Raw genomic sequence first — 72,089 nt, 5'->3', positions numbered from 1 at the left:
CACAGTAGAGCTTCTCAGGAGTACCATTTGGACTGCCTGTGAGGACACCGCCCAGTCCAGCCCAGCCCAGTCCAGTCCAGCCCAGCCCAGCCCAGCCCAGCCCAGCCCAGCCCAGCCCAGCCCAGCCCATGCATCTCTATTACACTCACTTTGTATCACAGTAGAGTGTACGACTTTACTCTTTGTCCTGACAAGTTAGCTTAAGGGAGAGAGAACTTATTTCAGTCTGAGGGGGTACAATCCGTCATGGGGGCAGGGGCAAGAATGGGAGGTAACTGATTACATTGTGTCCACAGCCAGGAAGCAGGAAGATATGAATACCAAGGCACACACAGCTTGCTCTGTTCCGTTTATGAAGTCCAGCAGGGAATGATACCACCAATATTTTGTATAAACGGTCCCACTTCAATTCCCGGAACCTTTCCCAGAACCCTTTCCCAGATACACACAGAGATTTGTCTCCTAGGTATCGATCTGGTCAGGTTGACCATTGTCAATATTAACCTCTTCACATAGTAAGCACACGGAAGACCTTGTATGTCTGTTGTTCTGCATGCAAATACCACGATGAAATAAACTCTCCCTGTCTTTCCTAGAAGACACGCTCCTATCACAGATGTTCACTCAGAGGGCCTCCTCCAGAACGTCTCTCTTCTGCCACCAACATTTTTCTCGGGCCCTTTGTTAGCTGATGTTGATTGAGACCCTCCCTATTGAACTTCTTGAGTTCTGGGTCTGGGCTATATTCATCCTTGTGTCCCTAGCACTGGTTACAGAGCCAGAGGCACAGTAGGCACTCATGACATGTTTGTTGAATGAATAACAGTCATTCAATAAACACTTGTTTAAAATAAAAAAAGGAACCCTTCAAAGGCCTGCTCGATCATATGACTGAGGCGATGCGCCAAAACCACAGATTTTATTTTGCTTTCGCTAATGTGGATACATGTGGGGGAGTTGGGTTTTGAAAGGATCGCAGAGGACATTCTTTGCTGCTCAGACGGAGGAACAAAAGACTAATTAATTAAAAACAAAGAAACAAAGGCCCCAGCAGACAGCAGGCTTCTTTCTGTTCACTTTAGTACTGAGGAGTTGACGTTTGGTCATGGGACTGGGTCTCCAAGCAGGACCCTGATCCTCTCTGTTTCAGCAGCCCCGGCCTGAGCTGGCTCTGTGGAGCTGCAGAGCTGAAAGCTGTATTGTGTACTGCTTTTGTTCCTGAGGTCCTGATGCTGGCCCAGGGTCACCAGGCTTGACCATTTGCTTGTGTGTTGTTTTCAAACTGGGACCCTTGGCATTAGCAAAATATTAGAATTTTCACTCCTTGTCACCAACTGTGGCTCTCCCACCAGCCTTCCCTGCATCCTCGAGCCTTTCAGTCTCAGAATCTCTCAATGAGAATGTGAATGGGTCTGTACTGCGAGCTGTAAGCTCAGTGGCCTGAGCCTCCACGCTAAGGAAGCCTAGCTCGTGTGTCATCACAGGAACAAGAGCTGAACTGGAGTACAAAACACTTCCACACACCCTATGTCTCACAGTGTGACCAACCAGACCATACAGCTGGTACTTTTATCAATCCCATTTTCCAGTCACAAAAAACAAGGCTGGAGGACGGCATTGTTTACCCTTACAAGGAGAGAGTGGAAATGTGGGACATTTCTTCTATCTTCCTACTCTGTCTTAATTAGGGTTTTACTGCTGTGAACAGACACCATGACTAAGGCAACTCTTATAAGGACATTTATTTGGGGCTGGCTTTGCAGGTTCAGAGGTTCAGTCCATTATGATCAAGGCAGGAGCATGGCAGAATCTGGGCAGGCATGGTGCAGGAGGAGCTGAGGGTTCTTCTATGTCTTCATCTGAAGGCTGCTAACAGAATACTGGCTTCCAGGCAGCTAGGATGAGGGTCTTAAGGCCCATACCCACAGGGACACACCTACTATAAGAAGACCACACCTCCAAACAGTGACACTCCCTAGCCCAAGCATATACAAACCATCACATACCCTATCCTCTTTATTCTGTTTCTAATTTACTGCATGACCATGCTCTGAAAACACAGAAGCACCTGCTCTGTGTCTGCCAAGCTGAGGATCCTAGACATGATCTGGCCACAGCTACTGTCCTTGCATTTCAGAGTTTTCTGGTTGGCAGAGTTTGGTCATCTCTTGGATTTCACAAGACTAGGAGGTGAGGGTAAGCCGGAGTGAAAAAATAAAATTTCAATGTAAAAGTTCAACGTCTGTGAAGTGATTCTTTCAACTTCTGTTCATCCTGCTCAGCCAAAGATAGGCCAAGGCCAGCATATGCTCAACTTGGAACTAGGGAAAGGAGCCCCTAAACTATGGTTCTTTGGTCTTAAGGGAACTTTTGTCTCCATGGAGAAGCCGGATGAACAATATCTAACAAAATGGATCAGGTCTTAATAATGTGGTTTAGAAACACATAGAACAAGACAGAGCTTGAGAGACTGGCGTGAGGGGCAGCTGGCACAGTGCTTGCCGTACAAGAATGAGGACATGGGTTTGTATCACTGGCAAACACTTAATAGGGCAGGGCCTGAAAGGCTGAGACGGGAGGCTCTCTGGCTAGCCAGAGATGAGCATCCTGGCTAGCCTGTCTAGCTCCATCAGTGAGAGTCAGGGGCAGGGAGAAGCCCTATCTTAGAAAAACAAAATGAAAGAGACCCCCAAATGGGCAACGTGCAGAAGAGGAGGCTGTTGGAGCCCTCAGGACTAGATGGGACATCTTCATCAAAGCCCTTACCTCAAGGCTCAGGGATCTATATGCATGAGAGAGCACAGAGACTCCCGAAGTGAGAGACTCTACTCACCCTGAGCAAACAATGTCTTCCAGTCACCCTATGATTGATGGCCATATGAACTTATGAAGACTGTGTAGGCATTTACAGGGCCTGTGTAGATTCAAGCTACTCAGGATTCCGTCACTGAGAGGTGGAAATGAACTCCTATGGTTAGGGTCCTACTCTAACCAAGAAACTATCTACAGTCAGTATCTGCTGGCAAAGGAAAAAAAATCAGTTTCCTTTAGTAGAATCTCACTGAGTATATTAACCACACTTCAGGGCAGGCCCCATGGTCAGAAGTTGTTGGCCAAAAGAAAACAAACTCAGTGATAATTTTTGTAGACTATTTTTTTTTTTGCTCTGAATTTGCTTTGTTGCAGTAAAATGGGCATTTGCTTGATTGTTTTAATTTATGTTTGGTGCATGTGTTTCTTCTTTTAGATAGATAGATAGATAGATAGATAGATAGATAGATAGATAGACAGACAGACAGACAGACAGACAGACAGACAGACAGACAGATAGATAGATAGATAGATAGATAGATAGATAGATAGATAGATAGATAGATAGATAGAACATAAAGTTGGGTGGGTAGGGAGGAGAGGAGGACTGAGGAGGAAACAGGGGAGGAAAAAACATGATTAAAATACACTGTCTAATTCTTTTCCAGTAAATAAAAATTAAGATGGAGAATGATTAAGGTACCCAACTTCACTCTCTTGTCCTCCGCATGCATGCACACATACATGCACACATTCAGGACATATGTGTCCTGAATGCCAAGGGAGCAGTATGGGCTTTTCATTTTTCCCAGAAAGCAGGTATATTAGCCTGAGTCCTATAAGAGGAACAGAACTTGTGAAACGAATCTATCTCTATATAAAGAGGAATAATTAGAATAGCTTACAGGCTGTGTTCTAGCTAGTCTAACAATGGTGGTCTAAGAATCCAGGAATCCAGGTATTCTTTAGTCCATGGGACTGGGCGTCTCAGCTGGTCTTCAGCATACACTTGGAATGCTGAAAATAAGGCTCTACTATCAGGGAAGAAAGGGACTTGCTAGTGAGAACCAGAGCAAGCAGGCAGAGAACAGAAGCTTCGCTCTTCCATGTTCTTTCTGTAGACTGTCAGCAGAAGGTGTGACCTAGATTAAAGGTGGATCTTCCCCGCCTGAAGATCTGGATTAAAAGTTCATCTTCAGATGCCCGTTAATTTCATTAAGAAAAAAAATCCCTCATAGGTGCACCCAACTGCTTAGGTTTTGATCCCAGATGAAGGCAAGCTGACAACGAAGGATAGCCATCTCAAGTCCACCCCTTGTCAACCTGACACACAATTATATCTCCTTAGCCACACTTAATTTCCAAATAAAAACATTAACCAGGTCATAATCATGTCAAACATGATATAACTATCCTACATCAAACTGTAAACACATTTTATATTTAACTATTGCGTAATTACATCTAACATTATACAGCTATCCCTCATACAACAACGAAGACATCAATTTAAGAATAGGTTGCAATATCCTTTGAGGAACATTCTCTTGGCATCTCAAACTTAAATATAATAACCACTTATTTCCTCTTAAGTGATGTTATATTGTATGGTATAGAAACTGAAGAAAGAAAACACAGTATCTGTACAAACATGTCCTTAGAAAACAGATGACAGGAAAACAAATGTCAATTACAATCCTCAGTTTTGCAACTGGTCATGTGGCCTCAGCTGGTATTTATAACTAACTTCCATTACAAATTCTGTATTTTCTCCACCCTCAGCAAGCACCTCAGCAAGTCTTGGCTCTTTTCCTGGGGGAGTGTACCTTCATTACTGGAGGCTCTGTGCCCTTTGTCATTATGCCTGGATTAGGCTGTTGTAGTTTCCCATTGACTTGGATCACAGAATATGGCAGCATGAAGAGATCCCCTGAGGGACCTCCTACACTCCAGACAGAATATTTCTTACTTCCATTGTGGAGAAGCAATCCGGTTTCCCCTTAGTAATCTGGATAAATCACCCCTCCGAATACTGCTATTCTTTTCTTAGCCTCTTGGCTTAAGGTCATCAGAGCGCAAAGTGGCTAGGGGGAGTCATTTTTCAGTTCAATGGAATCCTTGCTGTGTTTCCTGGCAGGAGAGTTCTCCTCTCTAGAACCCTACCAACAGAAACCAAGGCTACTTGGCAACATCAGAACCCAGTTCTCCCACCACAGCAAATCCCGGATACCCCAACACACCAGAAAAGCAAGAGTTGGATTTAAAATTTCATCTCATGATACTGATAGTAGACTTCAAGAAGGACATAAATAACTCTCTTAAAGAAATACAGGAAAACATGGGTCAACAGGTAAAAGCTCTTAAAGAGGAAACACAAAAATCCCTTAAAGAATTACAGGAAAACACAAACAAACAAGTAAGGGAACTGAACAAAACCGTCCAGGTTCTAAAAGTGGAAGTAGAAACAATAAAGAAATCGCAAAGTGAGACATCTCTGGAGGTTGAAAACCTTGGGAAGAATTTAGGAGTCATAGAAGCAAGCATCAACAACAGAATACAAGAGATAGAAGAAAGAACTTCAGTTGTTGAAGATACCATAAAAGACATTGACTCAACAGTCAAAGAAAATGCATCAAGCTTATAACCCAAAACATCCAGGAAATCCAAGACACAATGAGAAGACCAAACCTAAGGATTACAGGTATAGAATAGAGTGAAGATTTCCAACTTAAAGGACCAGTAAATATCTTCAACAAAATTATAGAAGAAAACTTCCCCAACCTAAAGAAAGAGGTACCCATGAACATACAAGAAGCCTTCAGAACTCCAAATGGACTGGACCAGAACAGAAATTCTTCCTGCATATAATAATCAAAACACCATATGCACTAAAAGAAAGAATATTAAAAGCAGAAAGGGAAAAAGGACAAGTAACGTATAAAGGCAGACCTATCAGGATTACATTAGACTTCTTACCTGAGACGATGAAAGTTAGAAGATCTTGGACAGATCTCATACAGACCCTAAGAGAACACAAATGCCAGCCTAGCAAAACTCTCACTCACCGTAGATGGAGAAACCAAGATATTCCATGATAAAACCAAATTTACACAATATCTGTCCACAAATCCAGCCCTACAAAGGATTATAGGCCGTAGGAATATAGGATAGGATATATACACGTATAGGATATATACACCGTAGAAAAAGCAAGAAAGTAATCTTTCAGCAAACCCAAAAGAAAGTAACCACACAAACATAAAAATAACATCAAAAATAACAGGAAGCAACAATTACTATTCCTTAATACTGCTTAACATCAATGAACTCAATTCCCCAATAAAAAGACAAAGACTAACAGAACTATTTTTCATGTAAATCTTTAATTTTATCAAAAAATGTTTATAATTCCTTTCAATTAATTTAATGTTTTTTATGCCTACCATTTTATCTGTATAATTTTCCATGAAATAGTCAATCTTAATGTGTTTTTCGATATATTCCTTCAATTTTATCAGAGATATTTTCCATGTAAATCTTCAATTTTATCAGAAAATGTTTATAATTCCACTTTCAATCAACTTAGAAATATTTTATGTCTACCATTTTATCTGTATAATTTTTCATGATAATCCTCAATTTTAACATGTTTTTCTATATATATTTCTTCAATTTTATCGGAAACATTTTCCATGTAAATCTTCAATTCTATGATAAAATGTTCCTTTTTCAATTAATTTAGCAAAGTTTTTTATGTCTACCATTTTACTCTTTAATTTTCCATGAAAATTGTCAATTTTAATGTGTTTTTCTATATATTTCTTCAATTTACATGGAAATACTTTCCATGTAAATCTTCAATTTTATCATAAAATGCTTTTACTTCCTTTTTCAATAAAAAAAGAAAAAAAATGAAAGGGCTTGTAATGCATCAGCTGTCCACATCTGGTTGGTGCCTGCATAATGCACAGAACCATCATCAGTAAACCAGGTCCTAGTCTTTCTTCCTTATCCACCAGTCATATAGAAATCCCATGAGACTGTAGGTGTATGCTTGCTCCAGACAGCATTGTACCTATACCTCTGTATATTTTGTGCCCAACTGCCTCTTCCTCTTCTCCCTCTCTTTGTCTTTGAGCCAAGGTATTGCTATATAGCCTGGGCTGGTCTTGGGCTCACTATATAACCCAGAAGAGCCTCGAATCTATAGGTGTCCTCTTACATTAGCCTCTTGAGTGCCAGGGCTGCAGGTGGGAACCACCATATCTGGCTCACTGTGTTTCTCTTCACAGGAAACTGAGGCTTAGAAAGCAAAAGCAACTTGCTCAAGGCCGTAAAGCTCACAACTGGCAAACCTGGAATTCAAAGCTGGATCGGTTCTGTTCTAAAGCCCAGGCTCTGCACCCATGCCTCAGACACTCAGTGGAGTCTTCTTGCTCGTGTGCTTGCCATTCCAAAGCTTGTACTTGGCTTTGGGATTTTGCTCTCTAAAACTATCTGGGGGCTGTGTCAACCAATGGACCATTACAAGGGGGGCTTAGCAGTCGGAAAGCAAATGGCTTTTGCTTTGACCCTGGTTTTCTGCCAAGTACATCCTTCTTTGCATCTGAGTGGTGTAATACCAACTATCCAACTCCTCTCATCCTCCAAGCATTGCCCAAGGATAGCTTCCTACAGCAGCTTCTCTGATTCCCTTTCGCACTCAACACCACCTTCTGAACCGCCTATGCTGGCCTCTTAGTATTACAGTCTCCAGCTTCCTCATTTGCCATTTGCTTCACTGAGACTCCCCCTTGGGCAGACACTGCATGCCTATCTGCCTGTGGCCTCTGGACAGGACCTGGCATGACCAAGTGTCTGCTTAATGAATGTTGGATAAATGAATGAATGGACGTTCTTGGAGACATCTTTGTTTGTTCTTGCTCCACCATGGTTTAAATGGCAGAGATGTTGAAAGGAACCAGGGGTGAGGGTGGTTGTGTTTGTGTACATGTGTGAAAGAATGTATGTATGTTTGGTGTCTGTCTGCATGTGTCACTAATCCTGACATCACAAAGATAGATCAAGACACAGTTCTAGTCTCTTTTCTTGTGAACACTGACTGTTCATCCCACCATTAGCACAGAGCTTTGCCAGCCTTGGTACAGATTTCCTGGCTCCTGGCGCATTTTGGCCATCCTCTCTTGACCTCTCTTCATGCAGTTGTTGAAGCAAGTGTGAGGTTCTGCTGAGCTGCAGTTTCAGTCCACATACTACTGAAGCCCCAAGAAGAGTGCAGACACGGTACCGTAATCCACAGCTGTCTCCTTCAGCTTTCTGTGTTGAGTAAACAAAGGATGAACCCCAACTCAGCAACACACCTTCCTTCCCTACCTTGCACCCATGTACACATCTACCTGACTTTCTGGGGAGATTCAAGGCAGAAACTCCTGAGAATCAGACTTCTTTCTTGGAATCCATAAATTTGCAACAAGAGTCTGTGTTTGCACATTTGGCTACCATAGTAGACTCAGCCAGAGTGTATTTACTTTTGATTTTTTTGACACTAAGGTCTAGGGTGGTGTGATTAGTCAGTACCATGAATTAATGCAGCAGTAAGCAGGAGTGATAATATTGATACTAGTAATAATGATAATGATATAATAATAATAGTTACAGTCATCAATGTCCCCACAATCATGAAGAAGGTTAGGCTGCTGAATTCTGCTTCTACTACGAGTGTAGAAGTAGCCATTTACCCTTTGTCTAAGTTTTCTCTGGATATCTGAACAAATCACTATAGCTTAGTAACTTAAAGCAAGAGGAATGCAGTTGCAGGTCTATGGACAGGAGCTTCATATCAATCTTACCAAAATCACAGAGATGAAGAACTTGCCAACTAGCTCACGGTGAGATGGGATTTGAGCACACTGGTCGCCACTAGTTATCACCCTATGGTTAACCACTGTGTGGTGTTGGCTGGGTCTTTTGGCAGCTGACAACTTTTATATGATTACTGTGTGTCAGGCCATACTCGGGGCATATGCTTTCCTCTAAAAGCAAGAAACCAAAATGGCAACTCAAGTAAAATGACTGCCATTCGGCGAGCATGCGCCATGTGGCAGTCATTCTGGTGAGTACCATACCACGGTCCCTTCACTGAATCTGAGTGTGGAGTAGAGGCTATTGCCCTTCCCATCTTTCCATTGAAAAGTGTGGCTCACAGAGATGGAAAAGTCTCTGCTGTCTGATTGTGACTGGTGTCAGACATTAAGGAGCTGAAAGTGGGAAGAGAAACAGAATGGAAATAAAGAGACAGTAACGATATTGGTGGCTGTAAGCAAACACCATGACCAAAGGTGAGTTGGGAAGGAAATGGTTAAGTCAACTTAAACTTCTATATTGCTGTTCATCACTAGAAGAAGCCAGGACAGGAACAAACAGGACAGGAACCTGGAGGCAGGTGCTGATGCAGAGGCCAAGGAAGGTTGCTGCTTACTGGCTTGTTCCTCACAGCTTGCGCAGTCTGCTTTCTTATAGAACCCAGGACCACCAGACCAGGGATGGCTCCACCCACCATGGGCTGGGCTCTCTCCTATTGATGACTAATGGGGAAAATGTCTTACAGCTGGATCTCATGGAGGCATTTCCTCAACTGAGGCCCTTTCTTCTCTGATGACTCTAGCTTGTGTCAAGTTGATACAAAAATCAGCCAGCCAGCCAGCCACAAAGCCCACAGCTCCCATGACTGCAGGATCTAAACTCTTATCAGAGTCTAGATGCCCACCTGACAAACCACCTTTCCACTCCCAGCCTTTTCAAACTCCTGATCTTTCCCCTGTTCATTCTCTACACAGGGATTTTCCATCCTAGAAATCAGTCTGACTTGTACCCCTGGTCTAAGCCTGGCTTTTGTTATATATCGCTTTCTAGTATATTTTTATATATAGCTTCTATAGCTGCGTATTGGTGTTGGGTGTCTTCAAAGGCCAGAAGAGAGTGGCAAATCTCGGGGAGCTGAAGTTACAAACAGGAAGTAAGGAACTGTCCTACATGAGTGCTGAGAACAGAACTGTGCTCCTCATTTTTGTTGTTATTAGGATTGTTTTTGTTTTGTTTTGTTTTGGAGACAGGGTTTCTGTGTGTAGCCCGGGCTGTCCTGAAACTCACTCTATAGATCAGGCTGGCCTCAACCTCAGAGATCTAACCTGCCTCTATCTCCCAAATGGTAAGATGAAAGGTGTTTGCCACCATTGCCTGGCAAACTGCGGTGTTCTTAACAAATGTTCTCAACCATTGAGCCATTTTTAAAAGACTCTTTTTGTTGTTGTTGTTGTTGTTGTTAAAACACCTTTGAATCTTTATCAAACATCAACTGACTAGGTTTATATAGATTTGTTTCTGAATTCTACATTCTGGTTCATTCATCTGTCTTTTTATCAATACCAAGATGTCTTGATGGTGGTAGCTTTATTACTAAGTCTTGAAATCATATCCCGCTACCTTGGTCTTCTTTGCTGGAGGAATAACAGGAAACTTGATTAGTGACCCCACTTTCAGGCTGGTCCCATCCAGACCCTCCACCATATATCCAAAATGTTCTCCCTGTACACAACTGCCATTTATCTGATTTGACAACCTCCCAGGGCTCCTCACTGGTCCAGACTTCAAAACATAATTTTAAGATGTAAGAAATAAGGAGAGGGGTTAGGAAGATAGACAGACCATTGGGGCTCCCAGACATACTCACACCCCTCCCCTTACTTCTCATGTTCCTTTTAGAGGACCAAAACTTGCTCCTTAACACCTATGTCAAGAGTCTTACAACTGCCTATAACCCCCATCTAGAAGATCAAACACTCTGTTTTAGCTCTGTGGGTGCTGCCACACATACGTGTGCTACCTATCCCACACACACATATAATTAAAAACAAAAACTGAGTCTTAAGAAAAAAGATGACAAGAAATGATGGGGTAACATACAGAGCTCTGTACATTTTGACCAACACACCACTATTGCATTTCGGCTATAGAAGTGTTCTAGCATCTCCCCAAGTCCTACCTGCTGCCCAATCCCCTCTCTCTCTCTCCAACCCAAATCCTCAATCCCTTACCCTTTAATACTCATCTGCTGTCCAGACCTACAGACAAGCCTGAACAGGCCATTGAGAGTGTGATATCCTGGAACTTTGATCCATTCACGGCCCTCAGTGTGGTGTATTTAGCATCCATGCTGTTTGTATCAAAGACCATTCCTCGTAATGGCTCATTCCACCCTACATTCACGTTTCTTTGTTGACCCACTCACCAACTGAAAGATGTGGGTGAGGAACATTCCAAACATTTGCATGTGGGTATCTTTTACTTCCCTTGGGTAAAGGGCCAGAAGTGGTATTGTGTCATATGGTACGTGCACAGCAGACTGTTTTCCAAAGTAGTTCCACGATTCTGCATTCCCACTGATGGATGGAGGAGTGTTATAATAGCCTTTTATTCTTATTAATATTTAGGATTGTTGGTTTGGGGTTTTTAAAATATATTTTAATGTGTACTGGTTAACTTGTAAAGATAAAAGGGAGATTTTATCTCACAGTGTCGAAGATTCTAGTCTATGATCCATTGGGCCTAGTCTTTGACACCTGTGCTGAGATAATATATTGTTAAGGAAGCATGTCAGCACAAAACTGCTCACCACACAGCCAGAAAACCAAGAGAATGAGCAAGGAGACAGGGTCTCATACCCCTGACAACACATGACCAGGGACTCAAAGGACTCCTCACAAGGCCTGCTCTCAAAGGTCCCATAGTTTCCTCCTGGGTTCCATAGTCTTCCAAATTGGGGATTAAACTTTTAAGACATGGGTGTCTATTCACTGTCTATGGCCATGTGTACTGGTAGCCCTGTGGCCTTTCTAATGACTAAATGGTTGGTGTTTGTTCATTTCCTTGTTGACTTTATGGTTCTGTCATCTTTGATGATGATTCCGCCTACAAATTCCCCTCATCTTTTATTATTTGATTTCTTACTGTTGGGTTTTGATTTGAATGCTCCTTTTCTATTCTGAGTGCAAGCCCACTATCAGATATGTGGCTTCCAAGCATCACTTGGTGTGGCTTTGGCCTTCCAGCCTCCAGCAATGTCTTTCGGAGTAAAGAGTTTCATTTTACAAAGTTGGTTTTATCGATTCTTCCTTTTATAGCCTATGGTTTTGATGTTATTTCTAAGACCTTTGCTTGACTTGAGTTCAAGAGATTTTCTTCTACAATATATATATATATATATATTCAGATCTACAACCTATTTTAAATTAAATAGTACATGAGTTGAGTATGCAGGTTGTGATTCATTTTGGTTTGTGTATTATCCAAATTGTGTAATATCCAAATTTTCCAGCATTGCTTCTTCAAATGTCTCCTTTGTGTTAAATACACCTTTAAACCTTGGCCAAAAGTTAATTGGCCATCTTTATGTAGGTCTGTGTCTGGATTCCACATTCTGTTTTGTTAATATGTTTACAACAATACATTGAGGACTGACAGTGACATGTTATCAGTAAGTCTTGAAACCAGATAGCATGAGTTCTCCTCCTTCAGTCTTTTTCAAGATTACTTGAACTAGTTCTGGTTCCTTTGCCCTTCCATGGAAAGTTTTATGATGCACTTGTCCACATTCAAAAGCATCTGCTAGGAGTTTTCAGCTATGCTTGGGGAGAGTTGCTGTGGTTAATAGTGGTCCACGGTCTATACATGAAAGCAGGCTGTCTTCATTGACAGAGCACTTCTCAGGGTATTTTAGTTTTCAGCCTATCTATCTATCTATCTATCTATCTATCTATCTATCTATCTATCTACTATTTATATCTATAATTTAGATTTTTACACCTAAACAGCTAATTATTTTGGTGCTATTATACATAGACCATTTATTTAATTTCAATTTCTACCTGTTCACTGATTCACTGATAGTATTCAGAAATAAAAAAGATTTAAAATTATTATTATTTCTATTTTTGAGACTGTAATTCCCTCATGTCCCCTTCTCTTGTTTCCTCTAAACCCTCCCAATATCCCTTCTTGCTGTCAAATTCATGGTCTGTTTTCAACATTGTTGTTACAAGCATGCATGTACACACAGACATATACATACATATTATAGTGAGTGTATATATATATATATATATGTATATATATATATGGTGAATACACACACACACACATGTATACATATACAGGGTTGGGAGCTTGAGTGCTTTACCATATTCATGTTGGCACATCTATTGGTGTCACTCCTGTCCAGCTCATGTTAAGAAGGCATGCCTGTCAAAAGTACTGACTTTGTATAAGGCAGTGTGCTGAATACAGTTCTTATTTTTCAGTAGGTTTTTTTTGTAGCTTTCTTGGAATTTTCCTGCACTGTCTGCAAACACAGTGTGCTTCTCCCGCCTGCTTCTACTCTCCCCATTGCTTTACTGCACCAACTACAACTCCCGACATGTTGAAAAATCATTGTAAGCGCAGAAGCTTCCAACCCTGGGAGGAATGCAGTCTTTTCCTATTAATCATGATGCTAACCGTAGCTTTTTTGCAAACTTCCTTCATCAGGTTTTAAGGTTTTCTTCTATTTTCTTCATATTTCTTTTTTTTCTAGTTTACCTAGAATTTCATTTTTTAATGTTTTCCTTTAGTTTACAGAAATAGTCAATGAATAAAACTTATACTAACTTTCAATTGTTATACAGATCTTGAATTTTCAGGATAACCGCACACAATTGTGAGGTATTTTCTCTTCGGCATTGCTGGATCCTATTTATTGTTAAGGATTTTTGCATTCATAGTTTGTAAAGGATATTGGCAGCTAGATTTGCATTTTTATTGTTGTATTGATTTGTTTCTGTGTGTGTGTGCGTGTGCGCGCGAGGGTACACACATGCCAGGGCATGTGCTGTTTGTTTATATGCATGTATGTTTGTGTCGGGGTGCACATGTGCCAGGGCACGTGTTTGTAAGTGAGAAGACCTCTTATGAGAGTCAGCTTTTGCCTTCCATCATGTGGGAACTCGGATCAAACTCAGGTCATCGGGTTTGGTACCAAGCGCCTTTATCTTACCAGCCTGGCTGCTTGTGGGAACAAGCCTGAGTACAGAACAGAAAACTGACTGACCTTGGGCTCTAGGAAGGAAACTGCTTGACCATGATTATAATACCTATGCTTGACCATAGGTATTTTAATGCATATTTGTCAGTTTTCCATCACGATAACAACACCCGCAATCATCAACTCATAAAGAGAAAGGGATACCTTTGGCTCGTGGGTTTAAGGATTTTAATTAGCACATATTTATTAGTGTCATTCATACAAGTGGTGCAGCTTTTTTCTTAACCAGGCTTGCTCCCCTTTGGATCAAGAAAGGGCTATTAACAGCTTTACCACACAACAACTAAGCAGAATCTATTTTAATCCTCTAAGCTAATCTTGTAACCTCCCAGGCCCAAATCCCTGAGATACGTGCATTTCAGTACTGATCTAACTATCTCTGTTCCAGGTGTTTTCTCTTGGTGTCTCTGGGACCCTACTTCCTTTCTCTCTGGCTCTTCCTCCTGTGGCTGGAAGGAAGTCCATGCTGTTCTCCCCTCTGCTCAGTCACTGGCTGATCAGCTTCTTCCTTGACCAATCAGGGAACGATTGGGCAGCAATGTTGACACAACATTGAGACAGGAAATTCTTAGAGTAAGAACTGCATCCAGATATGGGGGCACAGAAACCAGCATTTGAACAATACAAGGATTGTATTACACAGTGCACAATGACATCATGCCTACATTTATCATGTGCTTCCCATGTTAGGCCTACTCTTGAGATGCCAAATCTTTTAAGTTCAGACTCCATTTTAGAGAACCTGACCTAAGTTTGAACTCAGGTTATAAAAAAAATAGGTTGGTGCCTAGCATTAGTTTCCAAGTTGCCCCCCCTCAACAAAACCCAAGCCTAGCTCTAGTCTCTAGGCTAATCCCCAACAAGACCAGCATTTCCAGGTTACAACCTCAACAAGATCAGTGTTTCCAGGTTATTCCCCCAACAAATCTGCACCCCCCAGTTTACAAGCCCACCTTCTGCCTAACGACCACCAATGCAGAGGGGAGCAGAAACTAAGTTTATGATCTGATTTCCAGCACCAGCCAATTATGTTAAAGGCCACAGTAGCTTTCCAATGAGATGCATGCACACATATTCCCCACTTGCTGCTTACTATAAAGCCTTTCCCCAATAAACATTCGGGGCTCCCCCCCAAAAAACCATCCTGTGTGATTGTGGTGTGTTGGGGGGGGGGGAAAGCTAGCTCAAACAGAATAAAGACCCTGCTGTGAGTTGCATCAGATCAGCTCCTGTCTGTTTTTTGGGAGTCACTAACATTTCCCTGGCACAACACTCTAAGCCAACTTCAGTTACCTGGAGCCAGCTGTGGTCTGCGAACATCAGAACCACGGTGGAATCTTGGGCTGTCTGGATCCCTCCCATGCATCTGTCTTGCACGTTCACAATCTCTTAGTCGCTTTCTTGGTTGCCTGGTCAATCACCCAAGTGTGGTGTTTAAGTACTAACTTATTTTACTTTAAATAAAGCACAGAGCACAGGAACTGGTGTTGGCAATTCAGATAAGATGGAGATGCCATGGAGTGGATGCACGGATCTAACAGAAGTCAGGACGAGGGTTTTCTAGGTCAGTGTTTTAGGCATTTGCTTAGGGTCTGGGATGTGATCTCGATATTGCTGCAGAGAAGTCCAGACTATGCTTTTATCCACCCCTGTATATGCCCAGTGTATCTTACCTGCACAGGTGTGACCCCCTCCTGCTCACTGCATACACATCTGTGTCCTTCCAGAGGATAGTTCTGCATCCGCTTCTTGAGGCTTTTGTTTTAATTATCTAAGACCCCTGGAGAGGCCATGTGAAGAAGGGCCCAGAAAGATGAATCAGGTTCCCATTGTTTCATGTAATATTGAAAACAATCCACACTATCGCCGGCTACTCTCCGGTCCTGGTGGTCTGCAGCCTCCATGGCTAACCCGGTGCAGTGTCCGCCCAACTTCTCACAGTTCGCTTGAAGCGAACCGCTCACATTCCCAGGGATCTAAACCTCTGTGGCTGGCTGCTGACAAACTGATAAGCAATCCCAACTTTCCGCCTCCAGCTGGGGGCTCACTTTCGCAAACCCACACTCAATTCCCTTCCCTTTCCCCGGAGCTCAGGTGAATAACCTCGAAATGAAAAACACCAGACAATCTTAGTTTACGGTCAACAGATAATACAACTGCTGCGCGCGGAATCAATCAATCATCCTAAATCCACCAACTATTCTATATTAGAAATCTTCCAATGTCGGATCCTGAGGGATTCTGTCACCAGGACTACCAGTGGCTGCCCTAGATCTTGTCTGTCATGTCCCGCTATCCAAAAGGAAGTCCCCTCCTCCTGCCTTCCCTCTTCCTCTCTCGGACCGGAAGGCCCGCCTCCTCCTCACCAGAGGATTGGCTTCTTGTGGTCTTTATAATGTAATCAATTAGGGGAAACTTCTTCTACACCCATTGCTTCTGAGGTTGTTCAATGGGAGTCTGTGTGGACTGCTGGTCCTAGGGTACCCGGGATAACCGTGTCCTTTACGCCTAGGGTGGGAATATTGGTCTTTTGGGTCCCTATAAAACTTAATTGGGTCCATACAACATACTGAAGGACTCTCAACTGTACAGAATGTCTACTTCTAGAAGATTTGTTTGTATCTGGAAGCCACTTGCCTTACAAAGCCGGATCATTGTCCTTGACCTTGTAGTCCAGAGGCCTAATCATTAATCATAAAACCTTGAGATCTCACATAAAAACAACATTTTTGCCTTCTCTCAAAAGAGAGAGACAGAGACAGAGACAGAGAGAAGAAAAGAAAAGAAAAGAAAAAACAAAAAAAGAAAAGAAATGAAGAACTAGTTACCTTATGTGACCATTCTAAGCAACAATCAGCTGGACTCAAGATTCGGTGTGGGAGGACTCTCAGACACATCCCACCACCTAGAATTGTCTACTTATCTACCTCCTATGTGCATTTAGTTTCAGAGTTTTTCTCTTGCCCTCTTCCGTGGGACTTGCGTTCTGTGTATATTCATTAAAGTAGTGTTTGCTAAGTGTCCGGCATGTGCAGGCGCTCTCCACTGAGAACAGGGAAATGAAGCTAACAGCCCCTGGGAGCTCTAATCCTGTGAAATGGGTAAGAAAATCAGAGTCTACCATTCACTGGAATATTGTAAGTATTGGAGCAAATGGCCAGAAATGAAGAGGACAGTGAGAACTGGCTGTGGCGAGGCCTCACTGGGGAACGACACTGGAGAAGAGAAAGGAAAAGGATGAGTTGGGGTCAATTTGCATATAAAGAAAAGAATATTAGAGACACGAGTGCCCCTGAGTCTGGAAAATGACCAGTCTGATCATGAGGGATTTGACGAGACAACATCGCCCTGTAATCTTTCACACAGAATTGCTTCTCAAAGAATTCACTTCAGAGCAAAGGAAGAATGGTGATCTTTCCATACCCTCTGAGTTCACTGGTCTCGTCTCTTCATATCCTTTAGCATCCGGAAGAAGCTGGATCATTGGGAGGGTGACATGGCCTTTGGGAGCCATGCACAGTACAGAGGACAAGGGTCTCCAGAAGGCTGTACATGCTGTGAATTAAAATATGACATAAGGTACCGTTTGTCTCATAGCCAGGACTCATTGGCCAGGAAGCAATAGCTGGGTATGGAATGGTGCCACTCACAATCACCCCCAGTGACCCACATTTTTTTGCTTCCTGTTCCCATAACCCCATTGTCTGATGACCCAGAAGTCTTAGTTCTAAATGAAGGAATGTTTTCACCAAAGACACAACAAAGACTCTATTGAGCTGCAAGTTAGTCTTCTGCCTGGCTGCTTTGGCCTCACAAGTCTCTAAGCAACAGGCAAAGAAGGAAACTTTCTGTGTTGGTTGGAGGGATGGATCCTGATGTGCAAAGAAAATGGAACTAAGAACTCATGGTGGAGATAAGAAAGAGTATGTCTGCATGAAGACATGCATTTGGAAACCATGAGCATCACCACACCTTAGTATTACTCATATGGATGTGATCAAGGTTTACTGAAAATCACAGCAAACCAACAAACACAGGGTTTATAGTGGTCCAGAGAGCAGAAACTATTAGGATTCTGTCTAAGCTCCACCCCACAGTTACCTGGCAACAGCCTGGTATGCCCCTCCCCATAGTTACCTGGCAATAGCCAGGTAGGCCTGGCCTACTATAAAAGGGGAAGCTCGGTCCGTCCTCTCTCTTGTATCTCTTACTCTCACTCTTAGCTTCTCTCTTCCCCTTTTGGCCTCTTCTCTCTCCTCCTCCCCTCCTCCCTCTCTCCACGTGGTCATGGCCGGCCTCTGCTTCTCTACTCTCTCCCTCTCTCTGCCTTTCTCTGCCTCTACTACCCCCTTAACTCCCTTCCCTAAGCCCTGAATAAACTCTATTTTATACTACATCAGCGTTTGTCTTGTCCCTCAAGGGGAAGGCCCACTGAGGCACTCCCTTCCTGCACACTGCCGTAGTACATATCCTCACCTCTCTCCCCCCCCCTTTTGGTTTTTCAAAATTGGATTTCTCTGTATAGCCCTGGATGTCCTGGAACTCCCTCTGTAGACCAGGCTGGCCTCGAAGTCAGAAATCCTCCTGCCTCTGCCTCCCAAGTGCTGGGATTAAAGGCGTGTGCCACCACCGCCTGGCTATACCTCCTTCTCTTTTTATGATCACAGCAGAAACAGAGGTTTATATGACTTGTCTGTCTCCACCCAGCCCTTCTTCTGATTCAGATCAGTGGACTAGCAGCCAGGGCACCAAATGCAGAATTTAAGTCCTTCCTAAACATAAGGAATCAAAACTGAGATCTCCACGTTGCTCATCAGAACACCAATGGTCATTATCTCTAAGACTTTGCTGCAGGTCTTGGTACTTTCTGCCCCCTGCCATATTCCATTGCCTTACTTCATGTACTTTGTTGATGATTCTAAATCTCCTTTACTCACTGTGGTGCTTTACATAGGAATGGCCCCATAGACTCACATGTTTCAATGCTTTGCCATAGTGAGTGGCACTAGTAGAAAATGTGGCCTTATTGGAGGAGGTGTGGCCTTGTTGGAGGAAGTGCATCACTGTGTAGGCAGGCTCTGAGGGCTCCTCTGTTCAAGCTCTGCCCAGTGAGAAATCACAGCCTCCTAGCTGCCTTAGGAAACCAGTCCCTTTCTATTGACTTCAAATCAAGATGTAGAGCTCTCAGCATCTCCAGCACCGTGCCTGCCTGCACGAGGCCATGCTTCCTGCCATGATGATGATGGACTGAGCCTCTGAAAGCGTAAGTCAGCCCTAATGAAATGTTGTCCTTATAAGACTTGCCTTGGTCATGGTGTCTGTTCACAGCAATGACACCCTAATGAAGATACTCCCTCTTTGTTTTTCTTCCAGTACTATTATAAGCACAGAGCTTCCATAGAGTTCTAGGCTATGCAATCTTCCAGCAGCTTCTGGATTTTCTAAGAGCTTTTCCTTTTCACATCCTCAGCCACTCTGGAATGCTTAAGACACACCCATCTCTTTCTCGGTGGAGTCAAGCGTCTATTTTCAACTGCTTGCCGATTTCTTGTCTGTTTTCCAGGATTTTAAATGCGACACATCTCGAACAGATCCGCTCCCCCCACTGCCAACCTTGATCACCAATCTCATTACCCACTTGCCTCCTCACTAGCACCCAGGGTCTTCCTGGGTCTTCTACCTCTTGTACGGCCAGATCCAATCAGCTACTGAACTTTCCAGACCCGTCTCATCTATCTAGTACCAGTTTCGTCTCCCTTCACCTGTCACTGCTTTAATTTTTTATGCTCTTGCAATCCATGAGTTGAATTATTAATTAATCTCTTACCTGTTCCTCCACCTTCCATCCTCCTGCTTGTCTTCTACCTGTCACTAGCTCAAGCCTCTCTGAAGGCACTCGAGGCCTCATTCTCCTTGCTCGTTCCTATTTCTCTTTAAAAATTGTGTGTGATGTACAGGCATGTGTGTAGACATGTTTGCACATGTGTGGACATGTGTCCAGAGGCCAGAGTTGATAGTAACAACTTCCTTATCCTTCCCCAGCCTATATTGAGGCAAGGTATTTCAGATATGCAGCTTGTCTTGAGCATCCTCTCTCTCTCTCTCTCTCTCTCTCTCTCTCTCTCTCTCTCTCTCTCTCTCTCTCTCTCTCTCTGTCTCTCTCTCCTGCTGGGATTACAAGAGGGATGCCACACCCTTCTGGCATTTTCCTGGGTGCTGTATACACAAGCTCTGTCCCTCTTGCTTGTCTAGTAAGTAATTTTCTAGCTGAGCAGCCTCCTCCTCCAATCTCTTCATTTGCTTTTAACACCCTCAGCTCTGGAGGTAGCATAATGTGCTTGCTCTACAATCATGAAGGCCTCAGTTTGAAGCCACATAATAGGTAAATGTGGTGGTGTCTTAGGGTTATTACTGTTGTGATGGAACACCATGACCTTACAGCTCTTAACAAAGAAAGCATTTCATTAGGGCTGGCTTACACTCAAGGGGTTAGTCCATTACTGTCATGGTGAGAAACATTGGGGCACATAGGAAGACATGGTGTCAGAGAGATAGCTGAGAGTTCTACATCTCAGTCTGTAGGCAGCAGGAAGAGAGAGTGAGCCAGTGGGCCTGGTTTGAGCTTCTAAAACCTCAAAGCCCACCCCCCAGTGACACACTTCCTCCAACAAGGCCACACCTACTCCAAGAAGTATCTGATGCCCTAGTTTGACTTCTGTGGGCAGGCAATAGTGCACAGACACACATGCAAGTTAAATACTCACTCATGTAAAATAAAACATAAGTAGATTCTTGCAAGTCTTTCCATATACCAGAACAAAATGTCTGCAGGCAGTGATGGTCAGCTTTCAGGAGGGAGAAGGAAGTGGAGGTTTAGGTTTGCCAACTTTTAAAGTAGGCAACTACTTTGGCTCTAACCCTAGTTCTCTCGTTGCTGGATTCGTGATCTTAGCTAATGTCTAACTGCTCTGTGCTTACCCCTATTTTCCTGCAAAATGGAAATGAATGGTAGTCATAACATATACCTCCTGCAGTTGGCTGAAGTGAAGTATTTGGTTGGCAGCTGACAGGAGGCAAGCTCTAAAGAAATGCTTACAGTATGTACTGTTATCTGTTCAGTCACAGAAAGGAAGGACAAAGATACACTGAGTGTCTTAGGGTTGCCATTGCTGTGATAAAACCCCATGATCAATAACAACTTGAGGAGGATGGGGTTTATCTGACATACATGTCTACAAAATAGTTCATCATCAAAAGTAGTGAGTGCAGGAACTCACAGAGGGCAGGAACCTGGAGGCAGGAGATGATGTAGAGGCCATGGAGGGGTGCTGCTTACTGTCTTGCTCCCCATGGCTTGTTCAGCCTGCTTTCTCATAAAACCCAGCTTAGGGATAGCACTACCGACCATGGGTGGGTCCTTCCCTATCAATCACAGTTGAAGACAATTCTTGATAGGTTTACCAACAGCTTGATCTTATGGAGGCATTTTCTCAGTTGAGGTTCCTTCCTCCCAAATGCCTTTAGCTTGTGTCAAGTTGACATAAAACTATCCAGTACAGAGTGAGAGAATTCACTATTTACCATGAAAAGTTTATCTGGGCTGTGTATATGCTTACCTTCTTCATAGACAGTAATAATAATGATTAAGAGTCATTGAGCTAATGCTACGTAACATTTAATCTGCAAGTGACTCATGACAGGGCTCAATCCCAGGACTTGGATTGTGACGCAAAGCTCATAGGAGCTGCTTCCTTAATTTAGAACCCTCCCATCATGTGTCCGTTAGTTCAGTGTACCTTGTGTTGGTGATGTTGTTCATGAGCCGCAGAGTTTGGACATAAACTCAAGTCTGACTGAGGCCAAAACTTGCACATTCATCACAATCTAATGATTTTATTTCCCAAAGCCTCACTAAATCATGGGGAGAGCAGGTGCTCTCTAGGGAAAGCAGGTGAACAGAAACAGCCAGTCTTGGATGTAGAAAGATAAATGCAGTGAAGAAAAGCATTGCAACCATTAGATCATGTCATGAAGAAGAACATAGCAACCATTGGATCATGTCATGAAGAAGATAGCAACCATTGGATCATGTCATGAAGAAGAAGATAGCAACCATTGGATCATGTCATGAAGAAGAACATAGCAACCATTGGATCATGTCATGAAGAAGATAGCAACCATTGGATCACATCATAAAGAAGATAGCAACCATTGAATCATGTCATGAAGAAGATAGCAACCATTGGATCATGTCATGAAGAAGAAGATAGCAACCATCGGATCAGGTCAACTTCAGTGTGTTTGAACTTGTCACTCCTTATAGCTAAAGTGTTCCCTGGTGACAGTTGGCTTCATCTCATTCCAGATCATTACTTTTGCTAAGCTTTTATCTATAGAAAACTCTCAGGGTAGGATGGGGGTTCCACTGAAATTTTCATTGCATCACCCAGAACTATACGTCTTCAGATATCATTGGCCTGTTGGTCTCTTAGCAGTGAACTCTGCCTTCCCATTATTTTGAATAAACTGGATATGACTTGAAGGTACTTTGGGACACTAAACTTCAAGATGTTTCAGGATGTTATCAACTTTTACTTCCAGGTCCAGATATGAAAATTCTATCACTGTTGTGTGTCCTTGTCTTCTGGACACTGCCAACCTCTGGACTGAGAGGAAACAGGGAGAGCCCTGCCTAAAGCCGTTGCTGAGAAACAGAGGTTCAATGGAGAAATGCCTCTAAAGACGACCTGGCATATTCTCTGGACAGTTTATGTTTCCCTTTATAGATCAGCTCTTCTTAAACCTGACATCTGGACCATCATATGGTGACAATGGCAGGGTGCGGAGGAAGGGTTGAGGGCTCCAAGATCCCTTCTTACTAATGAGGCTGAGCCCTGGGATTGAGCCTTGTCATGGGTCACTTGGGGTTTAAATACTGTTCTTCCAAAAATTTATGTCCACTCCCAATATTGGAATATGACTTTAAAATCACACAACAGTGGCCCAGGGAGATGACTTGGTGGCTAAGGCATCTACTGTGCAACTGTGAGGAACAGAATTCGTTTTCCACAAACCCACGTATATGTTAGACCAGTGTAGTACTCTACACATGATCTACCACCAGAAGGCAGAGATGAGAGGTTCCCAGAGCAGGCTTGCTAACATGACTAGCTATATCATCAAGTTCTGGATTTGATTGACAGTCCCTGCTTCAGTGAATGTGGTGGGTTTGAGCTTCTGATGCTCTTAAACTAATAGGCTAAGAAAGAAATAATAGTGTTAGGCAGGGTTATTGGTCCAGATTTCCAAGAGGAAACTGGATCGCTTCTCCACAATGGAGATAAGGAAGGTTATGTCTGGAGTTCAGGAGATCCTATAGGGTGTGTCTTGGTGCTACCATGTTCTGTGATTAAAGTTAATGGGAAAATATAATAACCTAATCCAGGAAGGATGACAAAGGATACAGACCCTACATGAATAAGGTATTGATCACTCTTCCAGGAAAAAAGTCTAGACGTGCTGAGGTACCTGCTAAGGGCAGAGGAACTACAGAGTGGATAGTGGAAGGTCTTTATAAATACCAGTTGAGGCCCGTGGCCAGTTGTAGAAATGAGAACTCTAATTGATATGCGTGTTTCAGTGAACTGTTTGTTAAGGATGTGTTTGAACAGAAATGTGTTTTCTTTCCTTGATTTGTTTATGATGCAATACAACATCAATTAAGAATATCACACTTAAGTCTGAGATAGAAGAAGAATGTGCCTCGGGGCTGGAGAAATTCCTCAGTGGTTAAGAGTCCTTGCTGCTCTTCCAGAGAACCTTGGTTCAATTCCCAGCAAGCACACATCATCTCACAACTGTCTATAATTACAGTTCCAGATCACCAGAAGGTGATCTGATACCTTCATGCAGGCATCCATGCAAACAAAACACCAATGCACATAAAATCAACCAATCAATCAGTCATTAAAAAAACAATGTCCCTCAAGGAGGGGGGGGGCAACGAGTTTCTGGTTGTACAATGGATAACTATGCATTAGGCATAATTATGACCTGGTTAAATATACAATATGTCTTTGATTGTACATGGGGTTGTTATATCATGTGAGGGGTAATTATGACCTAGTTATTATTTTCATATGGAAATTAATCATAACAAAAGGAGATACAATTGTGTGTCAAGTTGACAAGGGGTGGATTTGTGATAGCTCTTCTTGGTTGTCCACTGGACTACATCTGGAATTAAGCAAAACCCATAAGGATAGGTACACCTGTGAGGAATTTTTTCTTAATTATATCTTTTGAAATAGGATGATTCATTTTTAATCCAGATCTTACCCCAAAAATCCAGATCTTTTGAGGTGGGAAAGTATGCCTTTAATCTGGGCCACACCTTCTGCTGGTAGCCTATATAAACATGGAGGAAGGAAGCATGCTTCTTTTCCTGCTTGTTCTCTCCATCAAGTCTGTTCACTCTCTGGAATTCAAGCCTAGTTCGGACATATACTGAACACCAGTTGAGACATCCAACCAGGTGGATTGAACAACTACTTAATTCTTGGACTTTCTCTTGGTAGATGGTCACTGCTGGATAGCTGGACCACAGCCTGTAAGTCATCCTAATAAATCCCCTTTATAGCGATCCAGTCTTCATGTTCTGTTTCTCTAGAGAATTCTAACAACCAACCCAGTCTCATCACATCGAGATAACTGCTTTTAACTTCAAATAGGTAAAAGAATGGGCAGAACTCATGGACAGTCTTTATGTCTAGAAGCAAAAGTTTTCAACAAACAATCTGGTTTTTTGTTTTTTGTTTTGTTTTGTTTTACAAAGGAGGTGACTAGAATGGCCAAAATTTCCATCAGGTAGATTTGCAGAGAGAGAGGAAGAGAGGGAGAGAGAGAGAGAGAGAGAGAGAGAGAGAGAGAGAGAGAGAGAGATCGAGAGAGAGATCAGGTTAAGATGACTCAGCAGTTTTAGGCTAGGGTAGCTAAAATGTTCAAAACAGGACTAAACAAAGTTAGAACTGCAAATTCCCTCAAACAACACCATGGAGAATGGCTGCTGCTCTGCTTTACCTGTACTCTATGTTACCATTTATGATAGTGCCTGTACTGGCTGGTGTTGTGTGTCAACGTGACACAGGCTGGAGTTATCACAGAAAGGAACTTCAGTTGGGGAAGTGCCTCCATGAGATCCAGCTGTGGGGCATTTTCTCCACTGGTGATCAAGGGGGGGAGGGCCCCTTGTGGGTGGTGCCATCCCTGGGCTGGTGTTCTTGGGTTCTATAGAGAGCAGGCTGAGCAAGCCAGGGGAAGCAAGCCAGTAAGAAACATCCCTCCATGGCCTCTGCATCAGCTCCTGCTTCCTGACCTGCTTGAGTTCCAGTCCTGACTTCCTTTAGTGATGAACAGCAATGTGGAAGTGTAAGCTCAATAAACCCTTTCCTCCCCAACTTGCTTCTTGGTCATGATGTTTGTGCAGGAATAGAAACTCTGACTAAGACAGTGGCATAATCATTTTAAATCATATTTAAAATTCCAATGATTATAACTAGTTCTAGTTTTGTGCTTTGATACATTAATGTTCACAACCTGTGTATATGTGTATGTGTGTGTGTGTTTGTGGTATGTTTTTGCTGTGTATATTTGAATGTTTATGTTATGTGTGTGCATTTAAATGTATAGTGCACATGTAGTCTGTGTGTGCATGTAAGTATGTATTTGAATGTGTATCTGTACATGAGTTTGTGTGTGTTTGTGTGGTTTGTGTGTGAGTTCAAATGTATGTATGCATCTACATGTGGTGTGTGTGTATGTGCGTGCAGGTGCACATGCATGTATTATATGTTCATGTGCATACAGGAGCAAGAGATTGGTGTTGGGTTCCTTCTAGCATTGTCCTTTACCTTACACACTAAGGTAGGCTTCCTCACTTGAACCCAGAGCTCACCGACTTGGGTAGCCCAGCCCATCAGCTTGTCCTGAGGATCCCTGACTCTTCTTCCTGCAGAGGCAGGTAGAGTAGTAGAAGGTGGAGGTGAATGTGGGGATAGACATACATAGCTATGAGGTAGAGGGGTAGATGGGGGAGGGGAGGGGTGGGAGTGAGTGTAGCGATCAGGCAATGGAGGTGGCAGAGGGGTGGCAGCAGGGCCTATTCCCAATCTCAGACAAACAGTCATTTGTAAAACTCAGAAACTCATTCCCTATAGATCAAAGGCATCAGGACTTCCTGTGTTTGTAGAGGGCTTGGTCTCTATTTCTGACTCGGCACTGTATTGTTGCCTTCTCTGGAGGAATAAAGGGGGCAAGAGGCAAAGCGGGCAAAGAGAGTGGGCTAGTTCATCTCATAAGGCTGGCAATCCGTTCTTGCCTTCAGATGCCATCGCCGCTTCCCGTCGCCTAGGAGGATGAGCTTTCTAAAGCATGAGCTGCGGAGGGACACAGCCCCTCCCACCAAAGTGAGGTCAGACTGAGGCTGTGAAGTGAGAGGCAGAGAAACGGAAGAGGACGAAGATGATGAAGGAGAGGTCATCCCCTGACGAATGCCAAAGGAGGAAGAGATGGAGTCACGAGAAATAGAAAAGAGGAGTAGTCAGACGGGAGATGACACCAGTTCTGTGGTTATCCAGGCCTGCTGAGTAGACATGGAGTCAGCTCTGAGGTGAAGGAGAATTAAGGTGTACATTTAAAGAAAAAAATATCCTTTTTTTTCCAGTGCACCTTTGCAATAAGTTCAGAGGAAAGTACCCGTATTTCTGAGTGCCTTAATACAGAGAAATCCCTTGCCAAGGGCGTGGCAAGCTCAGCACTGTTCACACCGAAGGAGCCAAGTTCCCTTTGGCTCCTTGCAAGCAGAGAGTCAGACACCCCCAGTTTATTTCTGTTTGCCTTTGCAGGCCATTAAGCAATGAATCTGGCCACAGAGTCACCCCTCCTAATGATGTTTTTCTTGGGCTAGTATAAAAAATAAACAAACAAGCTGGCGATTGCCAAATACCCACAGAACGAAAGCTATTAGGGAAGACACAAGGGTCCAGGTATATGACAACTGTTAAAAGAACAACCTCTCTGCCTGAGACAATCCTGAGCCCACACACCCAGCAAGGAACCCTGAATAAGTGCCTGAGATTTGCATCTTTGGAGGGCCTAAGGCATGTGGAGCAACTGCGACATCGGGGTGCTCAGAGAACAAGAGGACAACACAGGGCTCAGAGTAACAACCCCTCATCTGTTGATGCCTCATGGCTGTTCTGGCACAAGTCTCTCTTAAGATATCATAAAGCCAAGCTTTATGAGGACAGGACGATGGAAAAGAACATATTGTGGGCCATGGTGTCTGAAAAGCACCACCTAAAACAGGGGAGGGAAATGCTGCAAAAATGAGCTGTGCTCTAATTTTTCCACCTTGGAAAGAGGAAACTTACATTTAGAGGAAGTCAGTTGGAAGACACCCCCCCCCCCCCCCCCGCAGATGCTGATGATGGTGATACCCCTTGGGTCTGCATGTCATATGTCTTATGTTGCCCCAAGGGCCCTCCAGAAATACCAGCTTACCGAATCTTGCCAATACAGCGCTGTGAGGATCCCTCTTTCCTGGATATCTTATCTCTGACTCAGGAGAATCTCCACAGCTGGTGGAAGCCACGGAGATCTGGCCGTACAGACTGCTATTTTCTGACTTCTACTCCGGTGCAGATGGGATCTTGTCTTATAACACAGAAGGCAATTTCAGTCTGAAGTACAGTCGAGGTTCATCAAGGCGAAGTCTGGGTTCAAGTTTCCCAGAAGAGACAGCTGTGTTATTCATATCGTTGATGGTTCTGTTTATGGGCAACCTTTAATAGTGGGGAGGGATTATACTAATGAGTCGTGGTAGGGAAAAGAATTGTGATTTTCTTTTTCTTTCTTTTTTTTTTTGAATTGTGATTTTCAAATAATAGGATTTATTTGCCTTTTACCTCCGTATGTGGGGGTTCTTTAGATATGTCATAGTGACAGATGCATGATAGGAATAGGCAATTTTTCAAAGCCAATGGCATGGAGATGCCGTTAGGTATTGAAGCACAGGACAGTTAGTGGTCTCTGTTGGACCTATTGGTCCCAGTTTGTTTGCAGTGGCCTTGTGACCTAGTAATTTGGGCTGTCACATACACCCTATAAGTCACCTCTGTGGTTGCACCAGCCTTCAGCTACTGTGGAGTTGGCTTCTTGCTTACTCTATACCCATCTAGCCTGTCTGAGTTACCAGGGGGAACTGATACTGAGTGAAATGGAAAATGGCCTGTGTTTACCTCCAAGGCACTCTACTGCTACTTTATTAAGTCCCCTTTTGTCACTGGGCTGGTGACCTTCTCCTTTGCTGCCACTGAGTGGGTAGGTGGGGAACTCTGAAATCTCACACAGCTATCTTTGTTTCTAGTTCATAGAGGAGTACGTTTAGTGAAGGGTCAGTGTGCTACTTACAGTCACCTCTCTTAACTCTTCCCTATCATTGCACAATTGAATGCACTTCATCATGCATTTCCCCCTTGGCTAGTTGCTCATTCATTTCCTACATCTCGCACCCCTTTGATAGACTGAGACTTTGTAAGACTCAGGTCACGGATTGCAGCAAATATCTTCCCCTGTCTATTTCTATCCCTGCACGAGGGAAAGGGAAGATGTCAGAACTCGTAATGCTCTCTTCTCTTGGCTGTAGTGGAAAGGAAAGGACAGTGCTTTCCTCTAGTGGACAGGATGAGATGGCCTGGGCTGAGACAGCTAGAAAGACTTGCTCAGCTGACATAGATATGGCAACCTAGGCACTGGTGGCTCAGGTCCTTATCCCAGCCCTTTGTAAGCTGGGACAGAAGGATCAAGGGTTTAAGACCGGCCCTGGATATCTAGAGAATTACGGTCCAGCCTGAGCTATAGAATAAGACTCTTCAAACAAACAACTATCCAACCAAACTCACACATAAGCAAACCACTGGCAGAGTTGGAATTTCAACCCAAACTTCAAGCCCTTAACCAATATGGCAAGAATGAGAGCAAATCTAAGAACTGTTCTAGAGACCACCAGTCGGTATCTCCTTTGTATTCCTGTAAACTTCTCTGCTAGCAAAAGCAGACTGCTGAGTTCTATCATATTTCCTCTCAGATGAAAGAAAGCCCAAGTCTTCCCAGCCAAGGTCTACCTCACAGCCAGGAGGGTTGTTTAGACAGTGGCTCCGCCCACTCTTGTCTATCCCATTACCCATTACACTGACACCACCCTTCTCAGTCATCTAGTAACCCCACTCTTCCCTCCCCACTGTCTTTCATCCCTACTTCCTATGGATGTTATCTCTTCTTTCTGCAGAGCAGCCTTTTAAGCCAACTGGGAGATTTCTTTGGAGAAGGGAAGAATACATGTCTGGAAGAGTTGGCAGAGAAGATGGGAAACAGCCTTGTATCCTTCGTCCTTTCCTTTCAACTTGACTGCTGCTGATCAAAGCATTGGCAGAAGGCAGTACTGAACAGACTTCTTCCGAAGGCGAGGTGGGTGTCAGCGACGAGGATGGCATTACATGCTTGGATGGGAGGAAGGAATCAGTTCAAGTGGATTGGAGAATAAATCACTAAACAAGGCATAAGCAGTTTCCAAGGATCTCCTTTGATAGTGTGGTGACTCTAGGCCATACACATTGGTCACATTATTTATCACTGGGGCATGAATGTCCTAACCACATCCAAGGGCTTTCACTGGGCTTGTAACAGCACACAGGACCACAAAGAAATGCAAACAGTCTAGAGGAAGACTGAGAACAAAGAAAAGGCTGCCCTGGCCCCCAGCTTCCTCCCTTGAGTCTGCAGATACCCCATGGCCCAAACTGGAACTTTCTTCTTTGTTCCTCTTGCCCAGTGTTCTTAGTGATGTTTTCTGTGATTGAGATGACCCAGTTGGTCTATAGGTTGAGTTCTTGTGATCTTCCTTCCTTCCTTCCTTCCTTCCTTCCTTCCTTCCTTCCTTCCTTCCTTCCTTCCTCCCTCCCTCCCTCCCTTCCTTCTTTCCTCCCTCCCTCCCTCCCTCCCTTCCTTCCTTCCTCCCTCCCTCCCTTCCTTCCTTCCTTCCTCCCTTCCTTCCTTCCTTCCTCCCTTCCTTCCTTCCTTCCTTTCTTCCTTCCTTCCTTCTCCTTCTTCCCCTACAACTCCCTACCCTCCAACCCCCACCTTTCATTCTCTTTCCTGGTTGCTTGTTCCTCTAAATCCTTTAGTCTGAAGGGAGTGTACCAGCTGCTCATTTTCTTCCTCTTATCTCTAGAGAGTTTCAGTCATTTCCCTCTGAAACACTATAAGCAGAAAGACACAAGATGGCATTTCTGCAATGTCAATTGGGAGTAAGATTTATGAGAGGAGAGTATGGTACTCTTGAGAGCATCTGCTAGAGATCCCTCCCCCTCTCGCATTGAATCTCCTGTGTGACTGATGGAGTGATGGAATCAGTCTGCTGTTCTGTAGCCTCATGTGAAAACTTTACAGCCTTAACTCCCTACCTTCTTTGCCTACTGTGCCTCCAGAGTCCCGTGGTTTGCTTGAGACGAAAATTCTCTATTGCTCTGAGGATGAGTTCTGCCTTGGACCAATCAGCATGTCTCATTCCTGTGATCTTCCTGATAGATCTGGAAGCATCCTGATGGTCAAAGCCACCCACTCAAAGGGAACTTTAGGATTTTGGTTGGGAATGCTGGAGAAAAATCTTCCTTCTGGGTGGAGATGAAGGCTCCAACTGCTGCTGATCAAAGCATTGGCAGAAGGCAGTACTGAACAGACTTCTTCTGAGGGTGTTTCTAACCATCATGACACCACTAGGGGAGAGATTACTTGAGAATGGAGAAGAGGTTAAAAAACAAAACAAAACAACGCCTCCCCATGCTCCCCCCTTCCCAAATCAGTTTAATAATAAGCTCTGAGAAATAGAAAGGAAAGAAAGACCACGCCCCAGTCTTAGTGTATATCCTGGGCTCAGCTTTGCTGAAGCTTCTACCATAATGGCTCATCTGGGTGCAAGAAGTAACAATTTTTCCTTATTTGAATTTGATTTTTATAAAGGGAAGAAACTTCAAGACATTCAAAGTTTCTCATGAAGGGAGAAGGAAATAGAAATTACAGTTATTTTTTGGTCCCTCCTGTTTACTCCAGAAACTGTGTTAGGCAGCATAGAACAGAGGTAAGGAAGTTGTGAATCCGTCGTTGGACAAAATCGGCTCCTATCCTTCAAATCCCTGTGGTAAGTCAAACCCCCAAGCCATAGGTAAATAGATAGACCCAAGAATTTTGGACCTCAAAGAAAACCTTTGAAGTATTTTATCTCCCAAGCTGCACATAAAACTTCAATTGTTTCGCTGAAGAATTGGGGGTTTCAAAATATCATCAGTGCCTCTGGTATTCAGTTTACTATAAATCTCCTAGGGCAAGTATAGTCATGTGTTTCCAGTCTCCACCTTCCCAGTGAGGGAATTAATCTTTAAAGTGCAACTAAATCCACACCAGAAAGATAACTGATTCGTAGAAGCCCATGTAATTCTGATTTTGGCCTGATGTGTGGTTGGCTCTCTGGAAGCTGAACCCTGCAGCTCACAACCCAGTTCACAAGGCCTGCAGCTTACAACCCAGATGGAATCCCAGCACACCACCCTGCCTGAGAGCTTGGGGAGAATTGATGACTGTGTCTTGTGAGGGCAGTAAGGGTTGGATTTATTTCTAAATTCATTTTCTTTTGTGAGAACGGAGAGTGGGATATGAGCAATTGTCTCCAGTCCGAGTGAGGCACTAAAAGCAAGGCATTCAATGCCATAAAGATCTTGGATATATTTCCACAACTATGCAGCATAGGTGCCAGCATTTCCCACCCCAGATTTGGACCTATACCAGGAATAGACTTTTCTAGTTAGCTGAGTACTGTTTGAATAAACAAGAAATGTATCTTTCTATTTCTCTAGACAGTACAGAGGAAAACCATTCCCTATTGCTTTCCATTGGGATTTTTTTTGGGGGGGGTTATAAGAGGTAGAAAACCCAACCCATTCTGGTTTATACAGAAAAGGGAACTGGGCCATTGCTATGGTAGAAAGTCCAAAGGAAAGACCTGGCAGGAACCACATGGTTTGTCACCCCTGTAGAGAGCATTATTGAGGTGCCATGCCACCTGGCAGGAACTTGACATCAACCAATGTGAAGTTCCTCTCCCAGCCTTTGAGGAGGAACTCCTGTGTTAGCCATAATCCCCTCCACTTAGGGTGGAGTGCTCAGACCAAGGTGAAGCCTATTGTTCTTCAAGGACCTGCAGTTTCCTGAGACATACTAGTAGCCTGTGGAACAACTGAACTGGTTCTGTTGAGAAGCTTCCAGCCTTTTGGGGAAGGGTTTTCCCCTGCCTATATATTTGGAGTTCTTCATTAAACTTTGAGACCTTGAACAGAAATGTTGTCTTGGTCTCCATCTCTTTTTGCTGCCTTCCCATACATCCCCAGCTTCCCTTCCAGGTAACCTGTTCCCCAAGTCTCTCTCTCTCTCTCTCTCTCTCTCTCTCTCTCTCTCTCTCTCTCTCTCTCATGCCTCATCCCTCCTCTCTCTTCCCTTTCTCCTCCAGTTTGTATCATTTTCATTTCAAGACTGCTTCCTCCTTCAGGCCTCAAGCATCTTACAAGTAGCTGTTGTGGTAATAATTAATATTAATCAGGGGGTTTCATAGCCGTTGGAGGAAATGGCTATGGGTCCCAAGAACTCAAGACGAGAGCTTTAGAATTAAGTCTCATTAGCTCCTATTGGTCTAATTTGAGACACTTCTGTCAGCCAATCACTCTCAGGAAACATGTCCTTTGCTTATCTCTGAACCAATCGCTGGGACCAAGGGAGTGGTCTATGTTGATTGACTTGTCCTGGTTATGGGTTCCCATGAGGCAGATGAATTAAGACAAGGTGTCCAAGTGCTTCTTTATGGGTGGTTATATGCAACAAACCACTGCTATAGCACTCTGGTTCCATAGAAAATACTAAAGTGAAGAACTGAATGGTTTTACTGTAAATGTCAGTCTACCATATACTACAACTTATAGCTGATACTGTTTAAGCTTATGATACAAAAAGCTTAAATGTCAACCCCCAAATGTAAGGAAGCCACATAGTCTTGTTTCTTCAAATTCATCCAGTGAGCATGCCAGCAAAATATCTGAGTGCCCCCAGCTGTAAAAAATGAAATTATTCCATTCGACTTTCCATTTTCCCCATTTGTTAATAAGGTGAATGTACATCCTTAAAAAAGGATAACGGTTCTCTGAACATCTGTGTTTAAGTTCTGTGAGTGTGGACAGATGTAACTTCATGTATATATCAGGGGGATATGATAAGTCTGGGTTTAACATTCAAAAAGATCCTGGGTTGATTTGCTGTGTGGACCCATCACTTTGCATCAGCACTGGCTGGAAGGATTCAGCCTTCCCCAATACTTGCTGTGATTATTTCATCCTAGACATTTCAGTCTGGGTGAAGAGTAAGTGCTATGTGAAAAAGAAAAAAAAATATCAGAAAGATTGGGGGATCCATCTAACATCCGTACTCTCTCAGGTGTGTGGAGAGATTGCCCTAGCTTTCTCCCTTAAAAGGACACAGGTTAGATTCCCAGCATCCCCATGGCAGCTCACAACCATCTGTAACTCTAGTTCCAAGGAACATGGTGCTTTCTTCTGTCCTCCACAGGTACCAGGAGTACATACATCAACATACATGCAGGCCGTGGAGGGTTGAATGACATTAGTCCTATAGGCTCATATATTATGCAAGCTTAGCCCCAGTTGATGAGCTGTCAGAAAAGGATTACCGGGTGTGGCCTTGTGGGAGTGCCAATAGGGATAGGCTTGGAGGCTTTAAAAGCCCACAGACAGCCCAGTCCTTGTCTCTGTGTCTCTGTGTCTCTCCGTGTCTCTGTCTCTGTCTCTGTCTCTGTCTTTCTCTCTTTCTGCCTGAGGATCAGAATGTAAAGCTCTCTGCTACCTCTCCAGTGCTTTGCCCCCCTGTGTAGCATCGTGCTCCCCACCATGACAATGATGGTGCTGAAACAGTAAGCAAGCCGCCACTAAAATCCTTTATAAGAGTTGCCTTAGCCATGTGTAAGTGTTACAGCTCTGACAGGAAAGTCTTTCCCAGCAGAGAACTTTTAGATCTGAGGGGAAAGGCTTCCCCCCAAAGGTGTTGCAGCTCCGAGGAGGAAGGTATTCTGGCAGATGGGAACCAAGGAGTACCACAAAGTCATACCACACAACAAACCTCACATAAGAGATGGACTGGGAAAGACACAAGAGGGTGGCTGCCTCTGCTTGGGTGAGACCAACAGGGAACCGAACAGGAGTCAGGCATTATATAGGGTTTCTTGAGGCTTGGCATTTTCTAGGGTGGAGAGTTCCAGCTTGTGGATTGGAGGGATTTTGAGCTAAGGGATTTGTGGGGTTTAGTAGATTTTCAAATCCAAATGTGGGATCAGACCTTTTACCCTATATCATGGTGTCTCTTCACAGCCATAAAACCTAAATAAGAGACAGGCAAAACACTCATATACATGTAAATAATTTCTTTAAAAAAAAACACTGAAAGGAAAAATGTGATATATCTTTTCCAATGGATTAAGCAATCAGGAAATCATGTTTTTCTGAGAAGATATGAGTCCATTTTGCTACCCAGAAAAGAACTCTACTGCACAATGACCAATGCAGTATAGGAAAATTGTAAAGGTTTATAGGGAGAGGGAGAAAGAAAGTGTGTGTACACGTGCATGCATATTTCTCTTTAGAGGAGAAAAGTCTTATTGGCTCTTAAAATGGTGAGATGTGGGGCTGGAGAGATAGCTCAGTGGGTAAGAGCACAGACTGCTCTTCCAGAGGTCCTGAGTTCAATTCACAGCAACCACATGGTGGTTCATAACCAACTGTAATGGGATCTGGATGCCCTCTTCTAGTGTGTCTGAAGACAGCTACAGTGTACTCATATACATAAAATAAATCAATCTAAACAAATGGTGATGTGCTGATTTTAAATGAGAGGCATGCATCTTCATGGAACTCCATCTGCAAGAATACTGTACTGCCTTCTAAGTTGGATATGACCAGAACAGCAGCATGGAACACACTAGTGAGATTTTGTAAAATTAGGTCACAGAGCAGTTGTAAAGCTTCAGCAAAATCAAGGGAATGGGTGGAGGAGGATGATTTAGGTCAATTCTCTCACGAGCAAAGATCAGAATCCCAAATAAAGGAAGGAACACACCCAAGTCCATGATTCTCTTGACCTTACAAGCTCTGGCTTGTAATCCCCAGGACTGAAGATACTGAAAGGAGATATAGGGTTCCTTCTGCTTTCTAGACACTCTTCTTCCCTTTATTTTGATAACAGGATGTTTTACTTTGTAGTGAAAAATAGTCCGTTTAGATTTTCTGGAACCAACCCATCCCATCCCAACACAGATCCACAGAGGTGGGGTGTAACAATATTCCTGTGGAGACAGACAAATATTTACTTATACCACCAAAGTCTAACTTGGTAAACCAATGAATTTTATTGGGGTTACTTACTGAAGTATGGGGAAGGGGTTACTTATAGAAGCAAAAATGGCTCAAAAGATAGCTTCATCACCAAAGTCTGCGCCAGCATGGGAGACAGCTAAAACAAAACTGGAAACCTGGATTGTACTGGACAACCTTCAGGCAGATGGAAAGTTGGAGATTATCTCTTTTAGAAATCTCTGGTGGTCTGAGCCTTTTCCAGATGGACCAGTTGATACTTGATTCCTTAAGGCAGTTTGGTTGGTTTGTTTCTTCAAGGCAGTGTGGTTGTTCTTAACCTCTTTTAAGCAGTTCACCTCGTTTGACACTGTCTCTGCAGTTCTTACTGCTTATATCCTCGAGGAAGCAGGCCTCTAGCGAATCTGGTCAGTTTCAGGGGCTTTCTGAAACTTTTGTGTTGTTTACTTCCTGAATGTAAAGGATGATTCGCCTGCCTTTAGAATATCCTGTGTCTTTTTGTTTGCTTATTTTTGAAATTATATAAATTAAATTTCTTCCTTCCTTTCTTCCAAATCCTGCCATATACCCCTCCCCTCTCTTCTTCGAATCTATGACCTCTTTTTTATTAATTGTTATTGCATGCATATATGAATTTCTGTATACAAATATCATCCTATTTATTTAGTATCCTAAATATTACCAACTGAGTCCATATACTTTTACTTGTGTGAATGTTTTCAAGACTGATCATTTTGCACTGGGCAACTAGTCAGTATGCTCTTCCTCAGGAGGGACCACTTTCCTTTCTTCCTGGTTTACTTAGTTGCCTGTTGTTCTTTGTATTGTGGTGGGTCCTTGTGGGCTTTCTCTCCTTCAGGTTGGCGTGTTCATTGGTGGACATTTATCTTGGAGGGAGTTGCTCCGTCACATACATGCATGTGACCTAGAGCTTTTAAGTCCTCTAATTATAGTGATTACTTGATGGATGAGTGTGTTACATAAATGGAAGCACTCAGGTTCCTTGCTGGGAATTCTACTCTGGATACATTGAATAAAAACTATTACACAGCTGGTCTTCTGTTTCTGCAGACTCAACCAACTAGCCTTTGAAAAATAGGAAAAGTTTTATCTCTACCAAAAATGTTATAATTTCCTACATCAACCAATGCTATTTAACAGCTATTAACAGAGACTAACATTACATTAGCTTATAAGTAATCTGGAGATTATTGAAGTGCATAGGATGATTGACATGGGATCTATGCAAATACTGTATCATTTTACCCAAGGGCATCTGAAGATTTTGGTATCCACACAGGTTCTTAGAGTTAAACTCCACGCGCTTGTGCTCTCCCTCTTCCATTTTGTTGCTGAAAGGAGGGAGTCTGGGGGTGAGGCTAACACAAAAGCAAGCAGAAGACACAGAAAGAGAAAAGAAGGGAAACTGAGTCCTGAATACCTGCTACCTGGACTAATTTGATTATGGGGTCTAACAAATGATCTCCTGTGCCGGTGTTTATTGCCCACCTAAAGGAACGTGAAAATTTGACTGTGATTTCTCTGTTGATGACACTGTGACATGCTGGCAACTTTGATGGCTCTGAGGAGTTCTATTAACTTGAGGCAGAGGGTGCAGGAAGCAGGAACAGAGACATCCATAGAACGATGGACGCTAAAGCAAATGTCCCTCCTGGGCTTCCTCCACTCCATAAAACTGATCCTCCAAGCTGGGTCCAAAGGCGGAAAACATCTGGTAATGGGAAGGGTGCTAAGCTCATTGCGAGCCCAGGAAAGGTAGGAGGACCGAATCCTTAGAACACTTGAGATCTTGTAACATGGGAGGGGGTTGAGTCAGAGAGATGCAGCTGGCTCCTCTTAAGCGTTCCCAGTTTAGCTCAAAATGGAGCACCTTGGAGAAACACCAGGGATGTAAGGGATGCCGTAAGTCATCTATCATGTGTCATTGCTCTGGTGATTAAGTGAAATAGCAAAAGCATTTATTCAGACGGCTGGGTGAGTCACGTGAAAGACTGAACACTCTTGAGTTATAATTGACCTCGAATAAAGAGTAGAGTGGAGGCCAGTCTTATTTCTAGGGTATGGTATCGCCCAGAGGATGGAGGCTCATGTATGTGTGACATGGGTCTGACTTCTTCTCTGGCCTAGCCTTGAAGACTCTTGTTCAGGTCCTCTGGAAATGAGTGAACAGAATGAGTCATTTCTGGCAACGGTAGGGGAAGCAATGCTAACAATGAGATAGTGACAAGGGACTTCAGAGGTGGCTTTGCAGTAGAGTCGATACAGAAGATATTTCTGATGGGATAGAAGCTGAAGAGTAATACAACACTTCACAAGCACACCCTGGAGCTTCTAGTAACTCCCAAAAGAATGAAAGGTGAGTGAGTGAGTGAGTGTGTGTGTGTGTATGTGTGTGTGTGTGTGTGTGTGTGTGTGTGTGTGTGTGTGTGTAGAAACTCCACTGACAGGATTAGGATCACTGAATAAGGATTAGGATCACAAAGACCTCTCATCTTTGGAGTCTCCGATCAACTTCTTGTTCTGTTTAGCTCTGCCTCTGCCTCTCTGTATGATTTCCCCCTCTGGCTCCTTTCCTGTATACTGAAATCCCATGAACCTTTGTTGAGAGGGACTCACTGTAGTGGCTTTCATCCCAGGAAAACTTAGATCTTAACAGGGGTGGTATATCTGCTGATTATGGAAGCAAATGGGAGTGGGTGTGATGGAGAAAACTTTGGGTGTTCACAGATTCCCCCACCTTTCTTCTTTGGCATAAAACTACCCTTTGTCTTATTTTTAGATCTGCAGAATGATATGTCGAAGTGCCTCAACATGCCCAATTTGGAAGCTGATGATCTTTGTTGTCAACCAGGGAGCCAGAGTCTTTGGGAATACACGCAGAGGTTATGACTTTCTCTTCAGGCAGTCGAGACCTGATGAAGTAGATAATTGGTTACAAAACACACATGACTCTTCAGGCTTAAGGAGCTTTAGTTTTCGAAATCAACCTGGTAAATGGAAAAGACATCATGCCTGCCTCTGAGTTCATGGGCTACAGCTTGAAAACCAGCTCCTCTAAAATAATCATGCATTTAAACAACTCCAGTTTGAAGGCAAGCCTGTACTGAACTCTGGGCTGTACCATACTCTGGGCTCTGGTTATATGAGCCCATTGGCTATCTGGGTAGATCTCTGTGGTTTTAGGTGGTTGGCAAACCATTTCTGTAGACAACTGCACAGACGCTGAATCTGGGGACTCCCTAGATATCTGTGTTTTCAATTTGCCAGAGGTGAGAATTGGTAACTGGGATACCATGGACACTCAGTATTCAGCAGGTGATGGGAAAGTGGTATTGTTATTTATTTCTGCAGTCTGGCTAGAGCACAGGAGGCAGCAAGGCTGACAGACATCTCAAGGGTTGATGGGATCTCTGGACCCACAATGCAAAGGATAGAACTTGAAAGATGGCCATTGAATTGATAATCTAGGCCCTTGAGATTTACATCATTGAATTTTAAGTTCTAGCAATGGAATGTTCCTCCTCTTATTTCAACAACAGGACAAAGATGTTTAAAAGCCCCAAAGGCTCCCTGTTCATTACTGTGCATTTAGTATTACCTTAAAGAGAATGCTTTTTGCATAGAGCAGGCACCATGCAAAACCTCACCAGTGTCAAACTGTGTTCATGCTTTGGAGATTAAAGTGGTGGTGGTAGGGGGTGAGAAACATGAGTTCTGTTATGTGGCCCCTACATGTGAATTCAGGCTCTGCCACTTGCTGGCTATATAAGTAACTTTGATCAGTGAGTTAAGCTCTCTGAGATCAAGATCTTTCTTTCTGTACTGGGATGGTAGTACTAGTTAATAGTGAATTCAACCCTGAAAGCAAAACTTAGTTTGTGCCCCAAATAATAGTCATGATGGGAAGAAGTGCATAGATTAATAAATTAATAGAGATTAATAAATTCAAGGAGTAGGTTCCACTGTCCCATTCAACTAAATGCAGCTTTTAAAAATTTTATTGTTTATTATTATGTTTGTGTGTGTGTGTGTGACATGTGAGGAGGGAACATATGTGTGCTATGGTGTACATGTGGAGGTCAGAAGACAGCCTTTAAGAGTCAGCTCTTTCCCTCAACTGTGTGTAGGCGTGGTTCTGATGCCAATGTGTTTCCCCCAATTGGTTCTTGATCTGTCAGGAAAGAAGTCATAGGCCAATTGCTGGGCAGAAGGAATAGGCAGGACTTCCAGGTTCTTGGAGGCAAGCACACAGATGCAAGGAGAGAAGGGAGAGTTCGCCATGCTTCTGAGGGAGAAAAGGTGACTGGATTGTGAGATCTCTGGTGGAGTGGTGGCCTGTGGCTCTTCCTACAGGTAGGAGATTGAAAGTGTTTAGCAGGAACTAGATGTCACTGAGCAAGTGAAGTCGAGGGCCAGTGGAGAGGCGTGGAACTAAGAGTATTGATAAGGGCGTGCTTCTCTAGGCGGGAGATAGTAGCACCCAGCAATTGTGTCAAAAGGCAAGTTGAAATTGAACAACCATGTGTGTCTGTGTCTTTTATCTGTTGATTCAAGAAAAACTAGGTAGAAACAATCCATTCCTGGAGCTCAGCAAAGCTACTTGTAATCACTGTGGGTTCTGGGGTTTGAACTCAGAATGTCAAGCTTGGATGATGATCACTTTTATACACTGAACAAACCTTTAAGTTGACAAATGGAGGGTTTTTGCTGTACGTTTCTTCCTTACAACATTTTCTAAAGAATAAAACAAATCTTCACATAGACTTCTCTGACTGGGGTTATTAGGAATGGGCTGGTATCCACTCTTTGAGATATTTATTTATGCATACAACCATCTAAAACCCTCTCAGGATTAAATAACATTTTTCCCTTGGTATGATTTCTACCAATGACCAGGAAACTGGAGAGGGTAGATAGGATTGAAAGGGTTGGAGGATGGGTAGAAATCCCCCACATCAAAACAATTGTGCAGCCAGGGATGGCTTCCAGAGATAGGAATGACATAGGTCTTCAGTTCTTGAGTGGAGTCCCTGGAGGTTCTTTGAATAATATGCTTGTTACCATAATTCATTTCATTTTTAAGAATCTATTTTCTATCTTTTAAAAGCAGATTCCATCTCATCGATGTCTCAGTTTAAGGGAGTTTGCAGCAAAAGTAAGTCTTTTGGAGAGTTTGATCTTCATAGTGTGCTGGAAACCGATGCTTTCTCAGGGATCATAGGGCCTAGAGTTTCTACCCATGGTGCTTTCAATGCCTTGCTTTCTGCTCCAGTTTTCTGTGTATATCTCTGATATAAGGATTTCAGTTGAGGAAATGTCTCTAAAATTTTGAAATGGAATAAAGTCTTTCATTGTTATGAACACCATCTGTGATGTCATAGCTTTTCTATGTTATGGTAGTCCCCTCCAGGGCTGCCCTAGTGATCTCCTGGGGTTCTGCATAGCTATTTGAAAACAGCAGAATGGGACTTGTCTATGTCACGGTTTGCTTCGTTGCTGCAGAGACGAGTGCCCTATGTGGTATGCAGAGCCCAAAGAGAGCAGGGGACCAGTTTGTGGTGTGCAGAGCCCAAAGAGAGCAGGGGACCAATTTGAGTGCAGTGGGAACTTCTTTGGAGCATTAGTTGATGAGTAGAAGCAGGAGCAGTAACACTCAAGATGTTGGTGGATTGTGTGGCTTCTTATGACAGAGTGAAATGGGACTAAGCTGTTGGGAAGAAGATGAGGTCCATTAGAACAGATGTGAGAGTGTGGGCCCTAAGGTACAGATTGAACAAGATGGAAGGTTTTCTGTCAGAGATGGGATCCTCATACTCTGACTGCCATCTGGCTTGGGGTGGCAGAGAAATTGTCAGCATTCTTGTAATCAGGTGACATGGGAATGCTTTTCCCAGAGGCCCTGCCTAAATCTGTTCTGCAAACTTCATTGACTGGGCCACCTCCACCAAACCAGACAGCCTTTGAGGTAAGTGGAGAGTTTTTCCTCATCTGTCTTTGCCAGGGTTTTGGATGTCCTTCCCTACACCCAACGCCCTCGCAGACAACAACAGGCCTTGCAGTCAGTAGCCTTTGTACCTGGGAACCTTTAGTAACTGTGGAGTACACCTGCAGGCCCTGGACTGCTCCACACGTGCGAAGGGCTAAGGATTTCCCTAAGACAGTGCTTCTCAATCTCTCTAAGGCCGGATGTCTTTAATGCAGTTCCTGTTGTACTGATATGCCTCCCCCCACACACCATAATTTATTTAGTTCCTACTTCATAACTGTGATTTTGCTACTGTTAAACATCGTAATGTAAATATCTTATTTGCAGGATATGGGATATGTGATGTGCCCCTAAAAACAGTTGACCTCCAAGGCATTGAGACCCACAGGTTGAGAACCACTGTCTAAAGCTTTTTCCCCCCCCAAGGAAGAATTTGAGAGATATCAGGGTCAGGAAGTCAGCTTGGCCGAGTTTTTTATTACACAGTGCCACGGAGCTATGTACTTTAATTTTTTGTAAACTTGCTCTTTTTAATAGACACCCCCATGTTTTATTTTTATCTAGCATCTTGTTGTAGGAACATCTGGGGACTACGAAGGCAGAATGTTAGACCATTGCCTCCACCTTCCCCTTCATCGGTGCTTACAATTAACTTGCATATCTGTCTTTCGGATGGGCTGAGTCATGACTATTGGGTTCTTCATTTACTCGGCAATTGGGCGCTCTGCGCTATTGAAGCGGTGCATTCTGGGATGAAAGACAAATATAACTTACCCATTTCCTGTCCTCTTGTAAGCGTAGGAAATAAGCAGTTAACTACCTACAAACACATAAAAAACTGGGCAGCGTACCTTGTCGTAGTGAAGCATCTCTAGTGGCGAGTGCAGTGCTGGAGACGCAGTATGAAGAACATCATCAGCTTGGACTTCAGCCATGAGCAGCACATAACCAAGAAGTGGCCGATTACCCCAGGTAAAGGGCATTTTTGTCTCTACTTAGTTTGAAGCTAAACCATGAGCCTCAGAGATGTTCTTATCCTAAGCCCAGAACGGAGTTATAAGCTCATCTCCTTAATCAAGGGTACTTCAGAGGGGAGATGAAGAGAGCTGAGATGGGGAGTTTGTCCTGATGCCTGTGGTGTAGCCTAATGTGATCCTCATAAAGAAGAAGGCAGTAGGGGTATTCTGGGCTGTGCGTCTGCTGCCGAGGTTCAGGGGGAGCAGAACACAGTTGGTCCCTGTTTCCCCCGGGTGAGAACCAGCAGTGTCTGAGAGGGATGCTGTGGTTGCCAGCCTCCTGTGTGCCCAGGCGCTGCCGACATACTGCTGAGAGTTGGGAATGGGCGTCAGTGGGTTGGTGCTTTTCTTCAGGGCATCTATGAGCCAGGAAGGAAGGGGAGGCTGAGGCAGGCACTGGGACGGAATCTGGTTTGGCTCCTGAGTGTGTGGAGGGACTAGAAGAGGGAAGGCTTTCTCTGAGAGGTTTAGGCCTGGCTCTCTACAACGAAATCCCCTGTCCTTACTCATTTAAAACTACTTTATTTGATGGTGACTATAAATCCATATACCTTATTCAGTGCGGACCAAAGATTAAATACCTTTTATGGGAAAGAATGTCCAGGAAGGGGGGCTCATTGGCTAAACATTTAGGGCCCATCTAGACACCTCATTAGCATGGAGAGCTACAGGTTTTTATGCTCTATGACCAATTGTCATGGCCCTCTCAGTGGGGTGTCATGGTTATGTGTCCCAGGCCAGATAGTTTGGCAGAGAGCTGGATCCATGCTCACCATTTTCAATTCTGAGATTCCCCTGGGTTTGAGAATGATGCCAAGCGTGGCTGAGGTAATGGATGGAGGAACTTGGCCACCAAACCCTATATTCAGAAGGGAGTTCATTCCAAGATGGCGGAAGAGGCCATAGCTGAGGACTACAGGTGGCTACTAGAAGTTGAAGGAGCCAAAGAAACAGACCCTTCCTCCAATGAACTCTGCTAACACGTCAGCCTTGTGAGACCTACTTCGCATGCTATCCCAGGATGGTGAGAGAACAAACACAGGTTGTGTTAGGCAGCTAAGTTTGTGGCCTCGGCAGAAATAGGAAACTAATACACCCACTTAACAAAATGTCAAGAAGTAGGTGGCCCAAGACAAGTGCAGCTGTTTGAGTGAGTCATGTGAGATCCTGCTCCTCTTTTTTTTTTTTAACTAGATATGTTCTTTATTTACATTTCAAATGATTTCCCCATTCCTGGTCCCCCCCCACCACCACCAAAGTCCCATAACCCATCTCCCCTCCCTCTGTTCCCCAATCAACCCACTCCTGCTTCCCTGTCCTGGCATTCCCCTATACTGGGGCATTTAGTCTTTCCAGTACCAGGGGCCTCTCCTCCCTTTGATGTCCAACAAGGCCATCCTCTGCCACCTATGCATCTGGAACTGTGGGTAACTCCATGTGCACTCTCTGGTTAATGTTTTTGTCCCTGGGAGCTCTAGGAGTACTGGGTGGTTCATATTGTTGTTCCTCCTATGGCACTGCAAACCCCTTCAGCTCCTTGGGTCCTTTCTCTAGCTCCCCCCATTGGGTACCCTGTGCTCAGTTCAATGGCTGGCTGAGAGTGTCCCCTCTGTATTTGTCATGCTCTAGGAGAGCCTCTCAGGTTACAGCTATATCCGGCTCCAGTCAGCAAGTACTTGTGGGCATCGATAATAGTGTCTGGGTTTTGCAAGTGTATATGGGATGGATCCCTAGGTGGGGTAGTCTCTGGATGGTCTTTCCTTCAGACTCTGCTCCACACTCTGTCTCTGCATCTCCTTCTGTGGGTATTTTGTCCCCCCTTCTAAGAAGGACCAGAGTATCCATACTTTGTTCTTCTTCCTTCTTGGGCATCATTTGATCTGTGAATTGTGTCTTGGGTATTCCAAGCCTCTGGGCTAATATCCACTTATCCCGCCCCTCTGGATCCAGCATCCCATGTTCTGCAATAATGCTCTCACTCTGCTTCTAAGGAGGGATCTGGAACAAGTGCCCTTAGTAGTCAGAAAAAAAAAAAAAGGGTTAAGGAGAAAGGCTTATCCTCTGGGATTAGTTTCTTTTCTTTTTCTTTTTTTTTTTTTCTTATTTTATTCAAGGACAGAGACACCTGCCTAATGGTTTTGTTAGCTGCAGAGAAGGCCCAGAAGGAGAGGTGATTTGATGGTACCCACTGCTTTCTGGAACAAGTTGGGATTTGGGTGGGAAGGAAAAAGCTGATAAAGAGAACATCAGAAAGACAAATACCATGGAGTCTGTCATGGTGGTCAATCAACAACTATGGGGTATTGGAAGGAGAGAGAACTGGAATCAAGCTATGGATCCATTAAGGCCAGGCGTGAATGTGGGGGGCCTGAGAAAAGTGGGGGGCCTGAGGCACAGATTGGGAGCAAAGCACGGGGTAGAGGCAGGGAGGATTTCTCTGAGACTGATTCCAATTTCCTGGGCTTTGAGAAGCACTGGTGAGTACGGCCACAGTCTTGACTTCAGCAGCTTGCCAGATGGTGTGGTGGGGAGGTTCATCGGGGACAGAATACACGACCAACCATTTTAGACATTCCGAGCCCGAGTCCTCCTTCCTCCCCCTCCCATTGTAGACTAGCAGCATACTGGGGCCCAGACAGGTTCAGGTTAGCTGTCTTCCTCCAACTTTCCCTTTTCATCTGTTTCCTGCTGAGTCCAGCCATGCTGCAGTTTGACCCTGCCTCCTAGTGCAAGTACCTTGCTGAGACCTCCATTTTTTACTGGCAAAGATTTTCCTTGCTCATGGTCAGTTTGTCTTTGAGAGATGGGGATGGGGTCTAAGGAAGAGCCCCACTGTGTGTTAAGTTTAGGTGCTTAGTCACAACCTAGACTCACCTGCTGTACACACCCGCACAATTGGCTATTCAGGTACATACCGAGCTCTCTGAAGTTAGCTGTAGCCTCTCTCTGGGCCTCAGACCTTGCAGCTATTCATCTGGGGCCAGAATCTGAAGCACAGCCCCTCTGCCCCAGAAGGCATGCTTTGTGTAGCAGACTAGGAAGTACATGGATGATTGGCATATTAGTTAAAGTTTCCATTGCTGTGAGGAGACACCATGACTGTGGCAATTCTTATAAACGAAAACACTTCATTGGTGCTGGCTTACGGTTTGAGGTTTAGATCATGATCGTCATGGTCGGAGGCATTGTAGTGGGCAGGCAGACCTGGTGCTAGAGAAAAATCTTAGAGTGAGGAGAGGTGGAAATACTGTAAATGAAGCTCTTGTGAAAGTCCCCCCCCCACACACACACACATGGGGTTTCTCTGTGTAGCCCTGGCTGTCCTGGAACTCACTCTGTAGACCAGGCTGGCCTGAAATCCTCCTGCCTCTGCCTCCCAAGTGCTGGGATTAAAGGCATGTGCCACCACCGCCCCCCCCCATGAAATTATTAAAAAAAAAACCCAAAAACTTAAATTAAAAAAGAATGAATTTATCACAAGACAAACTTACATGCACAGATCTAGGTGAGAGGGCTGGTGACACAGGTCAGTGGGTAGAGTTCTTACGAGCGTGAACAAATCTTTGGGTACAGTTTGGGGCACACGCCTTTAATTCCAGCACTCAGGAGGTAGAGACAAGAGAATCAGATGTTCAAGGTCATCTGTCTTAGTCAGGGTTCCTATTCCTGTACAAATATCATGACCAAGAAGCAAGTTGGGGAGGAAAGGGTTTATTCAGCTTACACTTCCACATTGCAGTTCATCACTAAAGGAGGTCAGGACTGGAACTCAAGCAGATTAGGAAGCAGGAGCTGATGCAGAGGCCATGGAGGGATGTTTCTTACTGGCTTGCTTCCCCTGGCTTGCTCAGCCTGCTCTCTATAGAACCCAAAAGCACCAGCCCAGAGATGACACCACCCACAAGGGGGTCCTTCACCCTTGATCACTAATTAAGAAAATGCCCCACAGCTGGATCTCATGGAGGCACTTCCTCAACTGAAGCTCCTTTCTCTGTGATAACTCCAGCCTGTGTCAAGTTGACACAAAACCAGCCAGTACATCATCCTTAGCTATATAGCTTGGGGCCAGCCTGGGTGCATAAGACCTGTCTTAAAAGATAGGGAATGGGGGAAGGGAGAGAAGGATATGGCTAAAAAAAAATAGAAAATGCAGAATACAACCTCAACCTTGTACTCTCTCAAGGCACAGAGGCATTTTCAATGGGTTGCTTAGCAGCTTGGGAGTTTTCATGGTACACATCCCTGGGCTGATATGATTACCACAGCCCATATTCATTGAGCCGCGATGATTTCCCAAACACTATACTGAACGCCGTCCTAAACTGTCTCCTGTAATGCTATGACAATCGTGGATGCTATTGCTCTTCCCATTTTACAAGTGTGAAAGCACTCTCAAGGACGTTGTTGAGTGATGGACTTCCAGTCCATGATTCTAAGAGCTGACATTAGAACACATCTTGAGGTTCAAAGACCAAGCTCTCTACAGCAGTTTCCTGTCCCAGTAAATCTGCCTTTCTTTCAGAACGTTCCTATGCTTGTCTTGGTAGAGAAGCACCTAGCCCTCTATGTCTTCAACAACCTGGGCTTCTACCCCGCCCTCTCACACTGTAACCAGCTCTTAGCTCCGAGGAGTCCCTGAGCCTGTGCTTGCGTGCGCCAAGATAGCTTCAAAACCTCTGGTCGGGAAGATTAGCATCGAAGATTCATATCCACCTCCGCATCTTGTCTCAGACTCTCCTGGCTGTTCTGGTGCTAAAGTGACAAGGAAAGGAGCCAGAGCGGGCTCAATGTTCTCCGCCCAGCAGGCATTGTTTGACACCTGCCTGGGGATTAAGAGGCCCGCTCCCAGGGACTGTGCTGCAGCACTGCCTGACAATGAACTCAGCTAACTGCCAGGATTTCAAGTGGGGAGAGAAATCCATCCAGGCATCCCGGGACCACCACAGGGGATCCGTGCTCGGAGGAGAACAGCAACACTGTGAGGGAGAAGGGAGAAACCAAGTCTGCAAAGTCAAAACCACCACGCGGGTTCCGTCCCACGGCTGCCGAGAGCCTGACCCACGCCTACATCAACTCTGAAGATATTCATTCAGAGCCAGCCTCCCGCTCTTGCCACAGAGCAGGGGGCGGCGAGACGATGCTGTTGCTGAATAATAGCTTTGGGCCGGTGCTTGGCTCATCATTTTACACACGCAGCCGCATTTAATACAAGGATGCAAGTCAGGTGTTGTTACGTCCCTCCCCCTTCTCTTAATACGTGAGAATATTGAGATCCACAAATAGGAAGACTCAGAAAAGCAAGAAAAAAAAATGTCCAGGATGAAACAGTGGGGCTGGGTTTCTACTTTAACCTATCCAGTGAACCATTGACCTAAGTTCAGTTGCCCAGTGAGTTGGTTGTGATTCCAGTTTGGTCTACAAAAAGGGGACACACATTTGAGCATCCCCCAAGAAGGAATTCAGATGCCAACCCTGCCACGACCAGCAAGCTAGTTCAGCCTCCTGGAGCCTCAGGTTCCAGTTTGTAAAAAGGAGATGTTAATACCTACTTCCAAGACCTATGAAGATTATTGAGGCTAGAGGCACACAGTGGGTCATGATGGAGGGGTGATAGCTATAAATACGTTCTTCTCCAAGGGAATGTTCTCTGTAAGCTAATTCTATCTTCTTTTACTAGTACGTTATTGGGGCGCCGTCATCCTTACATATTTACTGAGAACCCTACTACCTTCCAGAAATGGCGGTCCTTGCTCGGGGTCTGCCCTTTCAGCCAGGATGGATCAAGTACCCAAGGATCGGAAATCCAAGCTCCAGTGAGTTCACCACAGGAATACCCTGCTTCCCAAATCAGAAGTTTGGAGTTAGGGATGGTGAAACAGATTTGAGGACTCTGCCCATCTACCTGCCCCAGGCCCCTTCTGTCTTTCTGCTCTACCTGCCACTTCCAGAAGCCATCCCTTCTCTGACAGAACCAGCCATCAGGTTCTGTCAGAGAAGACAAAGGAGAAAATAGTTGCTGCAAGTAGCTACAGTACCAGTTCAGGTGAGTCTCATTACAGCAAGCCTGGGAGACCTGCCAAGTAATTAAATCTGTAGGAATTTGAATATTCATTAACATATGAGGCTATACCACTCAATATGAAGGAGTTAGGCACTCCTCATTCCCCCTCTCTTTCTATCTATACTAAAGGATGCCAACCATGCACTGGCTCTGGGTAAAATGGGTGGGGCTGACTCATCCCCCTCTTTCCCCCTTCTCCTCCTTTCTTCTCTCCTCATCCCTTCCTTCCCCCTTCCCTTCCCTTCCTTCCCCCCTTCCCTTCCCTTCCTTTCCCCTCCCTTCCCTTCCCTTCCTTTTCCCTCCCTTCCTTTCCTCTCCCTTCCTTTCCCCTCCCTTCCCTTCTCTTCCCTTCCCTTCCCTTCCCTTCCCATACTTTCTCATTTCTTTCTCCCTCCCTACTTGTCTCTCAGTACTGGTTTTGCTAAGGAAGTGCAGGATATTGGCTAAGGAAACGAGGTATAGCTAGAGGACACACGGAGGACCATGTGGTCAGCAGAGGCGTGAAAGTCTTGTAGTCAACGAATAAGATCATAGACTTTTTGACGGCTTCTCTTGGAATGCTGATCCTGACACAGGTCCGAATGTTCTGTCAAGTTGAAACTTGTAAAATGTAGACAGTACAATGTAAAACACTGACTGCAGGAACACACCCTAGCATAAAACTAGCTGCGTGTGCGACATCGTGGCCCACAACGTTATAAGGGAAGGGCCTGATCTGATCGGCAACTGGTCTTTATAAATGAGGATTTATAAAAATTCTTATTTGTGACCATTTGTTTATAAATTATCTATGAAGTTTTGACAGCTGCAGTGGCAGAGTTGAGTCATCTGGGCAGAGGCCATATGTTCCCCCAAAGCCTACACTGTTTGTTAGTCTCCAAGAGAAGTTCTCTCAACCCCATTGTACTAGAACATGCATCTCATCAATCTAAGAGATCAAGAAGAAAAGTTAGTATTCACGCTGATTACTTGTGTGCACTTGGGTCACTGACTTAGCCTTTAGAAAGCTGTTTTTTCCTTCTTCTAGTTGTGAAATCAAGACCAGTGCTGTCTTCTTTAAAGGGATGTTGTAAGAGTTAGAGATGATGTAACAGGCTCTTAGTAGGTGCTCAGTAAACAGAACCCACGGTTTCCCTTACTATGAGAGATTCTAAGCAGATAGTGGCAAGGTAAATGTACATTTTAGAGGAAAAGCATTGACACCATGTTGCTTTTCTAGAGTTCCTCAAACTGTGTGCCATGAACTTGGTGACTGAAACCGCAAGGGAGTATTGCCTTAGATGTGGAGGCTGGGAATCAGTGCCAGGTGCTGGCCGGGTGTTTGTCTGAAGGAAAGTTAATTAGTGCCTTTTCTCTGATTTCTGCTACTTGGATGGAAGTCTTTGCATCTCCTTACCTGTAAGCAAGTCTTCTACACTTTTCCCTCAATTCATGTTCTTTAGGCAGAGATGTTCGTGCCATCTATGTCCCAGTCACCCGTTCTTCCTAAGGACATGATCATATGGGGTTAGAATCCTCCCTGATGATCACATCTTAGTGGCGTCATAAAAGCTCATTGCTGAATCCTGGGAGTTAGGACTTTATTATCTGTGGGAGATGCAGTACAGCAGAGGAAATGAGGAGCTTCCCCCATGCAGACACAGCAGTCAGATAACTGCAAGGAGGCTCACTGGATGGCCAAGGAGATCCAGGTCTGATGAGAAGAGAGAGGAAATGCAAAATATGGGAAATGAAGCTCCTTATGGGACACAGTGACCAGTGAGGAGAGGAGTTGACAGGGACACCGAAGGTGGTAGAGGACACTATTATTGGAACTGAATCCTACTAATTAAGAAGGAAAGGTTAGATCCACTACATTAGAATGGAGTTCTGCGAAGACAAGAATAAAGAATTTTGTGGAAACGGAGAGCGAGCGAAAGAAAATGACTTTTCTTGAACCTGCAGTATGTCACGTATCTGTCCAGGACACTCATTGGCAGCCTGGCGAGGTAGAGGCCCAGGTAATAACACTTAATGGGTAGATGACATCACTGGACGTTGGGAAGAAGAGATGCCAGGAGATGGGTAGCATGTGTTCTCACATCGCGCTCTCAAACTTCTCTTTGATGACCATGTTTAGACATTCTCCCTTCTTCTTTCCCAGCCCTTGGCATCCCACACTTGTCAGGAACTGCCCTCGGTCCTGCACAAACACTTCCTGCACTGCCAGGTGATGACACCTGCTGGCATGAGTCCAGCCAGCATACTGATAGCTCCTGTCCAGGCAAAAAAACAAATGCTAAACTAGTGATTGGGACACACCTATCCCCCACCATAGAAACCTGACCTTTCATGTCACAGGATGCCCGTCTGTACGATGACCACCTCTCAGGGTACTATCCATGGGGAGAGGAGAGGATGTGCCCCTTAGCACTAATCTACCACATTGTGAATGAATCTCCTATTGCCATAGTTGATGACTGCAACTTGCCTATTATTATATCCGCCATAGGCACCTACTCTTATGCAAATAGTGATCTATCCTACAAATCAAATCCCAGAGACCCTTCTGCCTCCATTACCCCCAGTTCCTAAATGATACGGCCTTGCCCTGAAGTTTGATAGGAAGTTTCGTTCTACAGGCATAATTAATTAAACTGTTGGCCATTGATTGACAGCTTAAATGTCACCTACCCTCTCTTAGCTAGAGGTATGGAGATTGGGAGATTGGGCAGAAAAATCTTCTTGTCGTCTTGTCCAATCCTGAAGCTATATGGATTTGGGGTGGGGGAGGTCCCCAGACACCAGGCATCTCATTGTCTTATTAAAGGCAACCATCACTCTGGAGATTCCCAGAGTCACAGACTCTGTTTCCCAGGAAGCCGATAGACATCGTACCATTTGACCCCACAGTGCTAACTCCAGGAATCCTATCATAACTATCAGTACTCCTCACTGAAACAGACTTGGTCTGGGAAGTTCAATTTACTATTTAGCTGTCTAGCACTCTTTGTTCAAAATTTTGGGTCAACTCAGTAATCACGAGGGTCAGTCCCAGGGCTACCTACAGACAGCAACATCCATAGATGCCCAAATCCCCTTTATAAATTAGTATTGTATTTGCATAGGACCTGTGTATAGCCTTCAGTATTCTTCAGGTGACTTTTGATCCCTAATGCACACTAAGTTCGATTTGATTGTCATTGATATTATTAGAGCATCAAAATATGTTGTTTTTTTAAAATCTGCATGTTTTCAGTAAATACATAATCCTTTAAAATATTTTCAATCTACTGTTAGTTGAATCAGCAGAGGGAGAACTGGTGGGCTTGGAGGGCTGACTGTGTCTAGTCTGCATAGTTACTTGAGTATCTTGTTTTCTTGGCTTTAAAGGATATTTATTTCTGTGTCCAGTCCAGTTAGTTCTCATGTTGTGTTTCTTTCTTAGTGTTTTCCCCCTCTTATTCTCTCATATTTCCATGTAAACTTTCTATGCATCTGCATATGGACAAGCCTGATATCATTGGAAATAAAGAAAACTACAGGCCTGGGAGATGGTTCAGAGGATAAGCACTGTGGGCAATTGTGATACCTGTAATTTGAGTCCCCCTTATCTGTGTGAAAAGTCTGATGGACGTGGTGACCCTGGTGGACTTGGTGACCCACCTGTCACCCCAATGTTTGGGAGGTGGAGACAGGAGATTCCTATAGGTGAGCTGTCTAGAAGACATCTGAGTCGGGGAGTTTTGGGTCTAGTGACAAATAAGAGCAATTAAAGAAGATAACTGATATCAACCATACACACACACTTACACACCTGTGCACAAACACTTATACACCTATGCGCACACACAAATATACACACACTCACAGGACAAAACCTACTCTTGTGTTGTACTTCCTCTAGGGAAGTCCCACAGTGAGTGAAAACTGAACTATGTCAAGCAATGATAAGAAATCAACAGTGCGCCAAGGTGGACTCAAGGAATGTTTAAAGCACATGGAAGTTGAACACATGTCACAGAAAAGACACTCGAAGGCAAGTGACATCCATGCTAAGTCCGTCTAGAAGATGCTTGCATAATTAGAACTAGGGAAGAGGTAGGTCTCCAGAAGGCCTCTGGGAGAATGTCCTGCTGGGCATGGTGGCTCACTCCTATAATCCCAGCACTTGATGGCAGAAGCAGGACCAGGATCCACAGCCTCCCTTGGCTACATAGTGAGTTCAAGGCCAGCTGAGCTACGCTGATTTAAAACATATATGCATACACATATGTGTATATGTATGTACATATTTGACTTTGAGTGATAAGGTTCTTGGAAAATTCATATTATAAGAAGAGGTGTGGACACAGTCTGGTTTCCACTTGGATTTCTATAAGCAAGGACGCTAGCTAGCCTCAGGTGCTGTAGAGATCTTGGGAGCAGGGCAGGGCATCTCCATTCCTTTCTGAAACACATCGTCACAGAGTGAGGACCACTTCAGTCTTTTGCCTAGCCCAAGAACTTGACTTGGAACAAAGAGGAAGAATTGGGGGGGGGGGGTAACCAGATCATACTCAAGATACGGTCTAACATCTACCTTCTCTAGGGTCTAGGCTGTGTGAAGCATGAAAACCAGAGTCTGGGCTGTTGGAAGAAGCTTCTTGCTTTGTGAAGGAAAACAAGGTTTCTCAGCTGCAAGCTCAGCTTCTGACCTGTTTGTCTAAGCTCCTCCTACTCCTCCTTAATGAACATACAGCAGGTTCAGGGATTCCCCCACCCCTGCTCCCACCCCGCCCCTGCCCCGTCCTCTCTCTCTCTCTCTTTCTCTCTCTCTCTCTCTCTCTCTCTCTCTCTCTCTCTCTCTCTCTCTCTCTCTCTCTCTCTCTCCAGTTGAAAACATGGAATCTGTGTACTGTTTGTCTCTGGATTGAACTGAGTATTCATAATGAAAGAAAAAAATAGAAATAAAGTTTAGCTCTGTCTTAGTTTTAATACTGTGATGAGAATCATGACCAAGGCAGCTTACAGCAAAAAAAGCATTTAGCTGGGGCTTTAATAGGGTGAAGCCATGCAGGCAGGCAGCAGGCAGCAGGCAGCAGGCAGCAGGCAGCAGGCAGCAGGCAGCAGGCAGCAGGCAGCAGGCAGCAGGCAGGCAGGCAGCAGGCAGCAGGCAGGCAGGCTGCAGGCAGGCTGCAGGCAGCAGGGAGGCAGCAGGCAGCAGGCAGCAGGCGGCAGGCAGGCAGCAGGCAGGCAGGCAGGCAGGCAGGCTGCAGGCAGGCAGCAGGCAGGCAGCAGGCAGGCAGCAGGCAGGCAGGCAGGCAGGCAGGCAGGCAGCAGGCAGGTAGGCAGGCAGGCAGGCAGGCAGGCAGCAGGTAGGTAGGCAGGCAGGCAGGCAGGCAGGCAGGCATTGTGGTGGCGCAGTAGCTGAAAGTTTACATCTGACCCATAAGGTGAGGGCATAGAGAGAATAAGACTGAGCCTGGCATGGACTTTTGAAACTGCAAAGTCCACGCTCAGTGACAAAGCTTCTCCAACAAGGCTGCACCTTCTAATCCTTCCAAGACAGTTCTACCAACTCAGGGTCAAGCATTCAGATATGGTAGCCTATGGGGACCATTCTTATTCAAACTACCACAGTCTATCATATTGAAAGGATACATTTTATTTTGTTATCTAATAGATAACACTTTAATATCCACTCAAGCCTAAAACTGTAGAGAAACTATTTTGAAATAGCTAAGCTATGACTGAGCTTGATAGGCCAGTAAGAACGCTTCCTTTCCCCTCCCCTTTTCTGAAGAGAGAAAGAGAAGGTAAGAAGGTGGTAGGGGAGTGGATAGAGATGAGAGATGGGGAGAAGGGAGGGAGGGAAAACTGTGGTAGGGATGTAAAAAAAATTAATTAAAATTTCAAAAATAAATACCTCCTTTCCTAGTATTATACTCACTTTCCTAGGTTGTATCTTTATTTCTCTTGGTTTGGATTATAATTTCAGAAGCCTAGAATTCAATGCATTTCTCTCTGTGTCCTTCTGTCTCTGTCTCTCCCCATCTCTGTCTGTCTCTGTCTCTCTGTCTCTGTCTTTCTCTCTGTCTCTCTCTCTCTTTGTGTTATGCTGTAACTAATGGCCACTATGTATAACCTTTATTTAAATTCAATGTATCAGACTAAAGTTTAAATTCCATCTTATTTTGAGGTTGTTATTTAAATATGTTGTGTTTTCCTTGAAAATTTTTTAGAAAGGAAAGATTAATTTCCAATGAAGTTAAATGTAATTGCTACTATTATTCAGTTTGGCTTTAATATACACATTATGTAATAATATTCAATATATATATATATATACATATATATATATATGATTTTTGTTTATTTTGTTTTTGAGACAGAGTTTCTCTGTGTGGCCTTGGCCATCCTGGAACTCACTCTGTAGACCAGTCTGTCCTTGAACTCATAGATCTGCCTGCCTCTGCCTCCTGATTGCTGGTATTGAAGGTGTGTGCCACCACTGCCAGGCTATTTTTTTCTTTTAAGCAAGAAAAAAAAAATCCCTGTTCTTACACATGCTATATATCACACAAACTAATATTTTATGATATAATTTTAAGATTTTTTAGGCCTGTTTGAATAAAATTTTCAAAATAGAAAGTTTAAAAGGAGTGGATAAGGAGTGAAATTTTCCTTTTAACCATATTCCGGGTTTAAAGTTCATATTCTTACTGGCGAGAAAGGAACCACAGGTTAGATTTTATTGGTAGTCAAAATAAAGTAAAACAAGACAAAAACTCAGAACAGAATCCTTTAAAATAGTGTTTGACATGGCAAATCGTTACAGGGCTAAGAAAATTGTACTCTACTAGTAATGCTGGTACATCAGGAGCTGTGCTATGATACGCAGGATCCTGAGATCTGGAGGTCATTTCAAGGGCTGGAAAGTCTAAAGACACCTTGGCTAATTCACCCCCCACCCCCCGGGGTCAACACCAGGGCATTGGAGACAGGCAAAGGACTAGGCTCACTTCCTGCCTCAGTTTCCTCATTGGCTAACAGTGTCTGCTGCTGACTTCCCGAAACTCTTTAGGGTTGTCAGTCATGGATTAGCTTCTCTTTCATTGGCTGCCGTCTCCGCCATGGCTTGGCCCCACATTATTTGGTCTGGTAGGCAGCTCATGAGGCTCAGTGGCCTCTCACTTGCTTAGAGTGGGCGTTGGCCTAAAGCTCCCTCCCCCACCCTTCTTACTCTATCCTCTCACCCTTGGGCCACTTCCAACTTTCTGAGTCCATAAGAGCTACTCATCGGCACCCCTTCCCCAGGTCAGCCAATGCCATGTTATTTATGGCATAGTTTATCTTATTTGAGAATGATCCAGGTCCTTTCTGTCCTTGAGCCCTTATTTGTCACTTGTCCTAATGACAAGCCCCGACTGAGGTGTATTAATAGCCTGTGTGACTCATTCACGGCGCCATTCAACAGTTCAGCCGCCAGGAGTAGGAAGCCGGGAATGCATTGATTTCCCTGGTGGGTGCCCTCTGGTCAGCTCAGCTACCCGTAGGTGGCAGTGATGGGGGCTTTATTATCCGCTAGTCCCTTCAGATAGGTTATTTCATCATACCTCCCTTCCCTGTGCCAAGTGGGTATTTTTCTATTTTGCAAATGAATACATGAAGCTCGGACATGTCAGCTGGCTTGCGGCTGCAGGTCTCAGTGGGCACATTCACAAACCAGAAGCATTGGATGTTCCACACCCAAGGGCACCGTTCCCCTCCCCCACCGCCTGTTGTGGTGAATGGAGAATTTCCCGAGCGGTTTCAAGGAGACTCTTGTGCCCACCTGGACATTATATTTCTACTCGGAATTTCAGAGCATTCAAACGTGCTGGGTAGCTTGTTTCCCAGTGTTCTCTGTTGAAGCATCATCCGTTTATAGGCACAGCACGTGGGCTTATGGATGGGTTGGCTATGGTTCTGAGCATCTTTGCCAGGCTTGTCCCTGTTACCGTAGCACGCAAGTGCTGCTCATGCATGAGCCTAATTAACAGCTCTAAGCGATCAGAACATCCAGTGCCTTCCTCTGTCTGCTCTGGAGACTTTCAAACATGCCTGCAGCACTGTTCTTCCTAATACACAGCATCCCCTGCCCTCCACGGTAGACTCCGGCACCGGGTTCTTTGTACATCACGTTGCCCATTTCACACGGCACGTGAGCTGTGCTAGAGATGTTTGTGTCCCTCAAGAGGCACCTGCTATGGGACTCTGGAGTGTTTATCCCAAAGAGCGTGGTCTGTTGCAAAAGGCGAAAAGAACCAATATTAATTAGGTGGACTTCCCAAGCCAAAAATTATACTAGCTGTGTTTTACATGCATTATGTCATCTAATCCTCCCAGGAATCCAAGAGAGAGGGACTTGAAATGCCATTTATCAATACATCTACAAACAACATCGAAGGCAGAGGATGTTCCCAAGTATGCTCTGGCAAGGAGGGGCTGCCAAATGCAAATTAGGAAGGGGCAGTTTCTAGAACACGTAGTTCAGGGAAATCACAAGCTCTGAAGCAAGTAATTACAAACACCGTGGATGCTTATGGCGTTCACAGAGCAGTCAGAATTACTGCTGAGGTGAGCACTGGCTTTGCGCCCACGGCTGCTGGGGCTCTCCGCGAATCCCAGCGCTATCTGCCTTAGTGCCTCCCCACAGCATCTTTAGAAGGTAACAATCATGAACCGCCATTTCTCTTGCAGGAACTGGGGTCTAGGGAACTGACGAACTTGTTCAAGTTTCCATTATCACAGATTAAAGAAACAATTGTGTGTAGGTGTTGAGGCAAGACGGTGCAGTGGTTATGAGCAAGAAGGGACCGGGCTTCGCGGCTTCAAACGTAAAGTCTGATTTCTAGTTGTTTCTTCTAAGAGCAGCGTCTCAGCTCTCTGAATCTTAGCTGTGTCTGTACAAAGTGAAGGTTATGACCTCACTCACTCACTCACTCACTCACTCACTCACGGCTGTTTCTTATGTTACACATAAGAAAACTGGAACCAAGGTGGTAATCTAGGGTCTAGGGCCAAATGATAAGGTTGGGGCTCGGCGAAGTTGATGGATACATCTCCGTCATTGGTGCCTGGTTATGTTCTTCCAAGTAGCGGTGATGTCAGGTTCAGTCAGTGCGCAAGACCCAGCATCATCCCTGCTGGAGCTCATCTTGATTGTCTTCACCATGGGAGCATTAGTGGGTTGGGGTCTAACATCCTTCCCTGGAGACTGGGTTGTTTCTTTCATGGATTTGTTTCAGATCTTTGGAAAGCACCCCCCTACCCCTACCCCCTTCTCTTTTCTACATATCTTGCTTGCCATGCTGACTCACTTATACACACACACACACACACACACACACACACACACACACACTCCTGCCATATGAAATCATCCACCACACTATAACCCATCATGGGGCCCTTGCACCCAAAAAAAGCCTGAACTTCCCTGCTTCCAGAGCTGTGAGATGAAGCCTTCTCTTTGTAATCCTTCCAGTCTCGGGGGGTTCCATTCTAGCCACGGAAACAAACTGGGCTAAGATGATGTCAAAGAAAGTGAAATGCTTCAGTGCTTCCTAACGGTTACCACAACGCTTTCCAGAGCAACATGTTTAGATACATGCTATGGCGCGTGTGTATAAATGGCCAAGGAAAGGAGTTACGGCGGGCAGAGAGCTTGAGATCCACGGTGTGGTGACCCTGTGCTTGGCTGAGGTGGGGACTCCATTTGCAGAAGGGTTTTCTTTTGAGGGCAAAGGAGAACAAAAAGAAGGACAAGGATGTAGGCCAAGGGTCCCCATGGAGACCCTCGGGCTCCCACCACAGTGAGTATTGTGTAGCTGGTGTTTGAAGGTTACATTGCCAAGTCTATTTGTTCTCTGAGGGTGTCTGTGGACAGCAAACCTGGTATCTGTTCTGGGACACACACACACACATACACACACACACACACACACACACACACACCATACCGGTTGTGCTGGGGCTTCTCAGCTGTCAACACATCCTTGACGTGCTCTGGTGCCAGCTGATAACCACCATTAACATCTTGAAAATGCTGGCAGCTTCACAGGCCAGCCCTTACCTCGGGCTGGATTGTTCTAGAACAGAACAGCGCCTCCTCTTTCCACACAGCCTTATTAGGACCAAACATGCTTTCTCCTTTACCTCAGACATGTGTCTTCTTCTCTGGCTTTCCTCAGGTCCGGATTTGTGAAGAGGATTCACCGGAAGCCCCCGATCCTTATCCGTATAAGATTCACTTCTATGAGGCGTTGGATATCTCGCTTTCTACCCACATCCCGGCCCTGTATAGCAGGGTGCGCACAGTCAACTGGACAACTATTGTTCTTATTTCTTTTAACTGTGCACCTTGTTTGGACTTTTCTTCTAATTATCTTTCCTAACTGTCAGCTTCCTGTCACCCCATCAGTTCCACCCTCCTTCAGATCCTGTACTTCTCGCCAGGGCTTCTGCATGGAAGCAACCTGCCCTGTCCTCTTGCCTTCCTTCCCCCACCAGGCAAACCCACTCCCACAGCTTACTTGCTAAAATGCAGATCTGATCTTATGAAACTCTTCGTCAAAACTCTTCAGTGTTCCCCTGGTATCCCCAGGGATATGGGCTGGCTCATGATTTCTAGAATAAAATGATCAGAATTTTTATATTATCAGGGGAATATTCATTCTGAGAACTCTTCAAATGTCTTGGTTTTGAAAAGTGCATTGTATTTGACACATAGAGGAAATTCTTTGTTATTTCTTTTTTGGGGGGGGAGGGGAGTTTCTAGGCAGGGTTTCTCTGTGTAGCCCTGGATGTCCTGGAACTCACTCTGTAGACCAGGCTGGCCTCAAACTCAGAAATCCACCTGTCTTTGCCTCCCAAATGCTGGGATTAAAGTGTGTGCCACCACTGCCCAGCTCTTTGTTATTTCTTGAGGAAACATTTTGCCTACGGTTTTGTTTTTAGTGGCTCTCGGGGTTTTCTGGGGGGGGGGGACAGTGTTTTCCTATTCCAATAAAACTAGGGTGTGGGAACTGGAAGGGACTGGACCCTTGACACATTACATTTAGATTTACTAGGCTCCTTAATGTGGCTTGGCTCCTACACTGACTGAAGGACACAGATTCTAAAGGCACAAAGAAGTGCATGAGTTCTTTCTACTATCCTCAGTTCTCCATTCACAGCAAACAGCACAGCTCTTCATTCATAAACACCGTGAAAACACCAAGAATAGTTTTGATGTTAATTTCTTGACTTGGTCTTCTCAGGAGCTATTAGGCATTAATGAAGTTGAGTGGATGGGGAAACTGAGGCACAGAGCAAAAAGAGGAGGGTTCCCAGGTCACAGTTGGTACTCAGTCTCTCCTTCTGATTCATAGAGCACACACAACAGCTCTCTAAATCACTACCTTACTGGCATGACTATTTTTGGTTGCCAACTTGACTACAGCTGAAATTAACTAAAACCCCCAAATGGGGACACACCCATAAGGGATTTTATTTTATTTATTTTTAGCTTAATTGGATTATTTGAAGTGGAAAGATTCACTTTGAGGTGGGAAGATATACCATTAATACAGATCTTTTTGGTTTGTTTGTTTGTTTCTTTGTTTGTTTGTTTGTTGAGACAGGGTTTCTCTGTGTAGCCCTGGCTATTCAGGAACTCACTCTGTAGATCAGGATGGTCTTGAACTCTTGAACTTGACATCCAATTGCCTCTGGGACTAAAGGCATGAGCCACTATGCCTGGCCAATTCAGATCTTTTGAAGTGGGAAGACTCTCCTCTAATCTGGGCCACACCTCCTGTCATAAATCTACATAAAGGAGATGGAAGAAAGAAAAGTTGTCTGTCCATCTGTCTGCCTGTCTGCCTGTCTGTCTGCCTGCCTGCCTGTCTGTCTGCCTGCCTGCCTGTCTGTCTGCCTGTCTGTCTGCCTGCCTGTCTGTCTGTCTGCCTGTCTGTCTGCCTGTCTGTCTGCATGTCTGTCCATCTGTCTGCCTGCTTGTCTGCCTGTCTTACCTGCCTTCTCATGTCCTCCCTGGAAAGTCTATTCCCTTATGGACATTAGAGCCTGTATCTTTGGGATTCTAGCGTATATTGAAGACTAGCTGATACATCTAGCTTCCTGGACTGAACAGTTACTGTACTCTTGGAAGCCATTGATGCATTAGCTGGACCACAGACTGTAAGGCATGCTAATAAATCCCCTTTGTGTGTTGGGCTTGGGTAGGGTGGAGGGAATTCATTCTATCAATTCTGTTTCTGTAGGGAACCCTGGCTAAAATGCCTACACTAATGAAACTGCAGTTGGTGAATCCATGAAACCTGCAACACAGGCAAACATTTCAGCCTTGAGTATTCCCCTCTCTATATGGGGAATTATCACCTTTTTTCTGGGTCTAAAAGTATGGGATTCAAGAAGAAGTGACCATGGACATAGCTGAGGCACTGTTCTATATATGGTATATAAGTTATCTCAATGGTTACATTTTCAGTAAAATTTAAAACACCAAAAATTCATATTTGTAGTCAAATTTCTATACTGGATTTAAATATAGGTCTCTCTGACTTATAATTAATTATTTAATTAATTAGTTTGCTTTTTGTCATCCTCCCTGCCCTGAGTCTCATGAGCAGAAAAAGTATATTGGAAAAAAATCAAAATAGAGAAATTTAAGAGGATCAAAGACAGGCTGAAATAGCCCTTCCCATATGGATAAACGACCCTAAGTGTCTCATGCCCAGAACTCTTGAATGCATGGCTTGTTCCTGGACTATGTAAACCACATCTTAGGCTTGAGTTGTAGAGATTGAATGTGGGACCTCAGGCTTTTTGTATGTGGCTCTTCAAAAGAAGACAGTAAATGTCACAGTGGATGGTTTGACAGCATGGGGTAGGGTGGAGGCACATTTCCTTTGATTATAAACCCCAGGTCACAGCAATAATTTATCACAAGTATTCACTCACAGAGTGTGACCTTTAGAGGGCAGTCCCTGCACAGCTTCCCACTGCTTCTTCAACAGATTCATTTACTCTGCCTTCTTCATTCTCATCCGCCTCCTGTCAACTGTCGGTTTATTGTGCATCTTTTGGTTTTAAAAGTATTGATTTGTATCTTGTTTTATCAACGAGATTATGTGCTCAGGTGTATCTTCCCTTTCCTTGACTAGACTAGATTCCACTCATTATATTAAGCTACTTTTGGTCAGCTTTTACTCTTCTGTTCCCTTAATGGTGATTATTTCATTTCTTTTTAATATATTTCAATTACTTTGTCACATTTTGCATTACATTCCAGTCTCCTAGATTCATTATTTTAAAACATCATATATTGTAAATGTCACTTTTATTTTCTCAGATGAGACTCTCAGAGGCTTACTGCTGAATAATCTCACCCTTTCTGAACTCTGGCTAACTGGTTCAGCTCAGCTGTTCTGACGCAAACTCCTCTCTAAGCTGACTGGTTCAATCTGGCTTCTCTCAGCTTCCCACTGAATTGCTCCTCTGGGCTTAATACTAGCCTTGGGGAATCTGTTTTGATCTTCTCTTTCCTATTCTCTGGTTCCGACTGCCCCTGCTGACCTACACTGAACTGCATGAGCTCATGAATGAACTCAACTCCACACATAGCACTCGCTGCCCTGATTCCCAACTCACTGACTCTCTCTCTCCACTTGTTTTTCAATTGTTTCTCTTTCCTGTACTGTTCCCCTGAGAGTTGGGCATATCCTATCTCAGGCTCTGTCAAACCTCTGTTACTTTGTCTGTCCTGAATTAGACACCACTTCCAAACATGGTTGCTTTTTTCTACAAACTAATTTTACCTTAAAGGCGTGTACTAAGGGTGGGTCTGTATTCCAGCCAGAAGGATTAAAGGTGTGTGGTGTGTCTGTATTCCAGCTGGATCACACAGACCTAGGTCTTTGCATATGATCTCTTGTCAGAGCAGCCATGTCCCTGGATTAAAATTCCTCCACAATATATATTAACATTTCCTCTGTGTGCTAAGAAGTTGTAGGATTAGTTTTTTGTTGTTTGTTTAGCACTTTATTTTCCTTTTTCAACAGTTTACATATCATTTTTAATTAAAAAATGGAATAGAAACATTTTATGATAGAACTGAAGATTTACATGGAAAATATTTCTGATAAAATTGTAGAAAAATATAGAAAACATGTTAAAATTGAAGATTATCATGGAAAATTTTATATAGATATAATAATGGTAGGCATAAAAGTATTCCTAAGTTGATTGAAAGTGGAATTATAAACATTTTCTGATAAACTTGAAGATTTACATGGAAAATATTTCTGATAAAATTGAAGAAATGTATAGGAAAACATGTTAAAATTGAAGATTATCATGGCAATTATATAGATAAAATGATGGGCATAAAAATAATTCTAAGTTGATTGAAAGTGGAATTATAAACATTTTCTGATAAACTTGAAGATTTACATGGAAAATATTTCTGATAAAATTGAAGTTTATATATCATTTAACAGTGCATATATTATATACAAATGATATTTTGTAATCATATTACTCTGTTGTCTCCCTGCCTTTCTCTGAGACTCTCCTTCTTCCTAATTCTCCAGTGGATACGCCATTAAAGGAAATGACACTTCTCCCACAGTTAATTGTCAACAGTTCTTACAGACAGCATTGGGCCTCATGGGCACCTCCCCTGTGTGTGACGGAACTTTGGAGGGCTCAATCCTGTACAGGTACCCATGGCCTCTGTGTGTTCAAGGGTACAACAGACATGTCATACCAGAATTGCAGTGTCTCATGAAATTCCTCCCTGTCCACTGGCTCTTCAAGTCTTTCTTCTCCGTCTTCTGTGATATTTCATGAGCCTTAGTGGGTAGTTCTAGGGTTTGGACAAATTAACTGCCATGTGTTCACCACCGAAGGGTAATATAAAGCGGAAAGACCATCCTAAACCAGTCTTCTGTCCCACCCTGTCAACCCTTTCCCATTTCTGGGTGCCTAACAACCATCCGTATGCTTACTGACTCTGTAGGTTTTCCATTTTCAGAATGTCAGGAAAAGGGAGTTGTATGCTGTATAGTCATTTCTGACTGGTTTCTTTCACTTAGTAAATTCACACATGTCTTTGTCAGTTTTTATAGTTAATTCCCTTTAATTATCCAGTAATATCCCATTGTATAGATATATAGCTTGTTTACACATTGACTTACCATATAATACCTTGGTTTCTACTATTTTTTTTGATGATTATAATTGAAGTCCATGTAAAACTTGTAGTCTGGCTGGAAATGTAGCACTGGTGTTAGAGTGGTTAATTAGTATGCCCTGGGTTTCATCATCAAGGCCACATAAACCAGGTGTGGTGGAACATGCCTATAATATTGGAATATTTACCCATGGAAGGTAAAGACAGAAGGATCAGGTAATCCTCAACTATGTAGGAACTTTGAAACAAGCTTGGGATACATGAGACTCTGTCCTTAAAAAAATCATGCACATGAATAAAAATCTTCCAAAATGAACAGTTTCAAATATGTTATGTGTATGATCTGCGGGTCATGTGATAAGATTTGTCATTGTAGAGTCTCTTCAAGGGATTGTTCCAGGAAAGCCTGGCATCTGTATGGAGAAGAGTGAAATTGAATGTTTGTGTCATACCACGTGCAAGATGCAATTCAACGTGGATTGAGACCTAAGACCACTAGAAGAAATACAGTGAAATCTATTGACATTGAGCTTGGAAAATATGTTTTGCTACCCAGAGATATAGGAAAGGAAACTAAATGTGGACTGAGAGGATGGTGTCAGATGAAAATGCTTCCTCAGAGAAAAACAAATGATCAACAGTGCAAGGAGATGATCTACGAAGGAGGAGCGCTTCCAACTCATTCCACTGAGAGGGGTTAACATGGAAAACATAGGAAACCAAACGTGCCTCTAGCAGGAAAGCAAATAGCATGCCTGAAGAGTAGACAATCTGAAAACAAATTTTTCGAAAGGAAAAAAGCAAATGGCTGGCCAATAGCTATATAAAAACATGCTCAATATTTTTAATTTTCAGAAAAATGCAATGAAATGTCCCCTTACACCTGATATGGTGATGGTTATCAAGTAGACAGGAAACAATGAATGTTAAAGAAAAGATATGAGGGAAAACCATCCTTTTATAAAGTATGATTATGTATTAGGGTTGTCTAGGGGAGCAGAATGATTACAATGACATATTTAAAAGGAGGGTTTGTTAGATTGGCTTACATGACACAGGCTAGGTGATCTGACCGTAGTAGGAGAGGCCGAGGAGCCAGTGGCTTCTCAGTCCACAAAGCTGAATATCTCAACAGCCTCAATCTGGAGTGACACATGGGGACTATTTAGGTTGGTCACTGATCTGCGAAGAATAACAACAGTAGCAACAGAAATGAGATTTTTCAAGTAGATGTACGCACCATTAAGGATTATAGTGGGCAGACAAAGGCCTTTGCCATCAGACCTTCGTATCTGGGCTGTCACTGGCAGATGCCACCCACTCTGGGATGAGGTTTTTCCCTTTCAGTTAACCCTTCCAGAAACCACTGTCATAAACCCATCCAGAGATGTATCTCTTGGTTGACCACAGTTTCAGTCAAGATGACAAGCAATATTAACCACCACAACTCATTACGTAATTAGTAACGGATTGGAAACTAAAATGGAAGTTCTTCCTAACATTGAAGACAGAACTGCCATATAACCCAGCAGTCCTAATTCCAGGTCTATGTTTATAAAAAATAAATTCAGCACACTGAATAGACATCTGCATTCCCATGTTCACCTTAGCATTATTTAGAATAGCCTCGACATTGAGAAAATCTGTGTCCATCATATATAAATGCTGAAAGGAAATATGGTATATCTTTACAATGGGTTTCTATTTAACTGTAAAAGAGAAGAAAACCATGAATTTTGTAACAACAGGGAAGGTAACAAGTAAGATAAGTGTGCTAATTTGCTTCATTTATCCAGTTCATATATTTGCATATATCGTAATTTGTATACCATAAATATACACATTTTTAAACCGAAGAAAGATTCAAATTCTTCCAACACGACTGCCATTTTGAATTCCTACCAACAATAAATATAGTTTCTAATTGTGATAGTTCTAATTTTTAACTTGACACAATGTAGACTCACCTGAGAAGAGAGTTTCAATGAGGAATTGTCTAGATCAGGTTGGCCTGTGGGTACAGCTATGGGGAATTGCTTTGATTAGCTAAATTGATGTGGGAAGACTCAGCCCAAAGTGGGTGGCACTATTCCCTAGGCAGGGCTCCCAGATGATCTAAAGGTTGAGAGAGGACTAAACACTAAGCGTTTATTTTTTCTCTGCTCTTGACTGAGAATGTGACTAAGTGCTTCAAATTCCTGCCTTGACTTTTCCAAAATGACAGGCTGTTGTTTGGACCAGTAAGGCAAATAAACCTTTTCCCATATAAGCTGCTTTCTGTCAGGGTATTTTATTACAGCAACAGAAATTAGAATAAAACATGTGTCCTCAGCCAATAGCTGGTATTGTTTTTAAGCAATTTGGAGTCAAGCCATTCTAATGGATGTGAAATTATATCTTGTTTGTTCACACATACATTGTTTTGGCTTTGTAGAACACATTCTGTTATGTGCATCGTTGTGTTTTTATAGTAAGTCACGTTGTGTTGTTGTATACAGGTGGAATTCATTGCTTCTTACTGTTGCATAATATTCTAGCTCTTACAGATAGCAGTGGGAGGAGGATTAAGTCTCCTTTATCATCAGCACCATCTCTCTAAATTATGTAAAATCATTCTTATGCAAATGTGGCTTCCAGGCAAGTTTCCAGACTCCTGTTCCAAACAGGTACTGATAATGGTGATGTGTCTGGGGGTGTGTAGGTGAGTGCTTGAGAAGATCGTAGAGACATCTGTCTCATTTTCTACCCCTCCCTCTGATATGCTCCATTGATAGAAGGTGTTGTGTTAGAATCGCAGCTCGAATCCAGACAGAACACACCAGGCCAATACAGTTTCATGTGGGAGGTTTATTGTGGGGGAAGGGGGCAAAGGTGGCGATGAAGACAAAGGGGAAAGAGAGACTGGAGGGAGGTCAGGAGGGTTTGCCTTTTATTTGGGTTGTGACATAACCGCTCGCAGGTAAAGGTGGGAGGTGAGTCAAGTGGATTCTGGGAACATATGGTGATTACCACGGCAACAGATGCACGGGTCCCTGTTGTCTATGGGTGATGTCACCACCATCGCTGGGTTTGGAGGTGATCTACAAAGCCGGTTCCTGATACCAACGAAAGGTGTTGAAAACATGCTATGGTGTTTCTGAATTCAGAGTCAAGGTTGTCACTGCCAGTTGGTGAAATCAACTGTGGGAAAAGGTACACTGGACTCTGTGTAGCCCTACCAAGAAGAAAGTTGGCTTCGTGTAAGTGATGGGATGCTGGGAAGATAAGAGGAAGCATAGTGTGTTATATGTTAGAGTGTCTACTGTGTCAACTCTGGCAACAGGACATCCTACAAAGACTCTCATAAGATGGATACAAAGTCCTACAACATCAAGACTTGCCTTATTATGTGAGGAGGAGGAAGTTATGGCCATTGGGGGTGGGGCTCAGGATGAATGACATTCTGAGGTGAGGACTTTGTGAGTCCAGAGTTCTCAATATTCTCACTGCCCTGTGGATCTGTTAACCATGGCCAAGGAGTTTTGGACGTTTATAGTAGGTACACAATGTTGTTGGTTGTCTTTGAACAGTAGATGCCCAAGGAGTTGTAAAGGAAGGCTTTCACAGGGAAGTTAGTTCAGGTAACTAATTAAGAGTCTATTGCAGTAGTCTGCACGTAAGACGAAGGGTTTACATCTGAGTAGCAGTGATTCTGAACAGGAAGTAAAGGCACTTCCAAGTGTGAGTCAGGGTGTTCAACAAGTGAGATTTAGAAGCTCAGTGAAAGACATCTTCATGGGAACAGCACAGACATTGTTTCTGAGGAGGCTGAAGAGCACAAGCCCGAGGCAGGAAACGCAAGCTATTGAAAGTGGAATGCCTTTCTTGGGAATGAATGCTGATGTTGGATTTAGTCCCTTCCTAATTTGCCTGCTGATTGAAGGGAATTTACCTGTTATGACAGTTGGAGCCTTTCTGTCCATGCCATGGTAGAATCTTGCAGGAACAAAGCTTATTGTGTGCTGTTGGATCGTGTTGGTCCTGGCTTTGAAACACTGGAGCACACAGCCCTGAAAATACTGTAACGCACTGGAAGCAATTGTTTATTGCTCTTTATCTACTGGAATGCTTAAATAAATCCTGAGGATTTATTTGCACTCTTCAGTGGAACTTAAGTTTTTACCTTGTGATCTTGGCCTGTGCTGTTAAAACTGATCCCATTTCATCACCCACTAAGTTTGCTCTCCATACACTGGTCCATTTATTTCTGTATAGCCCTTGATGTCCTGACCTTGTGAGTACTGTTGGGTTTGGGGAAAGTAGATGAGGTCCTGACCTATCACGTGCTGACTCCCCTAAGATGTCTGAGTTTGCAGGTTGGCCACTCCGTTAGCAAATTCATTCATATGAAATTGACACACTCTCTCCCTAGAATACAGGCCTCAGAACCATGCCTTGTGTCTCTGGGCACAACCAATGACGCTGTAAAGTTGTGCTAAGGAACTATTCTTGTTTTCTGACAGGTGTGTATTCCGTAATTACTGTGAACCTTCACTGGGCCATCGAACATCAGCCCTGAAGGGTTCTTTAGCAATGGTCCCCTGGCTAGCAATGGTCCCCAGTCAAATGACTGTGTGACACCTACCTTAGAGGTCATACTACTCCAGTCCTTTGGACAATCTCATAGAAAAGGAATTGGTTAAACCAATTTAAATCAACTTAGGCAAGTGAATTAGTTTTTGAATATATAATAAATAACCCTCCCCAAACCTCAGTAATTTAGAAAAAAATATATAATATATGCACACATATGTGTACATATGTATATAGGATGAAACATAAATAATAACGATGTATATAATATAGTGTGTGTCTATCTGTTTATTCGTTATGCGCACATGTGCTAAATGTGTGTATGGGAATTTCTCAACCCCAGATCTGTTTGTGTGCTATGGAGTGCATAGTTCTTCTCGGTTCAGCCGGACTGAAGGAAAAGTCTTTACTTGGAATCAGCTGGCCTCACATATGCTGGAAGATGAGAGAAACCAAACCCAGACTAATGCTTAAAACTCACGCTTAGGTGCTACAAATGACCTGTGGCTCATCCATCTTGTCACCTGGCTGAGGAGATGAGGAGAGAAGTCACTCTCAGATGGCCAAGTCATGTGACTATGAGTAAGATCAGGCAATGTGTTTACTAGAAGGAGTCCTACATTGGGAACAGAACATACTCTTCCACGCTACGGAAAAAATGTTTATCAGCCGTTGGAAGTCAGATTTCGTAAAGTCAAAGATCAAGGTGAGTATTTCTAAGCGTGTGATTTATTGAGGGCCACCTCTCAAGAGAAAACTGAGTGGAGGAAGGGACAGGACAGGACAAGATAAAGAGCATAGTGAGAAAAAGAGCGTGACTTCATTGGCAGCCTAGCCCGCGTCCCATTAGCTGGTTCTGTGCTGGAGTATAAACTGCATCGCCATGTTGTCTTTCTTTGGTGTGAGAAATTGGTCTCTGTATGCCCTTAATCATCAGTTATTGGCTTTAAGCCTCTTCCCAGAAGATAAGTATCTCCCAAGGTGTGAGGAACGAGGAGGCTTCTTTCGACTGAGAGCAATTTGCAGAGAAGGCTGAGACCGTGTGTGCTTGGCAGTCAAAGCTCACCATAGTTGAGGGTTGGGGCAAACAGCTTGCTGAAGGACCGTTGGGACTGCTGCCCTTCCTGAGCTCTTCATCCTTGTTGGCTGACTGTGAGTCATCCTTTACCTGCTCCCCTCACTCAACTTCCCTGGGTACCAGCAGTCTGTGTGATGAAACACCCCTGCACCTCTCAGGCTGAGTTGTGAGCACCCCTGCACGGCTTAGACTGTGATGTGATGCAGCCCTGCACAGCTGAGACTGTGTTGTGATGCACCCCTGCACAGCTGAGACTGTGTCGTGACGCACCCCTGCACAACTGAGACTGTGTCGTGATACACCCCTACATAGCTGAGACTGTGTTGTGATGCACCCCTGCACAGCTGAGACTGTTGTGATGCACCCCTGCACAGCTGAGACTGTTGTGATGCACCCCTGCACAGCTGAGACTGTTGTGATGCATCTCTGCACAGCTGAAACTGTATTGTGATGCACCCCCACACAGCTGAGACTGTGTCCGTGATGCACCCCTGCACAGCTGAGACTGTGTTGTGACATACCTCTGCACAGCTGAGACTGTGTTGTGACGCACCCCTGCACAGCTGAGACTGTGTCGTGACGCACCCCTGCACAGCTGAGACTGTGTCATGATGCACCCCTGCACAGCTGAGACTGTGTCATGACGCACCCCTGCACAGCTGAGACTGTGTAGTGATGCACCCCTGCACAGCTGAGACTGTGTCGTGACGCACCCCTGCACAACTGAGACTGTGTTGTGATACACCCCTACACAGCTGAGACTGTGTTGTGATGCACCCCTGCACAGCTGAGACTGTTGTGATGCACCCCTGCACAGCTGAGACTGTTGTGATGCACCCCTGCACAGCTGAGACTGTTGTGATGCATCTCTGCACAGCTGAAACTGTATTGTGATGCACCCCCACACAGCTGAGACTGTGTCCGTGATGCACCCCTGCACAGCTGAGACTGTGTCGTGACATACCTCTGCACAGCTGAGACTGTGTTGTGACGCACCCCTGCACAGCTGAGACTGTGTCGTGACGCACCCCTGCACAGCTGAGACTGTGTCATGATGCACCCCTGCACAGCTGAGACTGTGTCATGACGCACCCCTGCACAGCTGAGACTGTGTAGTGATGCACCCCTGCACAGCTGAGACTGTGTCGTGACACACCCCTGCACAGCGCAGGCTCACAGGATTTTCCTATCTATCCAAGCACACCATCTCCGAGATTCTATCTGGTGTCTCTCTGGAACCTCATGAGAAGAGCAGCAGCGAGGCAAGGCCGTAGTTGATACCTCGCTACCATTTTTATAAAAGCTCCTTCCTCTCAATTGACACTCACATGGGCCTTGAGGGCGGGGGTGCTTAATGCATGGTGAACCCTGCATCAGGGCAGGTTTAGCTTATTTTATGATTTATAGTCAAAATCCAACACCAGAGAATTCATTCAACTAGCCAACTCAGTACAATATCTATAGAGATATGCATCTATATCCATTTGGAGATAGAGATAAAGATAGATTTACATGACATATAGATGCTACAGATATAGTTATAGATATCGATTTCATATTTGTATTTGTATTTATATGTATACATCTATTACTGCCATTATGTAGCAGCAGCCCTAACCCCTCACTGTGACCAGAGTCCTTTACTCCTGCTAGTATGATCCATACTGGCTTGAGATTCTCAGAGATACCAGGAAGTAGCCACAGGGATTTTTAACTCTGCCTACTAGATCAGAGCCTCCTAGTCCACAGAGCTTAAACTAGTGCAAGCAAGAAGCAGAAATGTGCATGTTACTTATTGCAACTTGTAGCAAAACAAACCTCTCTGCTTCCAATGTGAATGTCCAGGATCCATGTGTTTATTATGAAGGGCGTGTGTGTGTGTGTGTGTGTGTGTGTGTGTGTGTGTGTGTGTCTGTATGTGTCTGTGTGTGTATGTGTCTCTGTGTGTGTGTGTTTGTGTGTGTATGTGTCTGCGTGTGTATGTGTCTCTGTGTGTGTGTTTGTGTGTGTATGTGTCTGTGTGTATATGTGTCTGTGTGTGTGTGTCTGTGTGTGTGTGTCTGTGTGTGTATATGTGCATGTGTGTGTATGTGTGTGTGTGTCTGTGTGTGTATATGTGCATGTGTGTGTATGTGTGTGTGTCTGTGTGTGTGTGTATGTGTGTTGGCTGCTGCTTTAGACTGCATGCCACCCAAGCTAGACCTTTAGCATCTTACCCACATCTTTATGAGTTTGCTCTACCACTTCATTGGACTAGAAGCTTTGGTCATGTGCAGTATGTGGTTGAAATATATCCCAAGCTGAATTCTTCTCAGCAAATCTCTTTTGCTATTAAGAAGCTCTTTATTCTGGAGCAAGGTTAACCCAGGATCCCACGTCAGTAAGGCAGGTGATTTTTTAAAATTTGAATAGTGATATCGACTAAGGCTTTGCTGAAAGAAAGGCAACGGTATACCTAAACTATGTGTCAATGCCATTAAGGGTAAATTATTACATTTCCTATGATAGAAGAGTTAGAATGTAATCATTTTATCACCAAGCAGCTGGTTTGTCTCCCTACAGATGAGGCTATGTCAAGGGCTTTGTTAGTATCTGCAAAGATTCTTAACCAACCTGCAGGACTCCAGAACACTTGTCTAACAAGTCAGGCGACAGATTTGTGACTCACAGATAGC

This window comes from Apodemus sylvaticus, chromosome 20 (genome assembly GCF_947179515.1).
Source record: "Apodemus sylvaticus chromosome 20, mApoSyl1.1, whole genome shotgun sequence".
Lineage (NCBI taxonomy): Eukaryota > Metazoa > Chordata > Mammalia > Rodentia > Muridae > Apodemus > Apodemus sylvaticus.
Note: the sequence above shows the minus strand (reverse complement) of the source record.